The sequence below is a fragment of the Pseudophryne corroboree genome, chromosome 10 (assembly GCF_028390025.1).
Source record: "Pseudophryne corroboree isolate aPseCor3 chromosome 10, aPseCor3.hap2, whole genome shotgun sequence".
Lineage (NCBI taxonomy): Eukaryota > Metazoa > Chordata > Amphibia > Anura > Myobatrachidae > Pseudophryne > Pseudophryne corroboree.
In genome coordinates this window covers 312,803,904-312,875,992 of record NC_086453.1, presented here as the reverse complement: position 1 = coordinate 312,875,992, position 72,089 = coordinate 312,803,904, and the positions used below count along the sequence as shown (strand labels likewise).

Below are 72,089 nucleotides of genomic sequence, written 5' to 3'. Positions count from 1 at the left end.
GTCCTTCTACAAATCAGGCTACCTTTTTCTCCAGATGTTTGTGGCTGTGTTTGAAAAATGACAGGAGCTGATTGGTACTTTATCACCGTACAATTTTTTGCTCTCCAAGGCTTGATAAATTAGGGCCATGAGATGTTCATGATTAAGATGACCGATTTTGAATAATCACAAAATTGGCTGTGATGACCTAGCCCAGTACCACACAGGCCTCCCATTACACACAGGCAGGGGTAGCAGCCCACAGCTGCACAGATATGAAGCTGCCAGCTGTTGCCCCTTCATGTTACTTTCCATCACTCCATGTGTTAGAGTTATAGGAAACCACTACACCGTGATGCGTTTGGTACGGGATAACGGCAGTTGGGATCCCGGCCGCTTGAATGCCAGCAGGGGGGCGAGCTGTGCTGCCACGCTGCAGGCATGGTGGCTTGCTGCACTCGCCACAGGTTCTATTCACACTCTATGGGTGTTGTGGGTGCCACGAGTGGAAATAACCCTCGGCCCGCTGCTGGCATTCTGGTGGCTGTGATCCCGGAGTCGGTATGCTGACCGCCGGGATCGTGACTACATCCCACCCTGACAACCACAGGCTCACCTGGTGCTAATGATAAACCTGTAGATGTAATCACACAACCACCCGCAGGAGTCACACTAACACAGACAGCATCGTCTGCGGAAACTTTTATACCAGTGTACAGTTGCCATTATTTACTGGCCATACTATAGGACAGGAACCACAAAGTCTGTGGGATCTATGTCCTATGTACTAAGCCTTGGTGAGAGAGAAAGTACCAGATCCTAAAGGGTTGGGGCCATGTTACCGGCGACCGGGATCCTGACCTCAGAATACCTGCAGGGGGTGGGTGTATGAGCGGAAAAAAGCCCCTTGTGTGCGCGGTGGCGAACTGCGCTTGGCAAAGGTTCTTTCTCTTACGTCCTAGAGGATGCTGGGGCCCACATTAGTACCATGGGGTATAGACAGGTCCACTAGGAGCCATTGGCACTTTAAGAGTTTGAGAGTGTGTGCTGGCTCCTCCTCTATGCCCCTCCTACCAGACTCAGTTTAGAAAATGTGCCCGGAGGAGTCGTCACAGCTAGGGGAGCTCTACAGAGCTTCTTTAGTAAAAGTTTATTTTAGAGTTTATTATTTTGGACTAAGGGGGGGGAGTAGTGTCCGCCCTGTGGGGTCTTAGCCACTATCTGCACAGACAGGACACTGAGCTCCTGAGGGGGGATAGAACATTCCCCGCCACAGGGGATCGCTCACCCCGGCAGCATGCCGCCACCCCCTTACAGAGCAAGAATATCAGTGGCGAGTGAGTCACGGGCCCCTCTTACAAGCAGGGTTCCGGTGTGAAGATGGCGGCAACAGGGTATGGAGCGCAGTACTAAATGCGCTCCGGGGCTCAGCGGTACATAGTGCAGCACTGTGAGGGGCGCCCTGAGCCAGCGCCTACACCCTACACTGACCTCTAAAGCCTGTCAGGGTCCCGGGATCGCTGCCAGCATGAATCCTCAGGCCAGTATAATCTTCTGAAGAGCGGGAAGACAGCGCCATTATAGTGGCAGAACTTCTCCTCAGAGTGGACCCAGCAGCATTCAGCGCCATTTTCCTGCCTGCAGAAACGCTGTCAGTCCCTCCAGAGCAACTCCAGCTATCTCTTACAGTACCAGGGCGTTGTGGAAGGGGCGGGGTTGTGTAAAGACTGTGTAACCTTTTAAGGTGCACAGTCAGTGCTGGTTGGGGTCTCTCTATACCATTGAAAGCGCTGTGTGTGGATTGGCTCCAATTTCTGTGTCTCTCTTGCCATTCTTGGGCGTGAAACTCTGTCTAGCCTCCCCTGTGTGTGTGGAGTGTTTGCGGTCTCCATTTAGCTATGTCCAGGGACTCTGTGTCATATGCTGCAGAGGATATGTTCTCTCAGGATGATCTCATTCCATGTAATCAGGATTACACTGTTTTATCGCAGATACCAGCAAGGAAGCCTGAATGGTTATTCTCTATCAAATCTATGATAACTCAAATTTCTACTAGGGTTGCACAGAATGAATTCCAGAATTGCAGAATTTTATGGCGGTTTGGTCCGGTTCTGTTACCTCAGGGCCCCCCTCTGTTGGTTCTGTCAAAGTCAGAAAAATATCACGCTGCACGTTGCCATATATTCACCTCATGCGCGTGCCTGCTGCATGTGCACATTCTCTCCCGTGCGTGCGGATACTCGCAGCCGCGTGATGGCGCCTCGGCCATGCGCTCGAGCGCGTGGTATGTGCATTTACGGTAGAGTTTGTGTGCGTCTAGCGGGCGACTCAATCGTTAAATAGTAACACCATATAGTATGTTTTATAGATAATGTTCCCCTTAGTGATAACTGTAAGTTTGTTTAATGTGACTTTTTCACGGACTTGGGAATCCCTCTTTGTATGGTACGAAGGGTCAGACAGGGTTTGAACAGCTGTGTCTGGTACCTAACTAAAGAACATTTTAATAGCTACAATCCGGTGCTGGTTAGGTAAAGATTAATCGCTCCTGCGTATAGTTATGGCCATTAGTAGATTCTGGACATTTCATATATTTGCGATTCATTATCCATGCGGCGGGAATCCGGAGATTCCCACCCACCTGAGCTGTTTGAAATAGTCACAGCCCACCTGTTCAAACTAACCTATGACCTTTTGATATGATGCGAGGAGACATTCCTGTGTCCAATGAACAATGAGATTGTAGGTCCCTTTGTAGTATACTGTACTCAGTGTATATAAGATCAGCCAGCCTGGGCAGCTCACCCACTCTCCACAAACGGTTTTCATATTGACTAACTCGGAGCTGGTACCAGGCTGCACTGCGATCGTTCCCAGTGTGTGTAAGTAATTCTCTGTAATCATTTCGCTCTTTGTTTGTATTGGCCACATTCTCTTTCTCTCTCTGTTTAGTATAAGATTGTAACGTTATTGTATATTTCTGTCTAGATATTCTGTTAGAATTATATGTTAGCTTGTAGTGTATGACTTGTAAACTGTTTTACCCCTTTTCGATATAACTAAAAGCTTGTTAGTAAAGGTGTTGGATCCTTAGCACGGTATCGTGTGTTCATTACATTGCAGAGGGTAATAGGAGCGTCTCGATCGCTCAAACAGCTTTAGTATTAACAAGGTTAAGCAGCGTTATATCGCTGCAGTGTTTCAGTACAAGGTTTACAGTATAAGAGTATCCTTTCTGTGTGTTACATTCAAGGTTTACTGATTGTCATCTTGTGAGCGTCTGCGCCGCTCGTGATCTCCTCGTGGTCTCGAGCGTCCGCTACGCTGGTAGCGTAGCATTACGGTAGTCGCTCGCCTATAGCGTGCTCGACACCAAGCGTAAGCTGTGAGCGAGCGTGCCGCATGTGCGTCTCGATCACGGCCGAGCGTATGCTACGCTAAGCGCGTACCCTTACGGTACCCCATACGCCAATTGCGTACTGAGTCTCTTACCCATATAGTGAAGGTTATAAGATAATCATAATCAGCATTATCAATTGGCAGCTCGTCCATCCTCCAAATATCCACACTGACGAAAGCAGACGTGATCTGCCAGCAAGGGCGGGAAGGCAGTAGTGCTGGCTAGATAAGCGTCTGTTTCGCTACGTTGTAGGAGTGCTGGTGGAATCCGGAACCGGAGGTAAGAACAATACGCTATTGTTTTTTTTAAAAACTGTTTATTTCTGTTTTGCGTACACACGCACGCACGCACGCACACACCTGTATCTCTTTTCATTTGTGTATTTTCACATATCACCTTCCTGTTTGCCATTTCACAATTGATAACGTGCTGAGAAAGATTTGTTGCTATTGGTAGTTAAAAGTAATATTAATACGTTAAGGAGTAATTTGTAAAACACGCGCACGGCTTGCCTAAGATACAAGGAAGTTCGGTGTGGTGTTCGGTAGATGATTACAGTTAATAATCATCTACATTGATATAAACATGTTAATTGTATTTCTGTAGAAATACCTGGCTTGCGTATACTTGTCCCTAACAAAGGGTGGGACTAGCGTACGTGACGCAAGGGTCGACGCACGGAGCGTATATTATGCAACGGAGCGTACGGATACGCCCACCGAAACTCAAATCGCACAATAGCATTGTTTTAGTGGGGGCGGTATAGTATAGCCACGCGATAATAGCACAAATTGATTTCAGTTTCCAAAATTTAGTTTAAATACCTTACTTTACTGTAATGCCTCTGGGGAGAGCTATCAGATTACGGGAAATGATTTTTCTGATCAGAAAACTATAAAATGATAGTGTGTTGAAAACGGTATGAGTGTATTGAACTCCTCTTGGTGAAGTCTTGGTGAAATCTTGGTGAAGTCTTGGTGAAATCTTGGTGAAGTAAGTCTTGGTGAATCACGGTATAAAGTTCGTGGTATTACGCTCTGGCTGTTTTGGAGCACAGTAGGGAGACTCCAACGATCCTACCATTTATAGGCAACAAGTGTCTATAAGTGGTACGATTGGACCGCACGGTTGTATGTGTGACCAATAACGCAACGTGATATGAGGTAAATTGCCCTCATGCGTGTTGTAGGGAGCACATGCAAGCGTGATTTGTGAATTTTAGGGCCTGCAACGATTACGTGGGTCTGCTAAAAGGGGCGGATTCGTTGTACTCGGAGCGGAAGAAGCTGGTGGAAGAGCTTGGAAAACTTCCACCGTAGACTTCTGTGTTTGGTGCATTTTAGGAAGTTTTTCTGTGTAAAAAAAAAAAAGGTCCACATTGGAAGCCAAGTGCACAACACAGGGACATTTAGCAGTCAGGGTTCAGACTGAAGAGGCTTGCAGACCCCGAGGGTCTGCTCGGTTAGTAATGTGGGGGAAGTATGGTCCCCACACTGAGACCTTTTGTGACGAATGGACACGAATGACTGTGGGGGATAAAGCACCATTTCCTGGGATAGGTAGTTTTGACTCAGAGGTATTGCATAATTTAAGGCGAAGGATCTGTCTCATAAAATCCGGGAAGCAACGAATTAGACATTATGATTGTTTACAGATATGGCAACAGGAAGGTGAAATACAAGGAGGATTAGCTTGCACAGCTGACTCTCACTGTGGTAACAAAAATATGGCAGCGAGAGAGAGGGTGGTTACAGAGAATGGCACACTGGTGAATGATAAACATGCACTTAGCAACTGTATTATAGATGATAAGAATAATTGTAATAAATGTAACAATGATAATTGTAATACTGTTAAATGTACAACTATTAACCCATGCAAGTTGCACCCCATGTTAAACTTCCCTCAGGATTACAAACGAGAAAGTGAGCCCAGCACGATGTCGGCACCTTTCCCAGCAGCCATCATACAAGACATCCAGGTGGACGCGACCAAATCGGTAAAGGCAGTAATCAAACCCCCTAACGGAGGGTCAGGTGAGGTCGTGTCCACGGGTACGTATGGTGTTATATATCACGCACAAACAAATGTACCTCATATTGTAGAACCAACTCAGAATGATGTTATTGGACTTAATCCTGTTAGGGTAATAGCAGTGCCAAATGGGAAAACTGACACTTCAGGAGTCACTCCTGTCAGAAACATCGCCATGCACTGCCCCTTTTCCCGAATGGAATTAAGAACAATAGTGTCTGAATTCCCTGATCCTAGGAAAGATCTAGCTGCTAGCCAGAAATACATTAGAGATCTAGGAAATACTGTGGAGCCCAATAACAAAGACTGGCAGGTATTGCTGAGGGCATGTTTACCCCCCAATGTCGACTCAGTGAAATTTATCGCTGACTGTAAACTAGATGAAGAGGTACCCCTTACGGATGAGTACAACCAAGATAATGTAAAAAGAATCAATCTGCAGTTGGGAGTGTATTTTCCTGCTGTTGTCAAATGGAACAAAATTTTCTCCATCAAACAAAAAGAGGGAGAAACAGCTGCTGATTATTTCCATCGGGCATTGCAGGACATGGCTAGGTATACAGGGATAGAAGACATTAAAACAAATGTGAATCATAGAGAAGTAGCTGTGTCCGTATTAATGGACGGCTTAAAAGACACACTAAGAATCAGGGTACAAACCTCTCTACCTCACTGGAGAGGTATCTCGGTGGCTGCATTAAGAGAGTCCGCTATCGAGCATGACCGTAATATCCAAAGAACCAGGGAAGCACAGGGAGAGCGGTTGATGGTGATGAGCATCCAAGCACTAGAGAAGGCATCAAATCGACCAAAACCCCAGGCCACTGGCACATGGAGGAAGCCAAGGGTTTGTTATCTTTGTAAAAGAGAAGGGCATTATGCCAGCAACTGTAACAGCCCACATAAAGTCAGACCCCCTAGACAAGAACACGAGCAGAGTTACGACACTCGGAAGTATAATCAGGTATCACACATGTCAAATTTTGGTCCACACATATAATTTATGATTAGGAAAGTTGATCATTAATCTTGATAAAGCCTGAGGTAACAGTTAATAAATTGGGAGGTCATTCCTTGAAGACACAGGAATGACCGGGTAAAATTTGTAATGTATCTGTAAAATGTTTCTTTTTCCCCATCTCTGACGTTCACCACAACAGCTCCAACATCACCTGACTACCTGACCTTTTCAGAAGTCTACCAAACCCCAGTATGACCTACCAGCATCAATGTATCCTGGCCAGATACAAAGGGTGGAGTATGGAAATACTGGTGGGAGAGACTATGCAAAGATACCATTGGACATGTAGATGTGACAGCCTGGTGGTGAACGGAAGATCTGACAATGTTTTTTTTTTCCTGAAAATGTTTTTTTCCTGTTGTTGTTTATTGTTGGTTTATGTAACATAAAATGTGATGAATTGTTCTCTCTCTCGTTTGTTTTTCTCTCTTCTCTTCTTTCTCATGTTTTAAAGATGGTGTGTCACACATCAGTTGGACAAATGGTAATGCAAGATTTTTGCTCCTTACAGAGAGATCGCTGATTTGGAAGGAATATTGTATCACCGGAGCGTTCATTTGGAAGACTGAGAGACAGCACCTTTGAGATGACAGCAGAGCAAGAAGAACAACAAGACTAGAGGACAAAAGACATCGTAACATTTTTCTTTCCCCTCAAAGTATTTTTTGTACCCCCATTACAAATTTCTCTTTCTCCTCCTGTAAGATGGACTCGCCCCAAGAGACTGCAGTCCGTGTTTTCCTGTTGACCATGATGTTGACCAGAGCAGTCTGTTTCGGTGAGAGTACCAGTGAGGTCGAGAAAGGATCCAGAATGGGTTTCTGATGACTGAGACGGAGGCGTAAATTTCCAATAGCAACAATCACCGAGCAAAGGCGAGTACCGGAAAACGATCTAGCAGCCATGTTATTTATAGACATTGTGAAGGATTGTTAGCTAAAGAGAACTGCATCTGTAGACATTGTGACAATATAGTTGAGGATGGGTGCATAAAGAAATGTCAGTCCAGTTTTAATATCCATATGGACCGGCACCCATTGAGTGACTATCACTCCCTAGTGGGTAAAGTGTTAAACCAGACAGATTGTTGGGTATGCTCTCAAGTACCTCAAGGCCATAGCAAATCAGGACTAGTACCATTCCCTTTAACTGTAGGAGAGGTACTTGAGCTAAGCGGTGGGAGGCCGGTGGACAGGAGGTTTAATATCTCTAGTCCTCCTAGTTTGAAGCTCCACCAATATCATGTGGATAGGTCCTTAGTGTGCTTTAACATTTCCAATCCCCGAAAGCCGGGAAATTGGGAAGTGTCATGGAGTAATCAAACCATGACATTCTCACATAGAGCCGACAGATTGCCCATAGACACAGAACTTATACGCCAGATAGCCGACCATAGGAAATTCTTTCGGTATAGGTACACCTTAGGAGGTAGGATCATGCGAGTTGGAGAAGTATCACCAGGATACTGTGCACAGATCGTACAAACTGATACGTGTACTAAACAGATGGAAGAATTAGGGTTAGGAGAGTTCACATGGAAAATTTGTAATATGGTTATGTCACACTCCGTCCCATATGTTCTCCCCGATGATGCATATTTCATATGCGGGAGGAAGGCGTATAAGTGGCTTGCCCCAAACTCAGAAGGGTTATGTTATATTGGAAAAGTACTGCCTGAGGTAATGACTGTATCCCACACTAAAATGAAAGATATTCACCGTGGTGCCCAAGCTCCTTATACTCACACTCATTACGAGCACATCGTTAAACGGCACCTGATAGAAAGAACAGAGCATTCAGCCTCTGACCTGATCCATGAATCCACCGGGATTCAATTCCTACTCGCGTTAGATATCACTCGTACCGCCAGAGGAGTGATAAATTACAAATATATATCTGCGCTTGCAAATTTATTAGACAATATCACCGAAATGTATGACGACACATTCAGGTACACTGGGAAAGAGTTACAAGCCTACAAAACAGAACTGGTTCAGCATAGGATGATTCTCAATTACCTCACAGCTGTGACAGGCGGGTATTGTGTAACCCTGGCAACTCAATATGGAATCAAGTGCTGCACGTACATTACAAACAGCACGGAGGACCCAGCCGAGGTCATAGACCAAAAGATGGATGACATTTTACAATTAAAATGGGAGTTCCGAAGGAAACACAATCTCACCCTTACTGCTGTGGGTAATGAGCTGACCAGTTGGGTGTCATGGTTGAACCCACGAAATTGGTTCTCTGGTTTAGGAGAATGGGCCCAAGGTATTATTATGGATGTAGGGAAATTTCTTTTGTGTATTCTGGGTGTCATCATATTGGTCGGTCTGATATTTAGATGCGTTCGGGTTTTAACGAAGTGTAAACGTAGTGCCCGAGTGATGAGTTTAAGGAGTGAGGAAACTGTAATAACAACAAATTTGATTTATGACCCAACAATAGAGACAATGCTGTGATGAAAATGTGATTCCACGGTCCGTTTCTTTCACCCATTTCTCCTTTGTTTTCCTCCAAGGTACAAAGACCCGCTTGGAAGAAGAATTTGACAACCTTTTACACAGACCATTGATGGACAATGCCATAGACCCCCATTTTCCCTAGTGACTCTAAAATTTTACGATAGCCCAACACTTCAAAGATTGTAAGTCTATGGACATTGAAAAAGCTTTTTGCTCAAGCAATTATAGCAAAAGCATCGGGAGACTACAGTCAACATGTACATCGAGACAAGACATCAGACTAGACCTCAATCAACAAATGTATATTAAACTCACATAGTTTATGACTGCATTTACCATAATTGCTTCTTATCTTCATCTCTACAACCTTCAGGTAATGACACACATAGTCGATAGGGAATACAGGCACAGATATCAGCACTCACATACCCCCCCCCCATTCATGTATCATCAACTAAAATGTGCTCCCCCATTTTGTTGCAACCAAAAGCCGAAAAGAGCTCGGTAAAGTTTGACAGCCCATCCACAGACCCGTACTACGGGATAAGAAGGAATTCAAATGTATACTTCGCAATACCTCGAAGCTTGATTTAAAACACGTACGGCACGATGATACATGACCCCTCAAACATGGACTCATACACACATGCTTCTACTATCTCACTAGGTCATACCTTTTTCCCACCTTCTTCTCTTCTCCCTTACCCAATCATAGAAATGTATTTTTACATGACATATATTTTTCTCTTTTTGAACTGTTTTTAGGAAGTGGCAGTTATTGATGACTGCCAAAGGGTGGACTGTCAAAGTCAGAAAAATATCACGCTGCACGTTGCCATATATTCACCTCATACGCGTGCCTGCTGCAATTGCACATTCTCTCCTGTGCGTGCGGATACTCGCAGCCGCGTGATGGCGCCTCGGCCATGCGCTCGAGCGCGTGGTATGTGCATTTACGGTAGAGTTTGTGTGCGTCTAGCGGGCGACTCAATCGTTAAATAGTAACACCATATAGTATGTTTTATAGATAATGTTCCCCTTAGTGATAACTGTAAGTTTGTTTAATGTGACTTGTTCACGGACTTGGGAATCCCTCTTTGTATGGTACGAAGGGTCAGACAGGGTTTGAACAGCTGTGTCTGGTACCTAACTAAAGAACATTTTAATAGCTACAATCCGGTGCTGGTTAGGTAAAGATTAATCACTCCTGCGTATAGTTATGGCCATTAGTAGATTCTGGACATTTCATATATTTGCGATTCATTATCCATGCGGCGGGAATCCGGAGATTCCCACCCACCTGAGCTGTTTGAAATAGTCACAGCCCACCTGTTCAAACTAACCTATGACCTTTTGATATGATGCGAGGAGACATTCCTATGAACAATGAGATTGTAGGTCCCTTTGTAGTATACTGTACTCAGTGTATATAAGATCAGCCAGCCTGGGCAGCTCACCCACTCTCCACAAACGGTTTTCATATTGACTAACTCGGAGCTGGTACCAGGCTGCGCTGCGATCGTTCCCATTGTGTGTAAGTAATTCTCTGTAATCATTTCGCTCTTTGTTTGTATTGGCCACATTCTCTCTCTCTCTCTGTTTAGTATAAGATTGTAACGTTATTGTATATTTCTGTCTAGATATTCTGTTAGAATTATATGTTAGCTTGTAGCGTATGACTTGTAAACTGTTTTACCCCTTTTCGATATAACTAAATAATATAAATACCACATGATAATAGCGCTAGGGACCCCAAATATACAGAGAGGCCTTGATGCGGCTTTGGGGCTTAACCACACATTTGCGCAAATATGTGTAACGAAGATCTCTGAATTCTATTATCATGTGGGATTTATATCTGGTTACTGTTATCATTCAGGGTGCTGGGGAAACCAATTGCTTTTTTTCTTGCTCAGAAATACCCCTTCCTTTCGAGCACCTGAATGATATCACTAAGCTAATTGAGCATTTACCAATCTATATGTCTGTTGTGAGAGGCAGAGAGGTTCCTGCATTAGGAGGAGGTGCAGGCCCTGACATGCCACATGGAGCATTATGGGGTTGCTCCAAGGTAGGTAGCTCTTAACTTAGACATATTTTAGTAAGGAGCCATTATCATGTGGCTCCTTGCTGGTTAATATTAGACCCAGATTGGGGTAATGGAGGAGTGAGGTGTGGTGCCTCTGGACTGGCTGAGCTGGATGGCTTTAGTGTGGCATACCTTTACATTCTATTAACACTTTTCGCTTATTAATTTTCTAACACTATTTCTCTATTTTAATTGCATTTCATGTTTGTATCACCCTCTCTATAGCTTCGGCTTCCTAAATACTAATTTATTAACACTATAATTTTTTACACTGGTATGCCACGCTGGGCTTTCTGGCTCATTCTGGTGTTTTGGGGTGCCACACCCTACACCTAGATATAGCGCTAGGGACCCCAAATATACAGAGAGGCCTTGATGCGGCTTTGGGGCTTAACCACACATTTGCGCAAATATGTGTAACGAAGATCTCTGAATTCTATTATCATGTGGGATTTATATCTGGTTACTGTTATCATTCAGGGTGCTGGGGAAACCAATTGCTTTTTTTCTTGCTCAGAAATACCCCTTCCTTTCGAGCACCTGAATGATATCACTAAGCTAATTGAGCATTTACCAATCTATATGTCTGTTGTGAGAGGCAGAGAGGTTCCTGCATTAGGGGGAGGTGCAGGCCCTGACATGCCACATGGAGCATTATGGGGTTGCTCCAAGGTAGGTAGCTCTTAGCTTAGACATATTTTAGTAAGGAGCCATTATCATGTGGCTCCTTGCTGGTTAATATTAGACCCAGATTGGGGTAATGGAGGTGTGAGGTGTGGTGCCTCTGGACTGGCTGAGCTGGATGGCTTTAGTGTGGCATACCTTTACATTCTATTAACACTTTTCACTTATTAATTTTCTAACACTATTTCTCTATTTTAATTGCATTTCATGTTTGTATCACCCTCTCTATAGCTTCGGCTTCCTAAATACTAATTTATTAACACTATAATTTTTTACACTGGTATGCCACGCTGGGCTTTCTGGCTCATTCTGGTGTTTTGGGGTGCCACACCCTGCACCTAGATATAGCGCTAGGGACCCCAAATATACAGAGAGGCCTTGATGCGGCTTTGGGGCTTAACCACACATTTGCGCAAATATGTGTAACGAAGATGTCTGAATTCTATTATCATGTGGGATTTATATCTGGTTACTGTTATCATTCAGGGTGCTGGGGAAACCAATTGCTTTTTTTATTGTTGATACAACACCTGAGCAGGTTGAGGAAGCTTACTTCACTGACAATAAGAAAGCCTCGCTAACCTTCCCTATGTCCAAAGAATTAAATGCTATTTTTGAAAAAGCTTGGGAAAACCCGGATACAAAATTCCAGATCCCTAGAAGGGTTCTGGTTGCTTTCCCCTTCCCTGAGGAGGATGGGAAAAAATGGGTAAACCCACCCACAGTGGACACGTCTGTATCAAGACTCTCAAAAAAGGTGGTTTTGCCTGTCCCAGGATCTACCACCTTAAACGAGCCGGCTGATCGCAAAATTGATACTACGCTCAAATCCATATACACGGCTTCAGGGGCGATACTACGTCCTACTATTGCCTGTGCATGGATTTCGAAAGCTATAGTAAAGTGGTCAGGCACATTACTCTAGGATTTGGATACAATGGATAAAAGTGATGTTGAATTATTTTTACGTAACATTCAGGATTCTGCAGGATTTATGGTGGAATCCATGAAAGACCTGGGTTCAATGGCTGCAGGAATATCTTCCATGTCGGTCTCAGCTCGTCGAGGACTGTGGCTGCGCCAGTGGTCTGCGACGTGGAATCCAGGAGAGGTGTAGAGACCCTACCCTATACAGGTCAGGTTCTCTTTGGGGAAGCGTTGGATGCGTGGATCTCCACGACTACAGCGGGTAAGTTACCTTTTCTCCCCTCAGCTGCACCTGCTACAAAGAAACCTTTTTCTTCAGCTACATTACAGTCCTTTCGGGTTGCTAAAACAAGAAAGGCCAAACCGTCCAACACCTTCTTTAGAGGAGGACGACCAAAATCCAAGAAACCTGCTGCTGTGGGTTCCCAGGAACAGAAGCCTGCTTCAGGTATGCCAAAGTCCTCAGCATGACGGTGGACCGCGCGGCCCGGAGGTAGGGCCGGTGGGGGCGAGACTCAGACATTTCAGTCACGTCTGGGTGTCGTCCGGCCTGGATCCCTGGGTACAAGATATTGTGTCCCAGGGGTAATGGCTTGAATTTCAAGATTTCCCTCCTCAACGGTTCTTCAAATCAGGCTTGCCAGCTTTGCCGGCAGACAGAGCTACCCTACAGGGAGCCATCCAGATTCGTGGTACCGAAACCAGGTGGTTCGGTCAGGCCCATTCTGAACTTAAAATCACTAAACGCCTTTCTGAGGGAGTTCAAGTTCAAAATGGAGTCTCTAAGGGCGGTGATATCAGATCTGGAGTTGGGGGAATTCCTGGTATCCCTGGATATCAAGGATGCGTTCCTCCACATTCTGATTTGGCAGCCGCATCAAGCTCATCTCCCATTCGCACTGTTGGGCTGTCATTCCACTCCAGGCCCTGCCATTCAGCCTCTCCACAGCACCGAGGGTTTTCACCATGGTGATGGCGGAAATGATGGCTCTCCTCCGCAGACAGGGGTTGAACATAATTCCATATCTGGACGATTTGCTAATAAAGGCTTCGTCCCAGGAGAAGCTGTTACAGTCCATAGCTCTCACGACCCAGCTTCTCGAGGAAGATGGTTGGATCCTGAATCTTCAAAAATCACATTTGGAACCAACCAGGAGGTTGTCATTTCTGGGAATGATCCTCGACATGGAAGTTCAGAGGGCGTTTCTTACAGAGGAAAAAGCGTTGGTGATACAAACAATGGTCCGGGATGTCCTGAAGCCAGCCCGGGTGTCGGTTCATCAGTGCATTCGCCTTCTGGGGAAGATGGTGGCCTCTTACGAGGCTCTGCAGTATGGGAGGTTTCATGCTCGGTCCTTCCAACTGGATCTCCTGGACAAATGGTCGGGATCTCATCTACACATGCACCAGAGAATACGTCTGTCGCCAAAGGCCAGTATCTCACTCCTCTGGGGGCTGCAATTACCTCACCTTCTGGAGGGTTGCAGGTTTGGGAATCAGGACTGGATCCTTCTGACCACGGATGCAAGTCTCCGGGGCTGGGGCGCAGTCACTCAAGAAGAAACCTTCCAAGGAAGGTGGTCAAGTCTGGAAGCCAGCCTGCCGATAAACATTCTGGAATTAAGGGCCGTCTACAACGGGTTTCTCCAAGCGGCCCGTCTTCTGAGAAATCAGGCCATTCAAGTGCAGTCGGACAATGTAATGACAGTGGCTTACATAAACCGACAAGGCGGAATGAAGAGCAGAGCTGCAATGTCAGAGGTAACAAGAATCATCCTCTGGGCGGAAAAACACACGTTTGTCAGCAATCTTCATTCCGGGAGTAGACAACTGGGAAGCGGACTTCCTCAGCAGACACGATCTCCATCCAGGAGAGTGGGGCCTCCACCCGGAGGTGTTCACGGAGGTGACAAATCTTTGGGGTGAACCTCAAATAGACATGATGGTCTCTCATCCCAACAAGAAGCTTTGGTGGTATTGTTCCAGGTCAAGGGACCCGCAAGCCGTGGTGGTGGACGCCCTAGTGACTCCGTGGGTGTTCCAGTCGGTGTACGTGTTTCCTCCACTTCCACTCATTCCAAGGGTTCTAAAACTCATAAGGAGAAAAATAGTTCAGTCGATCTTCATTGCTCCGGACTGGCCTAGAAAGGCTTGGTACGCGGATCTTCTGGATCTACTGCTAGAAGAGCCGAGGCCTCTTCCTCTTCAGGAGGACCTGCTACAGCAGGGGCTGTTCGCTTATCAAGACTTTCCGCGGCTACGATTGACAGCATGGAGGTTGAACACCAGATATTAGCTCGGAAGGGCATTCCGAACAAGGTTATTCCTCCCCTGATACAGGCTAGGAAAGGAGTAATGTCTAAGCATTACCATTGCATTTGGAAAAAGTATGTGTCTTGGTGTGAATCCAAGTAGTTTCCTCCGGTGGAGTTTAAACTTGGACGATTTCTCCTCTTCCTCCAAGCAGGTGTGGATATGGGCCTGAGATTAGGTTCCGTAAAGGTCCAGATTTTGGCCCTATCCATTTTTTTCCAGAAACAGTTGGCTGCCCGCCCTGAGGTTCAAACCTTTTTGAAGGGAGTTCTGCACATCCAGCCTCCGTTTGTGCCGCCTACGGCGCCCTGGGATCTTAACGTGGTGTTGCAGTTTCTCCAGTCAGACTGGTATGAGCCTCTACACGAGGTGGAGGTCAAGTTTCTCACGTGGAAGGCTGTCACTTTGTTGGCCTTGGCTTCTGCTAGACTTTGTCATGTAAAAGCTCCTACTTGATATTCCATGAGGATAGAGCTGAGCTCCAGACACGTCCGCAGTTCCTTCCGAAGGTTGTGTCGGCATTTCATATCAACCAACCTATTGTGGTGCCAGTTGCTACTGACTCCTCAGTTTCATCAAAGTCCTTGGATGTTGTAAGGGCTCTGAAAATCTATGTGAAGAGGAATGCTCGTCACAGAAAATTGGACTCTCTGTTTCTCCTGTATGATCCCAAGAACTTGGGTGTCCTGCTTCTAAGCAGACAATTTCTCGCTGGATCAGGTTCACTATCCAGCATGCGTATTCTACGGCAGGATTGACGTGTCCTACGTCTGTTAAGGCCCACTCTACTCGTAAGGTGGGTTCTTCCTGGGTGTCTGCCCGGGGTGTCTCGGCTTTCCAGCTTTGCCGAGTGGCTACTTGATCTGGGTAAAACACATTTGCAAAGTTCTACAAGTTCGATACTTTGGCTTCTGAGGACCTCAAGTTTGGTCAATCGGTTCTGCAGGAGCCTCCGCGCTCTCCCTCCCGTTCTGCGAGCTTTGGTACATCCCCATGGTACTAATGTGGACCCCAGCATCCTCTAGGACATAAGAGTAAATAGGATTTTAATTACCTACCGGTAAATCCTTTTCTTTTAGTCCGTGGAGGATCCTGGGCGCCCGCCCAGCGCTTCGTGATCCTGCAGTGGTTACTTAGTTCAGTACTGCTTAGTTCTTGGTTAAGTACTGTTTTGTTACTTGGTAAGTAATATTGTTCAGCCGTTGCTGATGTTTCAAGCTAGTCAGCTTTGTTTGCCTTGTGTGTGAGCTGGTGTGAATCTCGCCACTATCTGTGTAAAATCCTTCTCTCAAAGTTGTCCGTCTCCTCGGGCACAGTTTCTGGACTGAGTCTGGTAGGAGGGGCATAGAGGGAGGAGCCAGCCCACAATCTCAAACTCTTAAAGTGCCAATGGCTCCTAGTGGACCCGTCTATACCCCATGGTACTAATGTGGACCCCTGCATCCTCCATGGACTACAAGAAAAGGACTTACCGGTAGGTAATTAAAATCCTATTACTCCCACTCTATGGGTGTCGTGGACACCCAGGAGTGGGAGTAGTCCATTCTAGTCGGCATGCCGACTGTCTTTTTTTTTTTTTTTTTGAGTGGTAGTGATGCAGGGGGAGTTATTGTAACCTTCGGTCTCATGACTTTGTTTCACATAACTACATCCTGTTCCTAACTGCCATTTACAGGCCGTGTTTGAAAAATGACAGCAGCTGATTGGCTGTTACTTGATCTCTCTCCACTTTATTACTCTCAAAGATTTAGTACATATGACCCTATGTCTATAAGTAGTATTGGACAAATATTTGGAGGATTCTAATATTCCTGTGAGACGGTGGATACGTGGATGAAGTTCATTTAGTACAGTCATGTACTCCTGGTACCAGTACATTTGAAATACAAATTTACTGTTTACATATAATAATAAAATTACACCAAATCTTCATCAAAATATCCAGCGTCACATGGACATATTGTGCATTGTACTCATGCAGTAATATGAATGTGTGTATTATATAATCCTGCTCCTTGCCCGGTCTGTTCTTACAGTCAGGCAGATCAGATGTTGTGTAACAGTGGGAAGAGGATGAGCTAAAATTTAAAACTAAACTTCATTTTTCTTGTCCCTGTAACGTAGTTACCAAGTACACATATTTGGTAAATTTCAGTGGCTACAGACTAAGGGGGGCATTTACTAAGCAGTGATAAGTGCGGTGAAGTAACATCTATAATTTGCATGCTATAAAATGATACAGAGCTGCTGATTGGTTGATGGGGCAATTTCTCCACTGGCTCACTTCTCCGCTCTTATCACTGCTTAGTAAATGCTAGAGATGTGCACTTGAAATTTTTCGGGTTTTGTGTTTTGGTTTTGGGTTCGGTTCCGCGGCCGTGTTTTGGGTTCGACCGCGTTTTGGCAAAACCTCACCGAATTTTTTTTGTCGGATTCGTGTGTGTTTTGGATTCGGGTGTTTTTTTTCAAAAAACACTAAAAAACAGCTTAAATCATAGAATTTGGGGGTCATTTTGATCCCAAAGTATTATTAACCTCAAAAACCATAATTTCCACTCATTTTCAGTCTATTCTGAACACCTCACACCTCACAATATTATTTTTAGTCCTAAAATTTGCACCGAGGTCGCTGGATGACTAAGCTAAGCGACCCTAGTGGCCGACACAAACACCTGGCCCATCTAGGAGTGGCACTGCAGTGTCACGCAGGATGGCCCTTCCAAAAAAAAACACTCCCCAAACAGCACATGACGCAAAGAAAAAAAGAGGCGCAATGAGGTAGCTGTGTGAGTAAGCTAAGCGACCCTAGTGGCCGACACAAACACCTGGCCCATCTAGGAGTGGCACTGCAGTGTCACGCAGGATGGCCCTTCCAAAAAACACTCCCCAAACAGCACATGACGCAAAGAAAAAAAAAGGCGCAATGAGGTAGCTGTGTGAGTAAGCTAAGCGACCCTAGTGGCCGACACAAACACCTGGCCCATCTAGGAGTGGCACTGCAGTGTCACGCAGGATGGCCCTTCCAAAAAACACTCCCCAAACAGCACATGACGCAAAGAAAAATGAAAGAAAAAAGAGGTGCAAGATGGAATTGTCCTTGGGCCCTCCCACCCACCCTTATGTTGTATAAACAGGACATGCACACTTTAACCAACCCATCATTTCAGTGACAGGGTCTGCCACACGACTGTGACTGAAATGACGGGTTGGTTTGGACCCCTACCAAAAAAGAAGCAATTAATCTCTCCTTGCACAAACTGGCTCTACAGAGGCAAGATGTCCACCTCATCATCATCCTCCGATATATCACCGTGTACATCCCCCTCCTCACAGATTATCAATTCGTCCCCACTGGAATCCACCATCTCTGCTCCCTGTGTACTTTGTGGAGGCAATTGCTGCTGGTCAATGTCTCCACGGAGGAATTGATTATAATTCATTTTAATGAACATCATCTTCTCCACATTTTCTGGAAGTAACCTCGTACGCCGATTGCTGACAAGGTGAGCGGCGGCACTAAACACTCTTTCGGAGTACACACTTGTGGGAGGGCAACTTAGGTAGAATAAAGCCAGTTTGTGCAAGGGCCTCCAAATTGCCTCTTTTTCCTGCCAGTATAAGTACGGACTGTCTGACGTGCCTACTTGGATGCGGTCACTCATATAATCCTCCACCATTCTTTCAATGGGGAGAGAATCATATGCAGTGCCAGTAGACGACATGTCCGTATCCGTAATCGTTGGCAGGTCCTTCAGTCCGGACCAGATGTCAGCATCAGCAGTCGCTCCAGACTGCCCTGCATCACCGCCAGCGGGTGGGCTCGGAATTCTGAGCCTTTTCCTCGCACCCCCAGTTGCGGGAGAATGTGAAGGAGGAGATGTTGACAGGTCGCGTTCCGCTTGACTTGACAATTTTCTCACCAGCAGGTCTTTGAACCCCAGCAGACTTGTGTCTGCCGGAAAGAGAGATCCAAGGTAGGTTTTAAATCTAGGATCGAGCACGGTGGCCAAAATGTAGTGCTCTGATTTCAACAGATTGACCACCCGTGAATCCTTGTTAAGCGAATTAAGGGCTCCATCCACAAGTCCCACATGCCTAGCGGAATCGCTCTGTGTTAGCTCCTCCTTCAATGTCTCCAGCTTCTTCTGCAAAAGCCTGATGAGGGGAATGACCTGACTCAGGCTGGCAGTGTCTGAACTGACTTCACGTGTGGCAAGTTCAAAGGGCAGCAGAACCTTGCACAACGTTGAAATCATTCTCCACTGCGCTTGAGACAGGTGCATTCCACCTCCTATATCGTGCTCAATTGTTTAGGCTTGAATGGCCTTTTGCTGCTCCTCCAACCTCTGAAGCATATATAGGGTTGAATTCCACCTCGTTACCACTTCTTGCTTCAAATGATGGCAGGGCAGGTTCAGGCGTTTTTGGTGGTGCTCCAGTCTTCTGTACGTGGTGCCTGTACGCCGAAAGTGTCCCACAATTCTTCTGGCCACCGACAGCATCTCTTGCACGCCCCTCTCGTTTTTTAAATAATTCTGCACCACCAAATTCAAGGTATGTGCAAAACATGGGACGTGCTGGAATTTGCCCATATTTAATGCACACACAATATTGCTGGCATTGTCCGATGCCACAAATCCACAGGAGAGTCCAATTGGGGTAAGCCATTCCGCGATGATCTTCCTCAGTTGCCGTAAGAGGTTTTCAGCTGTGTGCGTATTCTGGAAACCGGTGATACAAAGCGTAGCCTGCCTAGGAAAGAGTTGGCGTTTGCGAGATGCTGCTACTGGTGCCGCCGCTGCTGTTCTTGCGGCGGGAGTCCATACATCTACCCAGTGGGCTGTCACAGTCATATAGTCCTGACCCTGCCCTGCTCCACTTGTCCACATGTCCGTGGTTAAGTGGACATTGGGTACAACTGCATTTTTTAGGACACTGGTGAGTCTTTTTCTGACGTCCGTGTACATTCTCGGTATCGCCTGCCTAGAGAAGTGGAACCTAGATGGTATTTGGTAACGGGGGCACACTACCTCAAGAAATTGTCTAGTTCCCTGTGAACTAACGGCGGATACCGGACGCACGTCTAACACCAACATAGTTGTCAAGGCCTCAGTTATCCGCTTTGCAACAGGATGACTGCTGTGATATTTCATCTTCCTCGCAAAGGACTGTTGGACAGTCAATTGCTTACTGGAAGTAGTACAAGTGGTCTTCCGACTTCCCCTCTGGGATGACCATCGACTCCCAGCAGCAACAACAGCAGCGCCAGCAGCAGTAGGCGTTACACGCAAGGATGCATCGGAGGAATCCCAGGCAGGAGAGGACTCGTCAGAATTGCCAGTGACATGGCCTGCAGGACTATTGGCATTGCTGGGAAGGAGGAAATTGACACTGAGGGAGTTGGTGGGGTGGTTTGCGTGAGCTTGGTTACAAGAGGAAGGGATTTACTGGTCAGTGGACTGCTTCCGCTGTCGCCCAAAGTTTTTGAACTTGTCACTGACTTATTATGAATGCGCTGCAGGTGACGTATAAGGGAGGATGTTCCGAGGTGGTTAACGTCCTTACCCCTACTTATTACAGCTTGACAAAGGCAACACACGGCTTGACAAATGTTGTCCGCATTTCTGTTGAAATACTTCCACACCGAAGAGCTGATTTTTTTGGTATTTTCACCAGGCATGTCAATGGCCATATTCCTCCCACGGACAACAGGTGTCTCCCCCGGTGCCTGACTTAAACAAACCACCTCACCATCAGAATCCTCCTTGTCAATTTCCTCCCCAGCGCCAGCAACACCCATATCCTCCTCATCCTGGTGTACTTCAACACTGACATCTTCAATCTGACTATCAGGAACTGGACTGCGGGTGCTCCTTCCAGCACTTGCAGGGGGCGTGCAAATGGTGGAAGGCGCATGCTCTTCACGTCCAGTGTTGGGAAGGTCAGGCATCGCAACCGACACAATTGGACTCTCCTTGTGGATTTGGGATTTCGAAGAACGCACAGTTCTTTGCTGTGCTTTTGCCAGCTTGAGTCTTTTCATTTTTCTAGCGAGAGGCTGAGTGCTTCCATCCTCATGTGAAGCTGAACCACTAGCCATGAACATAGGCCAGGGCCTCAGCCGTTCCTTGCCACTCCGTGTGGTAAATGGCATATTGGCAAGTTTACGCTTCTCCGACGACAATTTTATTTTAGATTTTTTAGTCCTTTTTTTACTGATATTTGGTGTTTTGGATTTTACATGCTCTGTACTATGACATTGGGCATCGGCCTTGGCAGACGACGTTGCTGGCATTTCATCGTCTCGGCCATGACTAGTGGCAGCAGCTTCAGCACGAGGTGGAAGTCGATCTTGATCTTTCCCTATTTTTGGAACCTCAACATTTTTGTTCTCCATATTTTAATAGGCACAACTAAAAGGCACCTCAGGTAAACAATGGAGATGGATGGATACTAGTATACTTATGGATGACGAGCGACTGCCGACACAGAGGTAGCTACAGCCGTGGACTACCGTACTGTGTCTGCTGCTAATATAGACTGGATGATAATGAGATAAAATTAAAATATATATATATATATATCACACTAGTACTGCAGCCGGACAGGTATATATTATGTAATGACGGACCTGCTGGACACTGTCTGTCAGCACTGCAGACTCCTAAAGTAAGCTACTAGTATCAAGAAGATAGAAAAAAAAAAAAAACACGGGTAGGTGGTATACAATTATGGATGGACGAGCGACTGCCGACACAGAGGTAGCTACAGCCGTGGACTACGTACTGTGTCTGCTGCTAATATAGACTGGATGATAATGAGATAAAATTAAAATATATATATATAATCACACTAGTACTGCAGCCGGACAGGTATATATTATGTAATGACGGACCTGCTGGACACTGTCTGTCACCACTGCAGACTCCTAAAGTAAGCTACTAGTATCAAGAAGATAGAAAGAAAAAAAAACCACGGGTAGGTGGTATACAATTATGGATGGACGAGCGACTGCCGACACAGAGGTAGCTACAGCCGTGGACTACCGTACTGTGTCTGCTGCTAATATAGACTGGATGATAATGAGATAAAATTAAAATATATATATATATCACACTAGTACTGCAGCCGGACAGGTATATATTATGTAATGACGGACCTGCTGGACACTGTCTGCAGAATGCGTTTATAAAAACACCACACGACGAGTGTTTAACTTTTTCAGGCAGACAATCACAATTATACTGGTGGTCAGCAGACAATCACAATACTGGTGGTCAGTGGTCACTGGTCAGTCACACTGGCAGTGGCACTCTGGCAGCAAAAGTGTGCACTGTACTTAAAATATGTACTCCTGCTATAACTGCTCCCCAGTCTCCCCCACAATTAAGCTGTGTGAGCAGTGAGCACTCAGCACAGTCAGATAATGATATACAGTATTACATATGATGCAGCACACTGGGCTGAGCACAGATATGGTATGTGACTGTGTCACACTGTGTATCGTTTTTTATCAGGCAGAGAACGGATTAATTAAACTGGTGGTCACTGGTCACACTATCAGCAGCAAGTAGTACTCCTCCTAATAATATGCTCCCCAAAATTTGTGTCTCTCTCTAGTACTCTAGTCTAAACGGAGAGGACGCCAGCCACGTCCTCTCCCTATCAATCTCAATGCACGTGTGAAAATGGCGGCGACGCGCGGCTCCTTATATAGAATCCGAGTCTCGCGATAGAATCCGAGCCTCGCGAGAATCCGACAGCGGGATGATGACGTTCGGGCGCGCTCGGGTTAACCGAGCAAGGCGGGAAGATCCGAGTCGCTCGGCCCCGTGTAAAAAAAACTGAAGTTCGGATTCCGAGGAACCGAACCCGCTCATCTCTAAATGCCCCCCTTTGTATCGAGGCACAAATAAGAAAAATTATATAGTTTTGCATATACCTTTTAGGTGATGGCTACAGAATTGGAAGATATTTCTTTTCTCCCAAAAGAACCTGTGAATTAAATATCTTTAGATTAAGAAGTAAAAAGGTATTTCCACTCAAACGTACTCATCCCAAACAGTGAAATTCTCCGGTTAGCAAGTGACATTTTGCCATATGAGTAAAGGTGAATATGATTGAGTAATGTTTATTTGGTGAGATGTCTGTTTGCTTATCACATAGTCACCTTCGCTCCTTAAATTGCTTGCATACTTCCTTTATGTCCAGTTCCAGATGGCTGACATTGATCAATGAACTTTATAGCCCCCCCCAACCCCATTACAAGTGGACGGGTGTGCCCTTATTTGCGCTTGGAGTAACGCTATGTTTACAATATGTATTGTCACTGGATCCTTACGCAGTGATATCACTGTGATGGAAGGTCACAAGTCCGTGAGCTCCTAAGAAACCTCATTAAACTTCTTAGAGTTTTTATTTCCTTTTGATTATCGCATAATAACACAGGCTGTAATTACTGTAGATCTTGGGAAACTAATGTGAACTCAGCACATTTGACTGGGTGTAGTATGTGTTGCCGGCGGTCGGGCTCCCGGCTAACCAGCATACCGACAGCTAGGTGAGCGCAAATGAGCCCCTTGCGGGCTCGCTGCGCTCGCCACTCACGCATCGCTATTAGTGATGAGCGGGTTTGGTTCCTCGGAAACCGAACCCCCCCGAACTTCACCCATTTTACACGGGTCCGAGGCATACTCGGATTCTCCCGTATGGCTCGGTTAACCCGAGCGCGCCCTAACGTCATCATCCCGCTGTCGGATTCTCGCGAGATTCGGATTCTATATAAGGAGCCGCGCGTCGCCGCCATTTTCACTCGTGCATTGGAAATGTTAGGGAGAGGACGTGGCTGGCGTCCTCTCCGTTTTTTATTAATGTTGCTGCAAATATTTGTGCTTATTGCTTAATTGTGGGGACTGGGGAGCAGCTGTATTATATAGGAGGAGTACAGTGCAGAGTTTTGCTGACCAGTGACCACCAGTATTATACGTTGTCTGCCTGAAAAACGCTCCATATCTGTGCTCAGTGTGCTGCATATATCTGTGCTCACACTGCTTTATTGTGGGGACTGGGGACCAGCAGTATTATATAGGAGGAGTACAGTGCAGAGTTTTGCTGATCAGTGACCACCAGTTTTATCCGTTCTCTGCCTGAAAAACGCTCCATATCTGTGCTCAGTGTGCTTTATTGTGGGGACTGGGGACCAGCAGTATTATATAGGAGGAGTACAGTGCAGAGTTTTGCTGACCAGTGACCACCAGTATTATACGTTGTCTGCCTGAAAAACGCTCCATATCTGTGCTCAGTGTGCTGCATATATCTGTGCTCACACTGCTTTATTGTGGGGACTGGGGACCAGCAGTATTATATAGGAGGAGTACAGTGCAGAGTTTTGCTGACAGTGACCACCAGTATATATAGCAGTACGGTACGGAAGGCCACTGCTCTACCTACCTCTGTGTCGTCAAGTATACTATCCATCTAGATTCTATACCTGTGGTGCATTTTAGTTTTGCAGTTTGCTGACAGTGACCACCTGTATATATAGCAGTACGGTACGGAAGGCCACTGCTCTACCTACCTCTGTGTCGTCAAGTATACTATCCATCTAGATTCTATACCTGTGGTGCATTTTAGTTTTGCAGTTTGCTGACAGTGACCACCAGTATATATAGCAGTACGGTACGGAAGGCCACTGCTCTACCTACCTCTGTGTCGTCAAGTATACTATCCATCTTGATTCTATACCTGTGGTACATTTTAGTTTTGCAGTTTGCTGACAGTGACCACTAGTATATATAGCAGTACGGTACGGAAGGCCACTGCTCTACCTACCTCTGTGTCATCAAGTATACTATCCATTTAGATTCTATACCTGTGGTGCATTTTAGTTTTGCAGTTTGCTGACAGTGACCACCAGTATATATAGCAGTACGGTACGGAAGGCCACTGCTCTACCTACCTCTGTGTCGTCAAGTATACTATCCATCTAGATTCTATACCTGTGGTGCATTTTAGTTTTGCAGTTTGCTGACAGTGACCACCAGTATATATAGCAGTACGGTACGGAAGGCCACTGCTCTACCTACCTCTGTGTCGTCAAGTATACTATCCATCTAGATTCTATACCTGTGGTGCATTTTAGTTTTGCAGTTTGCTGACAGTGACCACCAGTATATATAGCAGTACGGTACGGAAGGCCACTGCTCTACCTACCTCTATGTCGTCAAGTATACTATCCATCTAGATTCTATACCTGTGGTGCATTTTAGTTTTGCAGTTTGCTGACAGTGACCACCAGTATATATAGCAGTACGGTACGGAAGGCCACTGCTCTACCTACCTCTGTGTCGTCAAGTATACTATCCATCCATACCTGTGGTGCATTTCAGTTGTGCGCAGTATATATAGTAGTAGGCCATTGCTATTGATACTGGCATATAATTCCACACATTAAAAAATGGAGAACAAAAATGTGGAGGTTAAAATAGGGAAAGATCAAGTTCCACTTCCACCTCGTGCTGAAGCTGCTGCCACTACTCATGGCCGAGACGATGAAATGCCATCAACGTCGTCTGTCAAGGCCGATGCCCAATGTCATAGTAGAGAGCATGTAAAATCAAAAAAACAAAAGTTCAGTAAAATGACCCAAAAATCAAAATTGAAAGCGTCTGATGAGAAGCGTAAACTTGCCAATATGCCATTTACGACACGGAGTGGCAAGGAACGGCTGAGGCCCTGGCCTATGTTCATGGCTAGTGGTTCAGATTCACATGAGGATGGAAGCACTCATCCTCTCGCTAGAAAAATGAAAAGACTTAAGCTGGCAAAAGCACAGCAAAGAACTGTGCGTTCTTCTAAATCACAAATCCCCAAGGAGAGTCCAATTGTGTCGGTTGCGATGCCTGACCTTCCCAACACTGGACGGGAAGAGCTTGCGCCTTCCACCATTTGCACGCCCCCTGCAAGTGCTGGAAGGAGCACCCGCAGTCCAGTTCCTGATAGTCAAATTGAAGATGTCACTGTTGAAGTACACCAGGATGAGGATATGGGTGTTGCTGGCGCTGCGGAGGAAATTGACAAGGAGGATTCTGATGGTGAGGTGGTTTGTTTAAGTCAGGCACCCGGGTAGACACCTGTTGTCCGTGGGAGGAATATGGCCATTGACATGCCTGGTCAAAATACAAAAAAAATCACCTCTTCGGTGTGGAATTATTTCAACACAAATGCGGACAACAGGTGTCAAGCCGTGTGTTGCCTTTGTCAAGCTGTAATAAGTAGGGGTAAGGACGTTAACCACCTAGGAACATCCTCCCTTATACATCACCTGGACCGCATTCATCAGAAGTCAGTGACAAGTTCAAAAACTTTGGATGACAGCGGAAGCAGTCCACTGACCACTAAATCCCTTCCTCTTGTAACCAAGCTCCTGCAAACCACACCACCAACTCCCTCAGTGTCAATTTCCACCTTACACAGGAAAGCCAATAGTCCTGCAGGCCATGTCATTGGCAAGTCTGACGAGTCCTCTCCTGCCTGGGATTCCTCCGATGCATCCTCCTTCACATTCTCCCGCAACTGGGGGTGCGAGGAAAAGGCTAAGAATTCCGAGCCCACCCGCTGGCGGTGATGCAGAGCAGTCTGGAGCGAGTGCTGACATCTGGTCCGGACTGAAGGACCTGCCAACGATTACTGACATGTCGTCTACTGTCACTGCATATGATTCTGTCATCATTGAAAGAATGGTGGAGGATTATATGAGTGACCGCATCCAAGTAGGCACGTCAGACAGTCCGTACGTATACTGGCAGGAAAAAGAGGCAATTTGGAGGCCCTTGCACAAACTGGCTTTTTTCTACCTAAGTTGCCCTCCCTCCAGTGTGTACTCCGAAAGAGTGTTTAGTGCAGCCGCTCACCTAGTCAGCAATCGGCGTACGAGGTTGCTTCCAGAAAATGTGGAGAAGATGATGTTCATCAAAATGAATTATAATCAATTCCTCCGTGGAGACATTCACCAGCAATTGCCTCCAGAAAGTACACAGGGATCTGAGATGGTGGATCCAGTGGGGACGAATTAATAATCTGTGAGGAGGGGGATATACACAGTGAAAGGGGTGAGGAATCGGAGGATGATGATGAGGTGGACATCTTGCCTCTGTAGAGCCAGTTTGTGTAAGGAGAGATTGATTGCTTCTTTTTTGGTGGGGGCCCAAACCAACCAGTCATTTCAGTCACAGTCATGTGGCAGACCCTGGCGCTGAAATGATGGGTTCGTTAAAGTGTGCATGTCCTGTTTATACAACATAAGGGTGGGTGGGAGGACCCAAGGACAATTCCATCTTGCACCTCTTTTTTCTTTCATTTTTCTTTGCATCATGTGCTGTTTGGGGACAATTTTTTTAAGTGCCATCCTGTCTAACACTGCAGTGCCACTCCTAGATGGGCCAGGTGTTTGTGTCGGCCACTTGTGTCGCTTAGCTTAGTCACACAGCGACCTTGGTGCGCCTCTTTTTTTCTTTGCATCATGTGCTGTTTGGGGACAATTTTTTTGAAGTGCCATCCTGTCTGACACTGCAGTGCCACTCCTAGATGGGCCAGGTGTTTGTGTCGGCCACTTGTGTCGCTTAGCTTAGTCACACAGCGACCTTGGTGCGCCTCTTTTTTTCTTTGCATCATGTGCTGTTTGGGGACAATTTTTTTGAAGTGCCATCCTGTCTGACACTGCAGTGCCACTCCTAGATGGGCCAGGTGTTTGTGTCGGCCACTTGTGTCGCTTAGCTTAGCCATCCAGCGACCTCGGTGCAAATTTTAGGACTAAAAATAATATTGTGAGGTGTTCAGAATAGACTGAAAATGAGTGTAAATTATGGTTATTGAGGTTAATAATACTATGGGATCAAAATGACCCCCAAATTCTATGATTTAAGCTGTTTTTGAGGGTTTTTTGTAAAAAAAACACCCGAATCCAAAACACACCCGAATCCGACAAAAAATTTTCAGGGAGGTTTTGGCAAAACGCGTCCGAATCCAAAACACGGCCGCGGAACCGAATCCAAAACTAAAACACAAAACCCGAAAAATTTCCGGTGCACATCTCTAAAATTCGCTATCTATTCTCCCTCCAGGGGGGTCGTGGACCCCCAAGAGGAAGAAAAGTTTTAGGTATGCCGGCGGTCAGGATTCCGGCGCCGGTATGGTGGTCGTCGGGAGCCTGGCCGCCGGCAACCTGCAGACCACCCCATTTGATGTGTGCTTAATTTTCCCTAATCCACCCATATGGTTCAAGTTAATACTTAATTTCTATCTTTGCACCCAGTTGTGGACTTCACGTGATTTATAATATTTGCCACTCAACAAATTTTTCTGTTTAAATCTTTTATATAAAATATATTGGTCTGTTTGTTTGTCCGGTTATGCATTTGGACACCCCTGCATGTTGGATCCTGGACAGGTTTAGGAGGGTTAGGGTCCCGGTCGGCTCTCCTGTTGGTGTATGCTGGTCAGAACTTTGACCCGGGGAGCCTGTTCTGAGCCTTATATTGGATCCAGGAAGACATAGTAGGGGGTTGAGGTCCCATTCGGACCTCCTGCTGGTGTACACTGGGCAGATCTTTAAGAAAAGGAAAGCTTTAAACCCATCTCGCAATGTAAACATGATTATAAAACTAAATGGACAGGAAAGCTGGAGATGGGGACTACTGGTGACTCCCTCCTCCCCCTCCCCCCCCCCCAAAAAAAAACACTGGTCAGCCACCTCATGGGTGTGTTGGAAGAGCTGCTAAGCTGCTAATTGTCTTTAAATGGTTGACCGTTACATCCAACTAATTGATAACTTAATATCCTGGGTTCTTCAACTAGAACCCTATGAAAAAAAGAAAAGTTTCTACCTGACTTTTTGGTTGCGGTGTATTTGAGTCAACAAGTTGCCTCACCAACGACACCCCAGGCTTCTGTATTTGTGTAGGGTCTATTATGAAAGACAGGAACTGGCCAACTCCTGATTAGGGTGTAGCCAATTCAGGGCACCCTGTCATATGATATATAGAGAATTTTCTCCCATTATTCTTAATTCTTTCATATGTAGGAAGTTACTTATTGTATTCTAATAACTTCAGTAATGCTTTCAAGTGATTGGAGGAGTAAGAACCATAGGCGTTTCTATAATGGGTGCTGTGTGTGCGGTGCACGCGGGCCCCTGGATCCAGTGGGCCCACACCGGACACACACTGCACCCATATATTATACTTCCCACTCTGAAGTCGCGTGGCGGCGGCCCTCCAGTGTGGGCATTAATCACTCGGAAAATGGCCGCAGCAGCCATTTCCTAATGATTTGCGCATGCACACTGGAGATGTCCCCGGGAACAAGGGCGCGCACCATGTTCCTTGAGACCTGCACATGCGCAGTAGACTCTGGCATTATGCCAGAGTATCCAGAGAGGAAGGGGCCTGCGATGGAGCCTGCACGCGGGTCCCCTCCTCTCTTAAAAAAGCCCCTGGTAAGAACATAAGGAAAGTTTCTATTGGCCCAGAGGGAACAATATGTTCTTTTATTTCTAATTTCTAAGTTACTGGCCTTCCCCATTCCCAGATACCCTAGGAGGAGAAACTTTTTTCCGAGAGATAAAGTGGAGCTGTTGCCCAAAGTAACTAATCAGCTTCTGTCATTTATCTAGAACAGTATTTGAAATGACAGAAGCTGTCCTGCTGGGTTGTGAATCAAAAATTAGGTGGTGAATTTACTAAAGTTTGGTTTTGGGTTTTTCGGTCATTTAGCCGCCTATTTTCAAATAGACCATTTACTAAAGTCAAAACCAATGGCAAAACAACCTAAAACAGGCTTAATCAGCTGCAGGGATAATGCTGTAGCAGGGAGACACAGCGTGGGGTCTCCCTGCCACAACGTTAACCAGCCACAAACTGGTGTGCCCAGCGCTGGAATTCCTTAGAATGTCCAAAAAAATGGGGTTCCCTCTCCTGAGGGACAACCAGCCCTGGGTGCGGAGCTACTAGTAAAAAAAAAATTAAAAAAATAGTTATTGTATGTTACAGGTGGACTACAAGTTCCAGCATGCCAGCCCCATCATTATTGCACTTGTGAATCAGATATAAAGGAACCCCTATTGACGCATGTGTTACATAAAATTATATATTTTCTGCCTTTTTATCCAACCTTAAAAGCAGCTGTCTTAAGCTAGCCATACAATCAAATTTCATCCAACCAACTACTGAACTTGTTTGCTTAGAATGAAAATCTGGTAATGTATTGGAGCAAATGACAATCATTAATATGCCTTTAAACCCCGAAAATTGACAAAAACTGTTGTTCAGACAAGTTTTATTGAAACAATTTGTCTAAATGACCATTTTTGTCCATTTTTCGCTGATGATCACAGACGCTTACTGACAGGGGCAGACTAGATGGGCCAAGTGGTTCTTATCTGCCGTCAAATTCTATGTTTATGTTTCTATGACTCTAATTCACAAAAAGCTGTCAATTATTCCTGATCCACAGCTTTCTGTGATTAAAGTCTGACAGTCAGAGCCTGTATGGGCCAGTGCCAAATTGTGATTAAAGTGCCGAATTGTGATTATAGTCTGGCAGTCAGAGCCTGTATGGGCCAGTGCCAAATTGTGATTAAAGTGCCGAATTGTGATTAAAGTCTGGCAGTCAGAGCCTGTATGGGCCAATGCCCAGTGGGGCTCCTCTTGCAAACTGAGCAGGAGCCGCTGTGTTCCTGCACCCATCAAGAATCATGCCCCCTGTTCAGGACTGTGTAGTTGTACCTCTGTCACCCACTGCCTCTCCAAGTGACCACCTCCCTCACCCACGGCCTCTCCCTGTTACCCTCTACCTCTTCATGTCACCCACTACCTTCATGTCACTTTCTGCTTATCCCATTCATCCTCAGCCTCTCCTATTCACACTCTGCCTCTCCCTGTCACCCACTTCATCTTCCTATCACCCACTGTCACTCTCTTCCTCTCGCTGTCACCCTCTGCCTCTCCCTTTCAACCACTGCCTCTCCTCGTTACCTTCTACCTCTCCATGTCACCCACTGCCTCCCTATCACCCTCTGCTTCTGCCTGTCACCTGCTGCCTTTCCTCATCACCCACTGCCTTTCTTATTCACCCTCTGCCTCTCACTGTCACCCACTTCCTATTACTGTCACCCTCTGCCACTTTCTTTCACCATCTGCTTCACCTTGTTACCTCTCCTTGTCTCTGTTGCCCACAGTCACCAACTGTCTTTCTCTGTCACCCACTGGAGTGTGGCATATAATGAACTTTGGGTGGAGCAAAGTATATTTTGGTATCTTGGCTCACCACTCAAAAGTTCTGCCGCTGGTGACCACCTAGGGCTCTGTGGAACCCTGGCGGCCCAACTACCATGCACTGCAAGCATATAGTTTAGATCCCCCCCATATTTCCATCAGCAATTGTGAAGCACACAATAAGGATTAATTCAGAGACAGCAGCAGGGGAGACCAAACACTGCTGAGTCTGCCCCATGAGTCTCAGCACAGAGGCCAGAGCATGGGTTGAGCCCTGATTAGAGAGGCTCTGTACATTACATTCGGACTAGGGGAGCCCTGATTAAACATGCTTCTCTGACCCCTGAATCAGTTTAGGTGGACTGTTGACTCTATTCTGTCAGCACATCCCCTGTCTAAATCCCCTGCTTGCCTTCCCTTTCTCCACAGCTTCAGCCCCAGCACCTGTCTACTGCAGAGGTTCCCAAACGCGGTCCTCAAGGCATCCCAATGGTCCTGGTTTTAAATGTATCCATGCTTGGCCACAGGTGATTTAATTAGCACCTTAGTCAATTTGATTTAACCATTTGTGCTGCGCCATGGATATACCTGAAACCTGGACTGTTGGGGTGCCTTGAGGACCGCGTTTGAGAACCTCTGGTCTACTGTCTCTCTCTCCCCTTTCTCTGTGCATTACCTGTCTGCATCTCCCAGTCTATCTGCACAGCTCCTACCTATCACTGCCTCCTCTCCCTACACCGCCTGCATGTATCTTTCCATACTGCACAGCCTTTATCGGTCTCCCCTGCCCAGTTCCTGACTTTTATTTAATTTATCTATCTATCTATCCATCCATCTAAGGTGCATGTAAGGGAGGGGCTACTCTAGACAAGAAAAAACACAAATTCCCCCAGCATGCTGCAATAGGCCAGCAAAAGAGACATACATCCTACATGATAATAGTAATGCAGAGATCTCCATAACATACATTTGCAAACATATGGTAAGATACCAGCCAAGGCAATGCATCTCTGCTCTGGTGGTCTTACATTACATGATGATGGCACCCTATCTATAATTGATGCAGGACACATGTCCAAGGGGGGCCACAATGTACACCCCGCACCCAGGTTCTTCGATATTTACCTCCCCGGAGCCCCGTGTAGGCAGCAGCACTGCACAAATCACAGGGAAACTGATGCAGTGGTCATTTTCCCTGCATTTTGCGCATAAGGCAACAGTACCATAGTCTGTCTTGTAACGTTGGCTAGAGAGGATAGGGGTTGGTCGGGGACTGTACCTGGACCCTCCCCTCTCTTAATATACCCCTGCCATAGCCCCTAATAACTGTGTAAGGTAGCCCTCAATCGTCATTCAAGTCTTTTCTACCCAAAGTACAGTCTGGAATTGGAGTAGACACTGTGCATTGAGTAATATGAATCTTTAGGACCCAACTTCTGTTGCCCCCAATCTAAAAAAAAATCAAAAAAATCAGACAGCCATTTCTGTGACAATCTTCTTTTATCAGGAATCTCCATTTGCCTCAATTGACAAATCAGGACAAGATTCTGGACCTATCTGCCAATATTTATTTAGGAGATAAATAATTAAAATGTGTTCTGTACATAGAGCCCTGTCAGACCACTGTATGGTGTGCCTGACCTTTGGCGTATGTTTTAAATATGGTAGACAGTCTTCTTTTTACATATATAATACAAATGCTGAAACTAATAAATGGTCCAGCTAAAAAAAACTACACTAAATGAAAAATGTAATTGAATACCAAGTCCCTTGCCTAAATAGTGGAGACCCAATTCTTGATTGCTGGACCCTGATCCAACAGAAGACTGTAGGCTTTACCCTGTTTTGTATGTTTTGGCTACACTTTCACATACACCCAGGCTTGGACTGGCCCACCGGGGTACAAGGGAAACCACCGGTGGGCCCCACTGCCTGGGGGCCCACCTCCTGCTCTAACGATCAGATTTCAGATTGCGCATTTGAATTATAAATTATACATATGTTTCCTTATACTGGACTATGGTTTATTTTCTACAGTGCATTGCTGTTATTAATCTGGTACATTATCATGCATGCAGAATCTGAATTTACTGTATATATTTATGAAGTTGCCCAGACATTGCAACTAATGGTTAGTCAAACCAATGAGGTGGCAGACCCCACCCCCTCTGTAGACTGGCCACACCCCTAATCATGGGCCCCTACCACTGCATTCCCCCGGTGGGCCCTACATGCCCCAGTCCGACACTGCATACACCCCACATTTAAGGGGGGGGGGGAGCCATGAATACTATGCAATTAAGCAACGTGATTAGGGATTAGATGCAGTGCAATGGTGATTTGTACCTAACTCCTTTGGTGTTTACTTGTGACCCCCACCCAGGCAATCTCGAGTTTAAAGGGGGTCCTCATGTGCAGCGTTTCCTAAAGCCGGGTCCAGCCCCACTGCATCACACTTCCACTTCAGCTCCCAATATCAAGGGTTACCAGGCTGACCACGTATATGTTGTTATGTCAGCGAACTGACGCAGTGACGTGATGGAGCTTTACCACTGCAGCAAGCTCTGCAAATTGGCTCCTTCCCTGTGGAAGTCTGTTTGGTCAGGTATAAGAGAAGAGGGTCACAACTAAGGCAACAGTACGTGTCTATTTCATAGACTGAGTTTTGTAAATATATTGCATGAGTTCCACCATAAAGAGTCACCAAATATGACCTGTTGGGGAATGGGTGGGGGGTCTTGAAGAGAGAACTGATAAGCTACAGTTGATTCACCAGAATTTTTTTTAATAAAAAAAAATTAAAGGCACAAATTTCAAGGTCAAATTAAATACTTTAATTCAGTATAATGTACTTTGTTTTTTATTTTCTTCTTCATTTTTTACTTATGGAGCGATTTGTTTACAGAAAAGGTTTCAAGACTTTGTACTAAGATCAGGATGATTACTTAGGTCCAATGATCCAGATGTAAGGAGTTAAAGTGACAAAGCAAATGGGAGGAGAGAGACGGTAGAATGCCAGGAGGCAGAGTATTAATAACTCACTCATCTTTATCTCTTCTCTTGTTTCCCTCCTGTGGAGCTTGGAGCAGAACTCTCTGAGACATATCATGGCGTGGTGGCTAGATTGGTGGGTGACATTCTCTGTGACACTATGTGTCTTGCACACATCAGGTTTTGCTGCGGACTTACCTCCACCATGTGATAGGTAAGTATTCAGCTCATTATACTATTCCATAGAGATTTGTTTATTAGATGTTCAGTAACTTAATACATATATGTATTTGAATATTGGTAAAATATTAGGATTACGGACTTGATGGCCAACATTAACAAATTACTGTTCAACACATTGGGGGGAATTCAATTAGTCGTTGTAAATTACTGCGGCTAATTGATCCCCGGGGCTTATTCCATTAGCTCCAATAGCCAGCAGTATTGCAGATTAATTTTCACCTGCCTGGACCCAGGAGAAGAAAGATCTGCAATAACGGACTTGTTTTCCCGTTTGCGATCGAGAAAACAAATAAATGCGGGAACTTATCAAGAGGTAATTGAAATACCCTAGTAAAAAATCATGGTAAAATGAGAATTTACTTTATTTTTTTACCACAAAAACGGATTGCAGGTAATTGTATTCCCTCCATTGGCTAATAACAATTCTATGGGGAGATTTATTAAATCTTGAAGAGAGCTAAAGTAGAGAGACATAGGGGGTCTATGTATTAAGTCTTGGAGAGAGATAAAGTGGATGGAGATAAAGTACCAGCCAATCAGCTCCCAACTGTCACATTACAGGCTGTGTTTGAAAAATGACAGTTAGGAGCTGATTGTTTCATACTTTATCTCCGTCTTTTTTTATCTCTCTCCAAGGCTTCGTACATAGACCTCATAAAGTACCAATCAATCAGCTCCAAATTGGCATGTTATAGGCTGCATTTGTAATGTGGCAGGAACCGATTGGTTGGTACTTTAACTCTCTCCGTTTTATCACTCTCTCTCTCTACAAGCTTCGATTAATCTTCCCCTATATGGGTTATCAAATGTGAGCAGTCTAATGACAGACCACTTAAACTTTTTTTCCGACTGAAAACTGCAGCTAAGATCTGTTTAATGTCGTATAGGTACAACTCAAAACAAGTTTCCAAACACTACTTCTACTAGAACAAATGCCATTTGTGGTCGGAAACAATGGTTATGAGACTGGAACAAGCCATGTTCCTCACATTCCAGCTTGGCTACGTTGCCAGACAAGAATAAATCCTTACAAGCAGCAAATCTAGCACTCGCTATAATGTACATAACAGTAAATCAGAAAATACACAATGACCAGATTAGGCACTTATCAAGCAACAGACTAATTCCATAGATTAAAATGACAGTGTATAAACAGATTAATGAATCTTTGGCACAGCTCAAATGTTTTTATGAAATAATCGAATACAGCAATAATATTCAATGAACGCTGGAATCCAGTTGTTCATGGAGCAAACTCACTATGGACAGGGCATGTGCGAGCTGCTGGAGACACTGGGAGGGATCCAATTGGAATCCTTTCAGTGCACAATGCCAAAAGAAGACCATAGGCTACTATTATAGATGGCATTGCCTATAGGGTCCAAGCTCCGGAGAGTTTAGCTTTCTAGAGCTTGGTGCCTATGGGGAATGCAGTCAGGCTTCCGAAAACTGAATTTATGGAGGCTTGTCTGCATTTTTGCCAATGATGCATCCTGCCCTATGTGTCTTTATTTCTAAATATTTTGTGTTACTATTAAGTCCACACTTCTGTGCCCTGACCAATTTTGTGTCATTCAAAGTGCTTTGGAAACTAGGTGTCCTGCCATATCAATCTGGAATCAGTGCGGACCTACGCGATGATTTCTAGATTTGTTTTTATTTTATTATTTTAAATTGAACCACTGAATGTAACTTATAAATACGTTTTTGAAAAGACCCCATGGCAAATGGTTAAACTCTACAATATACCTACCGATATTGTTATTTTTATTTTAATAAACACTTTTTTTATTATTATTATTATTATTATTATTATTATTAATAATTATTATTCGGTAGAAATCACCTTTGGATAAGTGGTTTGGACAGAATTATGTGTAAAAAGAATTGAGTTTGTTAATGTATGTAAACAATATATGCTAGTTGTACCATTGTACCAAATATGTTGACTTTAAAACCTAATCATATTAACAGGAGTCCTGCTTTAGGATTATATCTTATTACCATCATTTTATTATCTATATATTTACCCAAGATGCAGGACAGTCTAGACCAGTGATGAGGACCCTTTGCCACTCCAGCTGTTGTTGAACTACACATCCCAGCATGCTCTGCTACAGTTTTAGCATGACCAGATAGCAAAACTGTAGGAGGATATGCAGGGATGTGTAGTTCAACAACAGCTGGAGTGCCAAAGCTTCCCCATAACTGGTATTTCCCTAATTATTTGCTGGTATTTCATCTTATATTAACAAACCAGTGATGCTGTTCAGCATTTCACTGTGTGTCACTTCCTACTTTAATATGAAAGTTATTTATACCTGTACATAAAGCCCGTGAAACACAAGACTAGTTTTGCCCTTACTGTGTGCCTCTTCCAACTGTCATCACTGCCTTAATTTCCAAATCATTGGGAGGCAACTTTAAATCTCCTCTCTTGGCATGGGGAGAGTTTGACTAAGTATTATGTGCGGGATTCAAAATCTGGTTCATCCACCATGTGTACACACACACCCTAAATTAAGGCATGGGTGTGATTGCACGAGTCTACTATAACATTGCATACAATAGTAAGTTTCATGTGATGACAGTGGAACACCTTATATTAGATTTGTCTACTTATAAATACGTTTTTGAAAAGACCCCATGGCAAATGGTTAAACTCTACAATATACCTACCGATATTGTTATTTTTATTTTAATAAACACTTTTTTTATTATTATTATTATTATTATTATTATTATTATTATTATTATTATTAATAATAATTATTATTCGGTAGAAATCACCTTTGGATTAGTGGTTTGGACGGAATTATGTGTAAAAAGAATTGAGTTTGTTAATGTATGTAAACAATATATGCTAGTTGTACCATTGTACCAAATATGTTGACTTTAAAACCTAATCATATTAACAGGAGTCCTGCTTTAGGATTATATCTTATTACCATCATTTTATTATCTACATATTTATCCAAGATGCAGGACAGTCTAGACCAGTGATGAGGACCCTTTGGCACTCCAGCTGTTGTTGAACTACACATCCCAGCATGCTCTGCTACAGTTTTAGCATGACCAGATAGCAAAACTGTAGGAGGATATGCAGGGATGTGTAGTTCAACAACAGCTGGAGTGCCAAAGCTTCCCCATAACTGGTATTTCCCTAATTATTTGCTGGTATTTCATCTTATATTAACAAACCAGTGATGCTGTTCAGCATTTCACTGTGTGTCACTTCCTACTTTAATATGAAAGTTATTTATACCTGTACATAAAGCCCGTGAAACACAAGACTAGTTTTGCCCTTACTGTGTGCCTCTTCCAACTGTCATCACTGCCTTAATTTCCAAATCATTGGGAGGCAACTTTAAATCTCCTCTCTTGGCATGGGGAGAGTTTGACTAAGTATTATGAGCGGGATTCAAAATCTGGTTCATCCACCATGTGTACACACACACCCTAAATTAAGGCATGGGTGTGATTGCACGAGTCTACTATAACATTACATACAATAGTAAGTTTCATGTGATGACAGTGGAACACCTTATATTAGATTTGTCTGCATTATACCTCATTGGTTCTCTTGTTATGGGCACAGTTATATTTAAATAAAAACACCCATCTAACATGAAGTTTGTTAAGGCCGTAAAGTCACTTTATTCTGTCCTTTGGGTCCTAAAAGTAATAAAACACATATATAAATATATATCCACTGTAACGTCCAATCCAGCTACCCCACAGTATGACTTTTACATGTATAAGTATTCTTATACCACTTTCAGAAAGAACACCCGGCACTTACCCAGCATTTCAGGGCTAGGGCAGTACGGATGGTGTAATGGTTAGCATTACTGCCTCACAGCCCTGAGGTCATGGGTTCGACTCCCACCATGGCTCTGTGTGGAGTTTGTATATTCTCCCCGTACTTGCGTGGGTTTCCTCCGGGTACTCTGGTTTCCTCCCACAATCCAAAAATATACTGGTAGGTTAATTGGATCCCAACAAAATTAACCCTAGAGTGAATGTGTGTGCGTGTACATGTGGTAGGGAATAGATTGTAAGCTCCAATGGGGCAGGGACTGAAGTGAATGGCCAAGTATTCTCTGTAAAGTGCTGCGGAATATGTGTGCGCTATATAAATAACTGGTAATAAATATAAATAATAGATAAATAAATAATACATTTCAGTGCCGGATTTTGTTGCTAGGCTGTGTCTGACACCCCCTTTCACACAGACAAGCAAATTACCGGGTCGAGAATTTCGACCCGGTAATTTGCAGATCAACATGGGTATTTTGTCTGTGTGAAAGGGTCAATCCGGGTCGAAATTCCCGGGTCTCCAACCCTGGTAAATTCCAGGGTCGAAGTCCCGGGAATTTCAGCTCGGGTTGACCCTTAGGGTGTGTACACACGGTGAGATCCCTGCTATGTTCGATTTTGACTATGCGATTTCCCTTGAACTTCCCCAGAGCCCAGTTAGCACAGATAGGACAGATTTTGACTATCTGTGTTTGAGATTTTGTCTATGTACGATTTTGACTAAGTGCCAATTTTGACTATACTTTGTACTAGATAGTACACTAGATAGTCAAGATTGACTTGCCTGCACAGTCTATCTAGCCTTACGATACCGACCCCACGGGAGCGCGCATAGGGATCGAATCTGTATCGCAAGCTGCCTAGCACCATGAGATATGCACTAACTTTTCATAAGATTTTTACTATATAGTCAAAATCTTACAGATTTATCTCACCGTGTGTACACACCCTTACACACAGAAAAAGGACCCGCGTTTTTCATGAAAATACCGGGTAGAACTGCTTCACTCAGTAATTTCAGTTTCTGTGTGAAAGGGGTATAAGATAAAGATTTTTAGGGTAGGTATTAGCTTGCTGTAAAGCCATTTGACTTGATAACAAGCATCATAAAGTTCTTTATGGTATATTTACTAAGCACTGGATGGAGATAAAGTGACTGGAGTTAAAGTCCCAACCAACCACCTCCTAACTGTCATTTTTCAAACACAGCCTGTGACATGGCAGTTAGGAGCTGATTGGCTGGTACTCTGGGCGAGATTTACTAAGCAGTGATAAAAGTGGAGAAGTGAGCCAGTGGAGAAGTTGCCCATGGCAACCAATCAGCACTGACGTAACATTTATAATTTGCTTACTATAAAAGTATACAGAGCAGCTGATTGGTTGCCATGGGCACTTCTCCACTGGCTCACTTCTACACTTTTATCACTGCTTAGTACATGTCCCCCCTTTTTTTTATTTCTATCCACTTTATCACTATCCAAGGCTTAGTAAATAGACCCCTTTGACTACTAAGATGGTTCCGGGGGGAGAATGTATCAAGCATTCTAAAGAAGAGAAGTGAAGGAGATGCCCAAGGCAACCAATCAGAGTCTAGCTAACGTTTTATGGAATGAACTAGATAAATTACATTTAGATTCTAATTGGTTGCTACGAGCAGCATCTCCATCTGTCCTCTTAAGGTTTGATAAATTAGGTTTGATACGTCTTCAACCGAATGAGTTTTGATATAAATCACCTGACTTGCCTTTGATATAAATCACTACCTTTGCATTTGTGTCTGCTCATTGTACTTTCCCATATCTCTAATATATTGATTCCTTTTCCTTCCTTCCAACTACACCTGCTCACCCTCTCCAACGTTATGTATTCCATCACCCACAATCTCAGCAAGATCTATTGCTCAGGAAACATCCTTCATCATGTCCAGTTGGCCAAGATTTTTGATGACGATAAACATTTTGTTGACATGGCTCTCAAGGATACACCAGGTCGGTTCCACTTTTTTGGATTCTAGTTTATACTAATATTAATGTTGTAGAAATTGTTCACTGTACATGGAATTTGTATAGTATGTTAAAATAAATTTTTTGTGATTGGCACACAGGAATATAAGCTCAATTGTATCATAGAGCATATACCGATACACAATGGCTATTGTTATTAAGTCAATACACTTAGGGGGTGATTCAGACCTGATCGGTGGGCTGCTAATTTTGCTATCCTGCGATCAGATAGTCGCCGCCCAGGGAGGAGTGTAAATTCACCCGTGCAAGCTTGTGATCACATGTGGCCAGCCGCAAATCCGTTCGCAGCTTACTCAGTGCGTGCGGTCTGTGCGCAGCCCAGGACTTACTCCTACAGTGCGATGAGAACGGGCTGATCGAGGCCGAAGCTGACGTCACACACCCGCCCTGAAAACGCTTGGGTACGTCTGCGTTTTTCCGGACACTCCCAGTAAAGGTCAATTACCACCCACAAATGGCCTCTTCCTGTCAATCAACTTGCGAACGCTCGTGTGATCAGAATTTTCGCACCATCTTGTCGCTGAACGCGCTGTGCGAAAACGTACAGCAGTGATCAGGGCTGAATTACCCCCTTAATGCATACACTTTCATATTCACACGGTCATGACTCACTGGGCAGGTGTGAAAGGGTTAATTAACACAAAAGCACCTGGTCTGTATAGAAATGACTAAATCTAGTCAAACGTCACACTCACTTTTAAGCACAATGGGGGTAATTCAGTCCTGATCGCCAGGGTGTGGTTTTTTTTGCATCCCTGCGATCAGATAGTTGCCGCCTACAGGGGGAATTCACTGTGCAGGTGCGCGATCGCATGTGCTGCACAAACAAAAGTTTGCGGTGATCGGGGCCTGGATCGTCCTGCGTTTGTCCGGATACTCCTCTAAAACGGTCACTTGCCACCCACAAATGGCCTCTTCCTGTCAATCACCTTGCGTTCTCCAGTGCGAACGCTTTGTTTGCACCATCCAGTCGCTGCCCAGCGCTCCCCATTGCTGTGCACCGACGCGCCTGCACATTGCGGTGCATACGCATGTGCAGTTCAGACCCGATCGCCCCCTGGGCGAAAACGCACAGCAGCGATCAGGGCTGAATTAGGCCCAAAGTCCTGAGCCTACATTCTTAGAAAACCTTCATTTACTCCCTGATTTATCCCAAATGCAATCACAGCCTAGAGTAATCAGAAAACCAAGCATATTTGGAAAATGAGTTATTTAAGAAAATAAAGACAGATTATTATTTATTATTATTATTATTTATTATTATTATTATTATTATTATTATTAATAAAGAAAAACAGTTATTGCAAATTGGCATACAGAATATGAATGCAGAAATAAAATACTTCAGTCATGCACTCTTTCACATAATTTGCCACTTGTTGAAATACTCAGAGACATTTGTCCGTAGCAGACTGACCCCCAAAAACTTCTAATCTAGGTTTCAAACCTTATTCTTTCTTGCCCACTCTACTAAACTTTTTTTTTTCAATCTTATTAATACCCATTTCACACTTACTTCAAAATCAAGGATATATGCAGTGCACGTGAATGCGCTTCATCCCGGGATTTTGGTAAGTGTGAAAGTAAACTATGAAGTCCCAGGTCCCCGACCCTGCACACAACCAGGGTCGGACTGAGACCCGTAAATCTGCTGGTTTGCTAGATCCAGCAATTTCCCGGGTCCTAAGTGTGACAGGGGTATTAGGGTCATATTGTTGTAGTTTATTCTTAAAGGTATACCATATCTCCCTTCTGGAACATAGCAGAGATATGGCATTACTGTACAAAACATGGTATAACATTCACTCATGTACATCGGAAACATTACCTATAGATAGTAAATGATCTTTTGACCCAAATAATTTAGCCAATCTCTTAGGGTAATTGGAAATGTAAACTGGACTATAAAAAGGTTGATTGCTCACCTGTGAATCTTCTGGGCATCTCTCTGTAAGTAATCAAGATAAAATCACAGAATACAAGTCCCTGAAATGTGTGTGTGTGCGTCTACAGTAACACCTGCACATAGTAATCTGGAAAACGGTGGGGCTCTTCCCAGCCCCATGCTATACTCTGGGGGCCAATGCATCTAGCAACAATGGGGCATACTACGCCTTTCAAGGGGTTTAGTATGAAATTCCTACAATCAAAATCCCGACGGTCAAAATACAGACAACAATTTTCCAACAGTCAAAATCCCGACAATTTCAAAATACCGACATTTAAAATACAGACATGGTCAAAATACAGGCATTTAAAATGTCGACAGGTCAAAAAGTCAACACAAGTTTTTCGGGTTTTTCTCTAACGTCCTAAGTGGATGCTGGGGACTCCGTAAGGACCATGGGGAATAGCGGCTCCGCAGGAGACTGGGCACATCTAAAGAAAGCTTTAGGACTATCTGGTGTGCACTGGCTCCTCCCCCTATGACCCTCCTCCAAGCCTCAGTAAGATCTCTGTGCCCGAACGAGAAGGGTGCACACTAGGGGCTCTCCTGAGCTTCTTAGTGAAAGTTTTAGATTAGGTTTTTTATTTTCAGTGAGACCTGCTGGCAACAGGCTCACTGCATCGAGGGACTAAGGGGAGAAGAAGCGAACTCACCTGCGTGCAGAGTGGATTGGGCTTCTTAGGCTACTGGACATTAGCTCCAGAGGGACGATCACAGGCCCAGCTTGGATGGGTCCCAGAGCCGCGCCGCCGGCCCCCTTACAGAGCCAGAAGGCAGAAGAGGTCCGGAAAATCAGTGGCAGAAGACGTCCTGTCTTCAACAAGGTAGCGCACAGCACTGCAGCTGTGCGCCATTGCTCTCAGCACACTTCACACTTCGGTCACTGAGGGTGCAGGGCGCTGGGGGGGGGCGCCCTGAGACGCAATAAAAACACCTTGGATGGCAAAAAAATGCATCACATATAGCTCCTGGGCTATATGGATGCATTTAACCCCTGCCAGAATCCATAAAAAAGCAGGAGAAAAGTCCGCAAAAAAGGGGCGGGGCCTATCTCCTCAGCACACTGGCGCCATTTTCCCTCACAGCTCCGTTGGAGGGAAGCTCCCTGTCTCTCCCCTGCAGTCACTACACTACAGAAAGGGTTAAAAAAAGAGAGGGGGGCACTAATTAGGCGCAGTATTAACTATACAGCAGCTATAAGGGGAAAAACACTTATATAAGGTTATCCCTGTATATATATATAGCGCTCTGGTGTGTGCTGGCAAACTCTCCCTCTGTCTCCCCAAAGGGCTAGTGGGGTCCTGTCCTCTATCAGAGCATTCCCTGTGTGTGTGCTGTATGTCGGTACTTTTGTGTCGACATGTATGAGGAGAAAAATGATGTGGAGACGGAGCAGATTGCCTGTAACAGTGATGTCACCCCCTAGGGGGTCGACACCTGAGTGGATGAACTGTTGGAAGGAATTACGTGACAGTGTCAGCTCTGTATAAAAGACAGTGGTTGACATGAGACAGCCGGCTACTCAGCTTGTGCCTGTCCAGACGTCTCATAGGCCGTCAGGGGCTCTAAAGCACCCGTTACCTCAGATGGCAGATATAGACGCCGACACGGATACTGACTCCAGTGTCGACGGTGAAGAGACGAATGTGACTTCCAGTAGGGCCACACGTTACATGATTGAGGCAATGAAAAATGTTTTACACATTTCTGATAATACGAGTACCACCAAAAAAGGGGTATTATGTTTGGTGAGGAAAAACTACCTGTAGTTTTCCTGAATCTGAGAAATTAAATGAGGTGTGTGATGATGCATGGGTTTCCCCCGATAACAACGGATAATTTCTAAAATGTTATTGGCATTATATCCTTTCCCGCCAGAGGTTAGGGTGCGTTGGGAAACACCCCCTAGGGGGGATAAAGCGCTCACACGCTTGTAAGGGCTCTACCTTCGTCTGAGATGGCCGCCCTTAAGGATCCTGCTGATAGAAACCAGGAGGGTATCCTAAAAGGTATTTACACACATACTGGTGTTATACTGCGACCAGCAATCGCCTCAGCCTGGATGTGCAGTGCTGGGTTGGCGTGGTCGGATTCCCTGACTGAAAATATTGATACCCTAGATAGGGACAGTATATTTTTGCCTATAGAGCATTTAAAAGATGCATTTTTATATATGCGTGATGCACAGCGGAATATTTGCCGACTGGCATCAAGTCTAAGCGCGTTGTCCATTTCTACCAGTAGAGGGTTATGGACACGTCAGTGGTCAGGTGATGCGTATTCCAAACGGCATTTGGAAGTATTGCTTTATTAAGGGAGGAGTTATTTGGGGTCGGTCTTTCAGACCTGGTGGCCACGGCAACAGCTGGGAATTCCACGTTTGTACCCCAGGTCGCCTCTCAACATGAGAAGACGCCATATTATCAGGCGCAGTCTTTTCGTGGACAAGCGGGCAAAAGGTTCCTCATTTCTGCCCCGTGACAGAGGGAGAGGAAAAAGGCTGCAGAAATCAGCCAGTTCCCAGGAACAGAAACCCTCTCCCGCCTCTGCCAAGCCCTCAGTATACGCTGGGGCTTTACAAGCAGAATCAGGCACGGTGGGGGGCCCGTCTCAATGAATTTCAGCGCGCAGTGGGCTCACTCGCAAGTAGACCCCTGGATCCTTCAGGTGATATCTCAGGGGTACAAATTAGAATTCGAGACGTCTCCCCCTCGCCGTTTCCTAAAGTCGGCTTTACCGATGTCTCCTTCTGACAGGGAGACAGTTTTGGAAGCCATTCACAAGCTGTATTCCCAGCAGGTGATAATCAAGATACCCCTCCTGCAACAAGGAACGGGGTATTATTCCACACTGTTGTGGTACCGAAGCCGGACGGCTCGGTGAGACCGATTCTAAATCTAAAATCTTTGAACACTTACGTACAGAGGTTCAAATTCAAGATTGAGTCACTCAGAGCAGTGATTGCGAACCTGGAAGAAGGGGACTACATGATGTCTCGGGACATCAAGGATGCTTACCTTCATGTCAAAATTTACCCTTCTCACCAAGGGTACCTCAGGTTTATGGTACAGAACTGTCAATATCAGTTCAGACGCTGCCGTATGGATGGTACACGGCACCCCGGGTCTTTACCAAGGTAATGGCCGAAATGATGATATTCCTTCGAAGGAAGTGAATTTTAGTTATCCCTTCCTTGGACAATTCCCTGATAAGGGTAAGATCCAGGGAACAGTTGGAGGTCGGTGTAGCACTATCTCAGGTAGTGTTGCGGCAGCACGATTGGATTCTCAATATTCCAAAATCGCACCTGGTTCCGACGACGTGTCTTCTGTTCCTAGGGATGATCCTGGACACAGTCCAGAAAAAGGTGTTTCTCCCGGAGGAGAAAGCCAGGGAGTTATCCGAGCTAGTCAGGAACCTCCTAAAACCGAGCCAAGTCTCAGTGCATCAATGCACAAGGGTTCTGGGTAAAATGGTGGCTTCCTACGAAGCAATCCCATTCGGCAGATTCCACGCAAGAACTTTCCAGTGGGACCTGCTGGACAAATGGTCCGGATCGCATCTTCAGATGCATCAGCGGATACATGGCCGGATTAACAATGGGGCGGATGGAGCTGCAGCTCCAAGCCCCCCCATTGAAAATAGGCCAAGAGAGTTCCTTGCAGTGCAGGTAGAAGCCAGTGCTGACAAGAAAATTTTTTTTTCCTGTCGGCACATACAGCAGTGCACTGGCCTCCGGCTGCTCATTCACCCCCACCCCAAACTGGGTAACCTGTGTCCTGACCTCTTCGTGTTGCAAGGGGGCGGGGCTTCAGACGGACACGGGGGCGGAGCCTCGGAAATAGCTCCGAGACAGCAGCCTCCTGTCAAGACCCTTCCCCTCTTTTATGAGGCATGTTATTGTATAAGCTGCAGCAGGAATGGTATGCTGCAGCAAAAGCATTTATGGTTTGATGGACAAGGGGGCGGGGCTTCGGACGGGCACGAGGGCGGAGCCTTGGAGCTATCCGAGGCTCCGGCCCCATGCCCATCCAAAGCCCCGCCCCCTCGTCCATCAAACCATAAATGCTTTTGCAACAGCATACCATTCCTGCTGCAGCTTATACAATAACATGCCTCATGAAAGAGGGGAAGGGTCTTGACAGGAGGCTGGTGTCTTTCAGGAAAACTGGGTCCCTGGATGTCAACTGAGGGGGCATGCAAAACCATGTGAGTAGCAGCCCACACCAGGCCCTGAGGTCTCCTATGTAAGTGGTGTCTATGTCAGTAAGTTTTGAGGGGTGTGTGTGTGTCACTAAGTAAGTAGTGTCTGTCAGTAAGTAGTGTCAGTGTCAGTAGGTTTTGCGTTGTGTGTGTCAGTAAGTAGTGTCAGTAAGTTTTGTATTGTGTCTGTGTCAGTAAGTTTTGCATTGTGTGTGATTGTGTGTGTGTGTCAATAAGTAGTGTCTGTCAGTAAGTGGTGTTTGTGTACGTTTTGTGTTGTTCCGTGTGTGTCAGTATGTTTTGCGTTGTGTGTGTGTGTCAGCCAGTCCTGCAAGTGTGGCGGTACGCTCCGGTACGGCGTACCATTAAGAATGTGTCCGCCAGTACGGCATACCTCCGCCACACTGTAAAACACCACCACCAAGCTCCTAGACCTTGCTCGGAGGCGCCGCCAGCACCTTCTTCCTTTTCCAGGAAAAGGACTGCTGGGAGCATGAAGGTGATGTCATCACCCTCCCGCACCTGGCAGACTGGTAGAGAAAAAGTGACGGTGGGGTGCCTGGCTAGCGGTGTGTGGGTGTTATTCAGTATACCAGTTGTTGGGATCCCGGCGCACATTATACTGGCGCCAGAATCCCGACAACCGGCATACCAACACCTTTTCTCCCTCTTGGGGGTCCACGACTCCCCTGGAGGAAGGATAGCGTGGCGCTTACGTGCGCCACCGTGCCCACAGCGTGGTGAGCGCAGCGAGCCCTAAATGGGTTCATTTGCGCTCGCCCTGTTGTCGGGAAGACGGCGGTCGGGATCCCGGCGCCGGTATGCTGGCCGCCGGGGACCTGGCCGCCGGCAACTCATACTACACCCCGGCGAGTAACTCTAATGGTCAGGACCCCTCCCAACAAGTACAATGAGGCGGCAATCCCGAGTTTTGCTGGTGCAGTAAGATTTATTGATCCAAAATCTTACTTAATAAATCTTACTGCACCAGCAAGACTCGGGAGTGCAGCCTCATTGTACTCTATCCACAGCTTGAAAAACCGAAGGAGGGCACTGGAGCAAATATTCACATCATAACAGGATGAGTGCTGGGTACACATCTTATATATAATATTTTTTATTCTGTAACCAGTGACACATCCTGCTGTCCTTGTCTCTGGAGTCCGCAGGGACAGGGGGTGTCTGTGCCATGGATTCACATAATATATAACCACTCCACCTAGTGTCACATGGTTACATCCCTTAATGACATGTGACCATGCCCACGGCGCGCAGGCACAGTACCACTGAGAAAAAAATTCTGTGTGCACCACTGGTGTCAGTAAGAAGTGTCTGTCAGTAAGTAGTGTTTGTGTCAGTACATTTTGCATGGTGTCTGTGTCAGTAAGTTTTGTGTTGTGTTTGTGTGTCAGTAAGTAGTATTTTTGTCAGTATGTTTTGCATTGTGTGTGTGTCTATCAGTAAGTGGTGTCTATGTCAGTTAATTTTGTGATGTGTGTGTCTGTCAGTAGGTTTTGCTCTGTGTGTGTCAGTAAGTAGTGTCTGTCAGTAAGTGGTGGGTGTCTGTGTCAGTAATGCCCCTTTCACACCGCAAAAATAACCTGGTATAGACCGGGTATATTGCCGAGGCGACACGTTTCGATGTGCGTTTTGAAAGGGGTCATGGGCGAATTCCGGGTTGTCTGACCTGGTAATTCAACCCGGGAATAAAGCAACCCAGGACCCGTTCACTGCATAGGGAGTGGCGGCGCGGAGATGATCTCATCTCCCAGCACTGTCTCCGCACCCGCCCCTGATGCCGACTCCATCTCCGCCCACGGATGGCAACCTGAACCGGCAAATTGCCGGGTCGGGTTGGCGGTGTGTAGGGTCAAATGCCGGGTCCCACCCAGGAATGGACCCATTTCCAATTCCCAGGTGGGACCCAGCATTGTGATGTGAGAGCGGTATAAGTATTGTGTTGTGTGTGTGTGTGTCAGTAAGTAATGTCTGTGTCAGTAAGTTTATCTGTGTTGTGCATGTGTGTCAGTCAGTAATATCTATCAACAAGTGGTGTCTGTGTCGGTAAGTTTTGCGTGTGTGTGTGTGTTAGTAAGTAGTGTCTGTCAGTAACTGATGATTGTGTCAGTAAGCTTTGTGTTGTGTGTGTGTGTGTGTGTGTGTGTGTGTGTGTGTGTGTGTGTGTGTGTGTGTGTGTGTCAGTAAGTAGTGTCTGTCAGTAAGTGGTGACTGTGTCACTCACATGGCATAGGCCACACACCCTATTTAGACCACACCCACACCACACTGATCACATCACTAGTCACACCACCGCAGCGCTTCACACCTCCTGCCGAGGCACACAGTAGGCCCTTCCTAAATTTCAGCTCCAGGCCCATATGGACCTTCATCTGGCACTGAGCGGATAACCCTGTCACCAAGGACAAGGGTGTCCCTCCTGTGGTGGTTGCAGAGTGCTCATCTTCTAGAGGGCCGCAGATTAGGCATTCAGGACTGGGTCCTGGTGACCACGGATGCCAGCCTGCGAGGCTGGGGAGCAGTCACACAGGGAAGGAATATCCAGGGCTTATGGTCAAGCCTGGAGACATCACTTCACATAAATATCCTGAAGCTAAGGGACATTTACAATGCTCTAAGCTTAGCAAGACCTCTGCTTCAAGGTCAGCCGGTGTTGATCCAGTCGGACAACATCACGGCAGTCACCCACGTAAACAGACAGGGTGGCACAAGAAGCAGGAGGGCAATGGCAGAAGCTGCAAGGATTCTTCGCTGGGCGGAAAATCATGTGATAGCACTGTCAGCAGTATTCATTCCGGGAGTGGACAACTGGGAAGCAGACTTCCTCAGCACGACCTCCACCCGGGAGAGTGGGGACTTCACCCAGAAGTCTTCCACATGATTAAAAACTCGACAGGTATTGCGCCAGGTCCAGGGACCCTCAGGCAATAAGCTGTAGACGCTCTGGTAACACCGTGGGTGTACCAGTCAGGGTATGTGTTCCCTCCTCTGCCTCTCATACCCAAGGTACTGAGATTGATAAGATGGAGAGGAGTAAACACTATATTCGTGGTTCCGGATTGGCCAAGAAGGACTTGGTAACCGGAACTTCAAGAGATGCTCACGGAGGATCCGTGGCCTCTACCTCTAAGAAGGGACCTGCTCCAGCAAGGACCCTGTCTGTTCCAAGACTTACCGCGGCTGCATTTGACGGCATGGCGGTTGAACGCCGGATCCTGAAGGAAAAAAGGCATTCCGGATGAAGTCATCCCTATCCTGATCAAAGCCAGGAAGGATGTAACCGCAAAAACATTATCACCGAAATTGGCGAAAATATGTTGCGTGGTGCGAGGCCAGTAAGGCCCGACGGAGGAAATTCAACTGGGTCGATTCCTACATTTCCTGCAAACAGGAGTGTCTATGGGCCTGAAATTGGGGTCCATTAAGGTTCAAATTTCGGCCCTGTCAATTTTCTTCCAAAAAGAACTAGCTTCAGTCCCTGAAGTTCAGACGTTTGTAAAAGGGGTACTGCATATACAGCCTCCTTTTGTGCCTCCAGTGGCACTTTGGGATCTCAATGTAGTTTTGGGTTCCAAAAGTCACATTGGTTTGAACCACTTAAATCTGTGGAGTTAAAATATCTCACATGGAAAGTGGTCATGCTGTTGGCCCTGGCCTGAGCCAGGCGCGTGTCAGAATTGGCGGCTTTATCCTGAAAAAGCCCTTATCTGATTTTCCATTCGGACAGGGCGGAATTGAGGACTCGTCCTCAGTTTCTCCCCAAGGTGGTTTCAGCGTCTCACCTGAACCAACCTATTGGTGGTGCCTGCGGCTACTAGGGACTTGGAGGCCTCCAAGTTGCTAGACGTTGTCAGTGCCCTGAAAATATATGTTTCCAGGACGGCTGGAGTCAGGAAATCTGACTCGCTGTTTATCCTGTGTGCACCCAACAAGCTGGGTGCTCCTGCTTCTAAGCAGACTATTGCTCGTTGGATTTGTAGTACAATTCAGCTTGCACATTCTGTGGCAGGGCTGCCACAGCCAAAAATCTGTAAATGCCCACTCCACAAGGAAGGTGGGCTCATCTTGGGCGGCTGCCCGAGGGGTCTCGGCTTTACAACTTTGCCGAGCAGCTACTTGGTCAGGAGCAAATATGTTTGTAAAATTCTACAAAATTGATATCCTGGCTGAGGAGGACCTGGAGTTCTCTCATTTGGTGCTGCAGAGTCATCCGCACTCTCCCGCCCGTTTGGGAGCTTTGGTATAATCCCCATGGTCCTTACGGAGTCCCCAGCATCCACTTAGGACGTTAGAGAAAATAAGAATTTACTTACCGATAATTCTATTTCTCATAGTCCGTAGTGGATGCTGGGCGCCCATCCCAAGTGCGGATTGTCTGCAATACTTGTACATAGTTATTGTTACAAAAATCGGGTTATTATTGTTGTGAGCCATCCTTTCAGAGGCTCCGCTGTTATCATGCTGTTAACTGGGTTCAGATCACAGGTTATACGGTGTGATTGGTGTGGCTGGTATGAGTCTTACCCGGGATTCAAAATCCTTCCTTATTGTGTACGCTCGTCCGGGCACAGTATCCTAACTGAGGCTTGGAGGAGGGTCATAGGGGGAGGAGCCAGTGCACACCAGATAGTCCTAAAGCTTTCTTTAGATGTGCCCAGTCTCCTGCGGAGCCGCTATTCCCCATGGTCCTTACGGAGTCCCCAGCATCCACTACGGACTATGAGAAATAGAATTATCGGTAAGTAAATTCTTATTTTTTGTATCTATGTCAACATAGGTCGACATGGACACCGTATAAGTGTACTGCGTCCCCTCGCATGACACGCTGCGCTCGCCATGCTTTGGCACGTTGCCTCGCTGTGCTCGGCACACTATTATTTCCCCCCTCCAGGTCCACTGGGATGGTAAAGTATCAACAAGTCGGATTCAATTAAAAAATCAAGATAAACTCGTGTCGACTTTTTGACCTGTCTACATTTTCAAGGTCAGTAATTTGACCTTGTCTGTATTTTAAATGTCGGTATTTTGACCATGTCGGGATTTTGACCGTTGGTCAAAGGTTGACGGTATTTTGATTGTAGGTAAATTGACCGCATCCCTCTCAAGTGCTCCCAGTCTGATACGAAAGGGAACACATTGGTCGTTTTACTTTGTAGTGTGCAAGGAGGTGAGTGGGTTTTTTATGGAAAATTTTCTTTCGTTTGTTCTTGTATTATCACTGCAAGTTGTCTGTTTAGGTTAGTTATTTGACAGTTTCATGTAGATTTTTGCAGGGAAAAAGATTACAATTTTAAAGTGGCAATCAATAGACGTGGGGGTATTTGTATTTACATTACATTTTATGTGGAATCTATTACTTTCGCATTATTAATAAAACTGTCAAGACACTATTCTCTTGTGTATTATTATATTGTAGAAGAATGAAGAAAAGTGTTGCCTAATGCGCTAACTGAATTAAAAGAGTTAGATTTGGGTGGGTTGTATTGTTTCTGTGCTGAGTAAATACTGGCTGCTCTATTTTTACGCTGCAATTTAGATTTCAGTTTGAACACACCCCACCCAAATCTAACTCTCTGCACATGTTACATTTGCTCCACCTGCACTGCACATGGTTTTGCCCATTGGGGGAAAATCTTGTTTGTAATCAACCTTATTTATTTATTTATTAACAGTTTCTTTGATAGCGCAGCAAATTCCGTTGCGCTTTACAATTGGACACAATGATAAAACAAAGCTGGGTAATAAACAGTCATAGCGGTAGGAAGGCCCTGCTCGCAAGCTTACAATCTATAGACCGTAATAATACTTCACAGGAATACTTGAATGAAATATAAACCTTAGTTATATAACAATTGCAGCGGCAAATTTAAAGGGTCAGGCCGGCCCTGGATGTGCAGGAAACTCGAAAGTCTGCAGTCCCTTCAGACGAGATGTTAACTGAGACTTGAGAAGTCTAGGGTGAACTGAACTAGACTGGAGAAGGCAGTAAGATGATAGATACTAGCAGTAGGCTGGATTGGTACTGCCTAAACTGGAAACCGGACTGGAACTGATTAAGCTAGATACCAGACTGAGACCAGCTAAAGTGTGTACCGGACTGGGACTGGTTATACTGGTTGCCAGGCTGGGACGGGCTAAGCTGGGCACTAGGCTGAATACAGGCACTGGAGACCTGGAGCCAAAGGATGCTGGTAATTTACAGTGTTGCACTAGCAGCTTGCTAGTGCATCTGGACAGCCTTTTATATCACTTGCTGCACTTGGATTGGTGACCAGATTCACATGACTGAATCCTTTTTCGCCATTGGTGGTTGAGTGGTTAGCTAACATGACCCAAGATGGCGGCACCCAATGCACAGAGCTAGAGGGCAAAGTGCTGGGGACTGAGCAGGCCTGAACTCTGGGACAATGGGGGTCATTCCGACCCGTTCGCACGTTGTTGTTTTTTTCCGCAGCCGCGCAAACGGGTCCGGAATGCGCATGCGCAGCGGGCGCAGGTGCGTCACTTCCTGGTGACGGGGAACGCCGGGCAGCGATTGAATTAAAGAAAACGATCGCCGTGATCACAAAGTGATTGACAGGAGGAAGGCGTTCCGGGGTGGAATATTCAAAAAAAAGTTTGCTGCGCTCTCCTAAAGTAGCTCCATATAGATCTGGTTAAGTTTAAAAGTAAAAGTACGGAGCGCTTGTAATAAGGTGATGTACTTATTAGGTCAAATGCTGAAAAAAAGAGATGATTGTTAGTAAAAATGTTTAAGCTCTTTTGGTGAATAGGTTAAAAGTCCCGATAGCAGGAAGTTCGAACGGCACTGCGGAACGTCACTTCCGGGTGACACGATGCGGGGTTTCTGGTGTCCAACGCGTTTCATGCACTGCGGCACTTCATCTTGGGTATTTGGTGCTTGTACTGGTGTCCTTATTTATAAGGGATTCTAAATTAACTTTATTGAAAACTTTGTTAAAAACGGAAGTTGCATCACAGGAACTTCCTTATAAAAAAGCGGCAAGCACATGTTCATTCAGCATTTGACCTTATATTAAATGTATTTGATTTTAATTACACTAAAAAGGTAAAAGAGTTATTGTCTATAAAAAATATATCATAATGAGTGTATTTGTGTTTTTATGTTAAAAAAACATTTCATTCAATGTCTATATTCAATCCATGAGGTCTCAAAGTTTGTAATTCATAGATCCACGTGGTTTCAATTTTTTTCACGTTTGTAGTTATATCCCCTCCTATCCAATACTTTTCAACTTTCTGGATCGGAATATATTTAAGTCCACTTGGATCTTTTCCATGGTGTGTTGAAAAGTGATGTGACACACTGTGGCTTTCCAAGCCCCTCTTAATATTATAGATGTGTTCTGACAATCTGGTCTTTAATTTACGTTTGGTTTGGCCCACGTATTGTTTGCCACAAGGGCATTCCAGTAGGTATACTACTCCTTCTGTCTCACATGTTATTGCTTTCCTTATGGTGTATGTTTTATCCGTTTGGTTTGATTTAAATGAGGACAGGGGTTTTACTGTTTTTATTTTCATTGTTTTACTAAATAAACTTGAAAGCCTGGGGGTGGATTATAAATTAGTGAAATGGATAAGAACCTGGTTGCAGGATAGGAAACAGACAGTTGTAGTTAATGGAGTGCAATCTATGGAGGGAAATGTTACCAGTGGAGTACCCCAGGGATCTGTACTTGGTCCAGTTCTCTTTAATATCTTTGTTGGTGACATTGCAGATGGTATTGAAGGGAAGATATGCCTTTTTGCAGATGATACAAAGATATGCAACAGGGTAGACACACCGGGAGGGGTCAAACAAATGATTGATGACCTAGGTAGGCTTGAGAAATGGTCAAGAACGTGGCAATTACAGTTTAATGCTAAAAAATGCAAAATCATGCACTTGGGTCTCAAAAACCCAAAGGCTAAGTATAGTATCAAGGGTACTATAATGGAAACTACTGAGGAGGAAAGAGATTTAGGAGTCACTATTTCAAGTGACTTGAAGGCAGGAAAGCAATGCAACAAAGCAATGAGAAAGGCAAGTCAGATGCTTGGTTGCATAGGGAGAGGAATCAGTAGCAGGAAAAAAGAAGTGATAATGCCACTGTATAGGTCATTGGTAAGGCCCCATCTGGAATACTGTGTCCAGTTCTGGAGACCCTATCTCCAGAAGGATATAAATACATTAGAGAGTGTACAAAGAAGGGCAACTAAAATGGTGCATGGCCTACATCACAAAACTTACCCGGAAAGGCTAAAAGATCTTAACATGTATAGTTTGGAGGAGAGAAGGGAAAGGGGAGACATGATAGAAACTTTCAAATATATAAAGGGTCTTAACAAAGTTCAGGAGGGAAACATTCTTTAAAGGAAAAGAAGTATTAGAACTCGAGGGCATACATTGAGACTGGAGGGGGGGAGGTTCAGGGGAAATTTAAGGAAAAACTACTTCACAGAAAGGGTAGTGGATAAGTGGAATAGCCTCCCATCAGAGGTGGTAGAGGCTAAGACTGTAGGGCAATTTAAACATGCTTGGGACAGGCATATGAATATCCTTACAAAGAATCAAGATTAAAAAAGGGTTGAGATTGCCTAAAGGATAAAATAAAAAAGGGGCAGACTAGATGGGCCAAGTGGTTCTTATCTGCCGTCAAATTCTATGTTTCTATGTAACCCATGCATTTTAAACATGCAAAGAAGCCGTTGGTATTTCTCCTTTTGTTCTCTTGTTCTAAGGGGATGTAACTTTGAGTGAATTCCTGTTTAAGATTTTTAGCACGTTTGTATATGATTTTTGGTTTTGCTGGGGTGGCAACTGACCGTTTTCGGGGAGTGGAGATCCGAACGCAGGTGTGTCCAGGCGTTTGCAGGGCGGGTGTCTGACGTCAATTCTGGGACCTGAGACGCTGAAGTCATCGCAGTGGGTAAGTAATTCCAGACCTACTCCTCATCTGCACAAAATGTTTTTGCATAGCTCGGCTGCACAAACGATCGCAGCCTTGCTATGCAAAAATACACTCCCCCATAGGCGGCGTCTAGTTGATTCGCACGGTCTGCAAAAAGTTGCAGCGTGCGATCAACTCAGAATGAGGGCCAATGTGTAGCTGCCAGAGAGTTGCAGGAACATCGGGACCCCTGCCGGAGGAGAGTCAACCATCTTACAGGTAAGTGGTGGGCAGCCAACTGCTGAGTCCTGACACCCTTCATAAACAATCTTGTATATTTCAAGTTCATTCGGATCGTGGAATCCATTATCTGGACACATGTTGTACACTATATATGTATTTTAATGTATTATTTGCGTTGATGTAGAAACACGTATTTAGTAAGTATCGTACATGTTCTCTCTGCAGCCAAGATAAATAAGAAGTTTCAAAGTTTGCTTTTAAGTCGTCCTGTGGGGGAAGTGGATCGGGACAAACTGATAACATTTGTCAACACATCTTTTCATCATCCCGGAATAGAATTATCACCATGGAACCCCCCAGACTGGCATGAAAGGTATATAGTGAAAACAATGTTCGTTAATTAGCCTTTACCCTAAATCTGCAAAATTCTGCCTTTTTCAGTGCTATGTTGATCATTTCTGCACTGCAGAATTCATTATATTGTTAACTAAAGCAAGCAAGCCCAATTAAGAATTTCTGTTGCATAGGTTCACTGCAATTACTTGATGTGTGTGACAAATATTCTTTATTCCGAATAATATAAAAACCTAGGGGGTTATTCAGAGAGGAACGCAGATTGCTGCATACACCGAGCGAACTCAGACTCCATTACGTACCGACTGTGATCTGTTTGTTCTGCATTTAATGTGGTTTTAAATATTTCAAAAGTAAACTGATTACCTGCTGCCAAAAATGAATTTTTATTACTTAGAAGTTTGCCCTGATAGAGCTGCCATTCTTTTACGTGTCTATCTTCCTTCTTGCAGCCCTGAGTTTTTATCTCGCATTGCTGACTCAGACCTTCGTTCGTGGGCTACGGACCTTAATGACCTATGGAAGTCTTTGGGGAGGAAGGTAATGGTAGAACATTTTGGGACAGTGGGCCTAGTTCTGTGCCATGTGCACTGCCAATGTAGGACGTAGAGGAGAGATTTTCCTCTTCTGTGCTTCTATGTCTCACTGCGCATGTGCCCAGATAGCGTGCATTCAGAGTCAGGGTTGCAACTGAGTCGCATGGGAGTCACACAGCGTCAGGAATTAGATGAAAATGTAGTGGACGTCCCTAGTCGGTGACAGGTAGGTGCTACAGAGACACGTCTTATGGCCAAGTTATGAGAATGTTGGTGAAAGCCATTGCATACACAGACGCTCATCCGTTCACATAGAAGGGGAAACCGTATCTGCCGCAGGGATGGTGCACGTTGTGATGGTGCGACCAATGGTGCATTAAAGGTGCACCAATCGGTGTTACAGCATCTACGAATGTTGACCGTAGGCGTCACAGTCCTCGCACATTCTGACGCATGGGTGTACAGCAGGGAAAGACTTTGTAGCGCCAATTGCAGAAAGTCTCCGACGGGCAACTGCGATAAGACGTCGACATTGATGCAGTTGCATCCTACTCAGAATCAGCCCTGGTGTGTTAATTGGTGCCAAATAGGAATGAGATTATGTATTATATACGTGACTGTATCACATTTGTCTTACAGATCAGCGAAGACGTAAAGGTGCAGCCAGATCGTTACTCACAGATCTATGTACCAAATCCTGTTATAGTACCAGGTGGTCGCTTCCGGGAGTTTTATTACTGGTGGGTTCAAATTAAGTAGAAGATGACATCTGTAGATGCTGAAATACTGATTTCAAAGCAGCATGATTCCATTTTAATTATTGTCAAATCTGCAGTCAAAATCACCGGAATCATGCTGCTTTGAAAACTGAAACCCTCTTACATAGCCCCCTATATATGTATATACCATACTGTACATATGCCATTGTTCTGATTCAGCCTCTCCTCTCCTTCAACCTTTTTCCTACAGTATCCAGTTTAAGCACCTCCACCCTCACTCTGAAAGCACTCGGTTGCTCTTTTCTCTCATGCCTCACTCCCTTTTGCCCTCCGCACTCTTCCCCTGATTGTCGCTTTGCCTCCTCGCTGATTGCCTCCTCCCACTCCTACATCCAAGACTTCTCCCGTGCTTCTCTCCTGCTCTGGACATCACTCCCCCCTTCCAATTAGACTCTCTACCAGCTAGCATGGCTTCAGATGTGCCTCAAATAATGTCAGAAATGATTGCCTTTCTGCAGTCATGGGAAATTTAGCAAGCATAGCCATTCCATAGGTCACCAACTGTCACGTTTTTATCAAACTGTTCACACATGACCTTGACCTGCAGTCACATGTAATTACTGACTTTTACCTCTGTCTACTTTATCTCTCTCCAAGGCTTAGTACATAGACACCTTAGGGGTCTATGTACTAAGCCTTGGAGAGAGAGAGAGAGAGAGAGAGAGAGAGAGAGAGAGGTCTATTCATGAAGCAGTGAAAAGAGTAGAGAAATAAGCCAGTGGAGAAGTTGCCTATGGCAACCAATCAGCTGCTCTGTACAATTTTATGGTATGCAAATTTTAAATGTTACTTCAATGCTGATTGGTTGCCATGGGCAACTTCTCCACTGACTCACTTCTCCACACTTCTCACTGCTTTATGAATAGACCCCAAAGTACCAACCAACCAGCTCCTAACTGATACAGCCTATAACATGGAAGTTAGGAGCTGATTGGCTGGTATTTTGGGTTCTATTTTCTAAGCATTGGATGGAAATAAACTGCTTAGAGATAAAGTACCAGCCAATCATCTCCTGTCTTTTTTTAAACACAGCCTGTAACATGGCAGTTAGATGATTGGCTAGTACTTTATCTCCATCCAAGGCTTAGTAGATAGACCCCTAAGTCTCTCTCCACTTTAAATAAACCCCTAAGTAAGTTGCCTCAGATGTATTCACCTATGTGTTCTGAAACTTGGATATAAGATCTAATGATATGTATTTTTGTCTTTGCTGTTAGGGATTCGTACTGGGTTATTAATGGACTTCTTCTCTCAGAAATGAGTGACACGGCCAGAGGAATGATAGAAAACTTCCTGTATATGGTAGATAGGTGAGAGACAAAAACAAACATAAGAACTCCCTACACTTTGATTTCAAATCTCTTCTCTGTCTTCTGTGCTCCCGTTCTATGGACACCCTGCTTCCGCTATAGACACTGTCCTGTCCACCCATCGTAGCAGTGGAGCCAGAAGGGGAAGGGTAGCGAGTGCCCCAGCTCCCACTGTGCGTAGGACAGACCTGACAGAATTATAGATACAAATACTCACAGCTTACTGTACACAGCTAGAGTCCCATAAAGAAATACAGCACAAATATACACAGTGAATTCTGTTGCAAGTTTAGAAACCATGGTGGTTAACCATAGCAATGTATACATTGTATCCCAAACACCATCATAGGTAAAAAGAACTGAAAGGGTTTTGTTTCAAAAAGAGGGATAGTTTTTATTCATGTGTTAGGAGATATGGGATGTAGTCGAAAAGGTAGTGTTAACAGTTATGATTTCAATATTGTTAAAATGTCTACATACAACATGTGGACATTCTGAGACAATCTCAAAATGACAATATTGTCGGAATATCGACATAGGGTTAGGCACAGGGATTAGGGTTAAGGATAGAGGTCAAATACTTACCGGAACACCAAAGAATATTAGGCCTGACCAGGAAGCCACAGTCACATGACCACCGGGACCCAGAAGATGCCACGGCAGCCGCCAGGAGAAGGAAAGTCACCGTTGGGCCATCAGGACAAAATTTCATTCTAACATGTCAACATTTCATTACTGTCTACATGATGAATGTCAACATTTCTTACCCAGACCAGTAGATAGACAGATTATAGTGACTGTACAGGTCAGGGCATTTGTGCTGAGGGGATGGGAAAAAAGGGATGGCAGGATAGGGAATTGCTCTTCACAGAGGATAAAGTGAAGAGAGATTTTATTTATTCATTTTTATCATGCAGATATGGAATGGTCCCCAATGGGGGGAGAGTATATTACCTGCGCCGGAGCCAGCCCCCATTCCTTACCTTAATGATGGAGAGCTACATGACCAAAGAGAACAATGTCACTTTTCTCAGGTAATGCTGCTTGCTGCTAGTATAAGACAGAGTCATATTATTCTTCAGAAATAGTTACACTTATGTTTTCCCTTACATAGAGAAAACATCCCCCTCCTGGCAAAGGAGTATGATTTCTGGATGCAGAACCGGAGTGTATCAGTGACACTGGGCGGGAAGAACTATACAATGAATCGTCATTATGTACCAGTAGGGGGACCAAGGTGAGCTCATTCTTTTTGTGGTAGCACCCATGCAACATCTGCTTTACCTCCTGGCTTAAGCACTGTAGTAAGGCTGGCTTAATGAGTATGCTACAGTATGGTATTTCTCCCAGAGAGGAGACTGAAAGAGTAGGCAAGTATGCCCAAATCGAAGGGGCCTCTGCTGCCCGCTAGTCCTCTTTAGCCTTCAGGCTGAAGACCAGTGAGTAATGCCTCAAGACCAAGAAGAATTACCCTTTTATCAAGCAATGACTTCCCTGTTCCAGGCCCCATCCTCCATGTCTAGCCCCAATTGCTTTATATAAGGTTGTTATCGATACACTGCTTTATTGAAGTTCGTTCTAATTTGAACTTCTCTGAAAAGTTTTCTTTTATGCAAAGGTTTATTTATAACCATTCAGCTATACCTACACTGTATGTCAGGGTTCTTCCCCATTATCTGATATTGCTAGTACAGAAGAACAGATCAAAACCTAAAGTGTAACACCATACGCCTGGGTGGGATCCGGTTCAGGATCCCAATGGTGTATTTCTGTTGAAAGTGGAGTGTGCTACTGTGCAGACTCCATATTGCTGCTCCTCCTTCAGGGAAGCTTGGGTCACTGTACAAAGACGGCTACCAAGTCTAAAATGAGCATGTGCAGAGCCATCTTGAGACTATGTCAAAGTGCCACAGCGATAGACAGTAGTCTTCCACTTAGTTCCAGTGAGACCTGCAATTACCTGCTGATACAACCTCTGTTCCAGCATCCTGCACCACTACCCAGTAACTACATACACTCACCGCCTGTTGAGCTGTATGGACACCCCACTCTGCCCCATCTACCATTGTGTATAACAGTGAGTACGGCTGTACTTGCTTTATCTTTATCTCTAAGTAACTGGGCTGTTCGTAGTTGTAAGGCATATGCTGGTGTGTACAGACACTCTGCTGCATCCTCCAGCCTTTACACACATTTCCAACAATTTCCACACTTATTTTGGAGCCACAAACCTATTTGTCCAGTTTGCGTTCTATATCCTGAGATATAGCGCTTATCAAATTATGGACGTGCGTGTGATGTAGGGACACTTATTATAACAATAAATGATGTGATAGTAGGGTTCCACTAATCTAGGCCATTGTATTTACATCATAGCTCATCCTACTTTATATACCCCTACATTTCCAAAAAACAAACGGACCTCAAGCAGGAAAGTTGTACAAATATAAGGTAATTAGCTGTAATCAACAATTTACATTGTTTGGTGTCAATTACAGGCCGGAGTCTTATTCTGTGGATTATGAGCTTGCTGAAAACCTCACAGCCGGTATGCCCCCTTATGTTTGTCTTTGCACATTATTAAGTCTCTCTTTCCTTTAATCCCAATGTACTGTAACACAGCCTTTCTATTTAGAAGCCAAGGAGTCTTTGTATGCAGAGCTAAAAGCAGCTGCCGAGTCTGGTTGGGATTTCTCTTCGCGCTGGTTCTATGGGGCTACGGGCACGCTGTTGGACACGAACACCAGCCTGGTGGTTCCGGTGGACCTCAACTCCATTTTGTGTCGTGTGGAGAGAACACTGGCCAGGTTCTATACTCAACTAGGTGAGAGACTGTCTAGACCAGAGGTTCTCAAACTCGGTCCTCAGGACCCCACACAGTGCATGTTTTGCAGGTAACCCAGCAGGTGCACAGGTGTATTAATTACTCACTGACACATTGTAAAAGGTCGACAGGTGGAGCTAATTATTTCACTTGTGATTCTGTGAGGAGACCTGCAAAACATGCACTGTGTGGGGTCCTGAGGACTGAGTTTGAGAACCTATGGTCTAGACTAACACTTTATGATTAACCAATCGCTGTAAAGTACTGTATCCTATGTTGGCAGGATATAAATGATGATGATGATGATGATAATAATGTGTTTGTTCTCTGCAAGTTATTTAATCAAACAGAACTGCCGATCGCTAATTGGTCATTTACTGATTGTAGGTCAGCAGCATAAATCCCCAGTTGCTATTTTTGCATTGAATGACGTCATAATTTTCTTGAGATTTACAGTTTTTGTGTGCAGGAAACATTGGGTTGCCTGCATTATAGGCCCGAATCTCAACACTCCTATAATAATCCATCACATTGGGACTGATTCTGAGTCACAGCAATGGTTAATGTTTTTCACCTGTGCGTACGTCTAAGTCGCTAAAAAGTAGCACAGCCCACCCCTCCCACAGTGTGTGCGCACAGAGGCACAGCCCACCCCTCCCACAGTGTGTGCGCACAGAGGCGCAGCCCACCCCTCCCACAGTATGTGCGCACAGAGGCACAGCCCACCCCTCCCACAGTGTGTGCGCACAGAGGCACAGCCCACCCCTCCCACAGTGTGTGCGCACAGAGGCGCAGCCCACCCCTCCCACAGTGTGTGCGCACAGAGGCGCAGTTACAATGGAGATGCACGGTCTCAGAAATGTATGGAAAAGGTATTGGGTGTTCCTGAGTGGTGACAGGGAGGGGGCTATTCAGATGTGTGGGAATGTACCGGCGTCGTGTTATGGTAGTGTCGCTGGTATGCCGCAGAACTGGTTGCGAGCTCAGACGCTCTGGGCCTTATTCAGAGATGGATGCAGATCACTGCATATGCAGCAAGATCTGCGTCCATCTCCTCACATGCGGGGGGTCGCCCAGCACAGGGCAAGGCTGTCCAGCATGCAGTAGCGCTGAGAGAGGGGGGGGGAGGGTACAAATTACCTAGGCCCAGGTCTGATGGAGGCATTGGCGTTTCTATAATGGGTGCAATGAGCGCGGTGCACATGGGCCCCTGGGTCCAGGGGGGCCCACACCGCACCCATTGCAGCCATTTTATCACTTACCTTTCCGGAGTCCAGCGCCGGGACCTGCAATCGCGGTGGAAATCGCCGCCAAAATGCCCGCTGCGCATGCGCGGTAGCCAAATTGGTCTCCGGATCATGGCGGTCGCCATGTTTCCGGAGACCTGCGCATGTGCACAATGCCGGAGTCTACAGCGCCGTACAGAGAAGGGGGCCCACCCGGAGGTGCACACGGGCCCCCTCCTCTGTAGAAACGCCCCTGGATGTGGGGGCCCAGGTCCCTCCCCCCCCAACCTTACCTGGAAGCAGCAGCTGCAGCTTTTCTTCTCAGCCCAGCATACGCTGCTGAGTACTGGGCTGCAGTGTGGCCAGGGAAGTGCTTAAAATAAAAATAAAAATCTGTATTTTTTTTTAAGGGTGCATGGCCATGTTTCCATTGATTAGGCCACACCCCCTGAAAAGTACCTGGGCCCAGCCAGGCTCTCTACTGCCCTGGCTGGGAGGCATGCCATGCTCCTGTGTGTGGGTGTATCATGTGCTAGACACGCCCCCAAAGAGGTGTGGCCATGCCCCCAGCATGCTGAGGTCACACCCCCTTCATGCTGGGGGCCCAGAAAGTTGTTGTACCGGGACCCAGGATTCCTCTTGGCTGTCCTGCCAGCATGTGTGGTGCTGCCTCATGGGGTGGTCTTCTGTATGCCGGCGGTCGGGCTCCCGGCGCTCAGTATACCGGCGCCGGGAGCCCGACAGCCGGCATACCGACACTTATTTTCCCTCGTGGGGGTCCACGACCCCCATAGAGGGAGAATAAAATAGTGCCCGTAGCGTGGCGAGCGCAGCGAGCCCGCAAGGGGCTCATTTGCGCTCGCCACGCTGTCGGTAAGCCGGCGGTCAGGCTCCCGGCGCCGGGATGCTGGTCGCCGGGAGCCCGACCGCCGGCCAGCCGTAGTGAACCCGCCTCATGATGCGACGGGTGGTCTTCAGTTTGCCAGCTGTCGGGATCCTGGCGCACAGTATACCGGTGCCGGAATCCCGACAGCCGGCATACCGACACTTTTTCTCCCTCTTGGGGGTCCACGACCCCTCTGGAGGGAGAATCAATAGCGTGGCGCGTGTGGCGAGCGCAGCGAGCCCGCAAGGGGCTCATTTGCGCTCGCCACGCTGTCGGTATGCCGGTGGTCGGGATTCCGGCGCCGGTATGCTGGTCGCCGGGAGCCCGGCCGCCGGCATATAATACTACACCCGATGCAACTGCAATTACTTTGCGGATGCATCAAACTAAGGTTGACCTGCTGTCAGGCGGTCTGCCGCCATTTTTTTAAATCTGAGTGGCTGCGTGTGACATCACACAGCCTCCCCAGAAACACTCTCGCCACGCCACCGTTCGGCTCATCACCCCCCCCCACCCCCCACCAACACTGCTTTTCCGCCCCGTGAACGCTTTCCGCTGTTGATCCTTCCGGGATGCAGCTGTTGTGCATGAGCAGTTTGCCGATATAGGCAAACTGCGCTGCGGGATGCTACAGCGTCCATCTCTGAATACGGACCCTAATCGCTGACGGAGAATCTGCACCTAGCATAGGGCCGGTGGATGTTTCGCTGGTGAATCCGATGGTCGCATCTACAAATGGTAGGGGTTGTTATACACACATGGGCCCGGTACATATGTGCTGTAATGGAAGTCTGTGTGAATCCATTGAGGAGTTACTGGACAAAACTTTGCATTTACTGTAGTGCTGTGATACATCATCTTTACTGTCCGCTGTGAGAGGGAAGGTAGAATGGAAAGCCAATCACCCTAATAGGAATGTAGCGCACGTTCCCCCGCGGCCATGCCCAACAAGGGCAGAGCACATGCGTATAAAGCCACACTCCGTTCTTATGCTGGGTACACACCTGAACGATGTAACATCCAGGTGTGGTTTTATTCTAATTAGACTCTTGATTATTTTTGAACTTTACAAGTATTTGTGGTATTAGTAATTCCTATATCGTGTCATTTCTTCCTCCAATCTCTGCTTTCCTGTCATGTTCTACAGGTATGCCGGAGGAGGCGGCTAAATATTCCAGCGCTCTCCAACATCGCCTGGATGCTGTGCAGGCCGTTCTCTGGGACAAGGAACTAGGGGTCTGGCTGGACTTTAATATAGAGGATAACCGCCACAATCCCAACTTCTACCCCAGCAACTTGGCTCCACTTTGGGCATCGTGTTACTCTGACACAGAGGTTGTGGACAAAGTAGTCTCCTATTTAGAGGTCATTAATATTACTGTTTTATTTATTGCTAATTGTATTACATACTCTTATGGGTAAATGCCACTGGTGTGGTATCATAGATCAACAATGGGATGGTCATCAGTCAATAGGTTGACCCCACGTAGTAAACATGCATTAGGTCGACAGATGAAAGGTCAACATTGTTAAGGTCGACTGGTACAAAAGGTCAACATGAACATGTTCAATACAAAAATGCTCTTGTGCCTGTGTTGGTATAGGAATAAATCAGGGAAAAGTGCTTGGGGTCTCCCGGATTTCCCCTCTACCAGTAATAATCTTAACCAGCCAGGGCTAGTGGAACCATAGACAGGAGACCCGCAGTGTAGGGGTCCCCATCACTATCATTCCACCAGCTCAAGGCCAGTTGGCACCAAGGCTGTTTCCTCCAGATAAGTGGTGTCTGCAAAACAACATGCACCTAACCTCCTCCTGGGTCCATGTAAACATTTTTGTGTTGACATATTACCCCAGTCGGCCTAAATGCATGTCTGTGTAGACACTGCCAACCTAATGACCCCGTTGATCTAATGACCATATTGACATACTTACTGTTGACCTTCTGATTGTAGACCTTCCTAACGTAGACCATTCATCCAGATACCCTGACAAGTTAGGAGCTGATTGGTTGGTGCTTTGGTCTAAATAAAGTGTTCCTAATATCCCCCCCAAATTAAATACCCTTTGTGACTTCTGCAGGAAAGCACCGCATTGTCCTACCTCAATGGAATCCCAACATCTCTCAATAACACTGGGCAGCAGTGGGATTTCCCCAATGGATGGGCTCCTCTCCAACATATGGTGATTGAAGGTGAGGGCAACTAGAGAAATAAGTCCGAAAGTAAATAGTTTGTATAAACGTGAGATCAATACCATGGATAATGTTCTCAATACTGCAGCATGCTATGTTCCCATATTTCTGTTATTATCCATTGCTTGTTATAATTCTCTACTCACTAAAGGCCATGTCTTTTGTACAGTGTAGCAGTAGCTGACGCCTGCCTCTCCCCCCCATGACAGTCAGCCAGCTAGTGGCTGCAGCTCAGCCCGGTCACCTGGCTCATTTTTTTCATTACTTTATGACTTTTGCTGGAGCTCAAGGAATATAGTAGCAGTGGTGCAATGTGTCATTGAAAAATGTATAAAAGTTATAAATAGATAAGGCTCTGTAGAATGCTTAGGAATATGTCTAAAGCTGGGAACACACTATAAGATCTGTCATCCAAAATATCGTCCCGAAGTTGACTGGAAAGACCATCTTATGGTGTGTACACCTGCTGGCATCGCAATCCGAGCGCGGCATCCGAAGACGCTGCATCCGATCACCATAGCGACCATTGGTTGTGATGGTTGCAGTCATCGCCCATATGCGTTGGAAGATAACAAAACAGTCCTTGTTGCTGACCCGGTCCCATCCCCCAAACAGCCACAGCATGGTAATAATGCTGCTTCTTGGGTGCACTGCGAGCAGTCTTGCAGAAGGAGAACTCCCAGTATCGGTGTTGTACGCAAACCATCGGGTTCACTTACAACACTGACTCAGGTCCATAGTGTACAGGAGCAAAGATTAATTGGCTACAATCCTCTGATATGATCTATTGTGCCATCGTTCAAAAGATTGCATAATATGTAAGCTCTATGGGGGGAATTCAATTAGTCACAGTAATTTACCACTGCTAAACTCCCCCAGGGCTATTCAGTTGTACCCAAAGTGCGGCTGGATACACAGTGAGCGATAGGTCGGATCAATCTGCCGAATCAGACGACAGATCTCTCAATTCGGCGCATATCAGTCAATGTGTATGCCCAATTGCGGGTGCCCACAGTCACTAGTGACAATGTCAGGTTTAATGTGCTGCACATCAAACCTGACAATATCACTACCATCCTGTAGTATGCTAATGAAGGACGGAGCGTGATGTCCGGCATCAGAACGAATACCTGTCGCTCCAGTGTACTCAGCTTAAGGGAGATATGTCCTACCTGATATTACTGTAAGTCATCTCAGAGGCTCTGTAAGGTCATGGAATTCCTTGCTAAATCCTAATGCTGTAGTTTACAGTAAGGGCCATAAGACATACCTAATACCTGTTTTGTCACTTTCAGGCTTGGAGCAGACACAATCTTCGAAAGCAAAGGAAATTGCCTTTAAATTGGCCCAAAAGTGGGTGAAAGTCAATTATAAAGTCTACAAGACGTATGATGCCATGTTTGAAAAGGTAAGTGTGGGATTCAGGGGCGGAGGGCTTTCTGGAGCCTTGTACACCCAGGGGTGTAAGTGCAGAGGTGATTGAGCTTATTGAGTAAAAAGATTTAATATTTAACCTTCCTTGTTCTTTAATAGTTGGGTTTTTAAAAAAAATACTTGTTGAATTATTCTTTATAATATTTATAATTCGCAATTCATTAAAACAAATAAATGAATGAGAATGAACATTCATGTGGAATCAGATTTTGGTATGAATGTTGCGGGGACTCTTTACGATAACCTTGCTCGCCGGGTCTGCCAGTAAATCATACTGAATCCACATCAAGCGATTACTGCTAGCTATAGCAGTACTATCACTGGTGGTAACCCTGTATTGTAGAGCATGACGAAGCCTATTTAGCAAGCATTGGGGTAATACTGTATATGTTCTGTAATACAAATAGAGGAATGAAAACATGCCATATCTTTCAAATAATCAATGGTCGATATTTATTTATTTTTACAAGCAGACACACAGGGGTGTATTTACTAAAGTGCGGGTTTTCAGATGTGGAGATGTTGCCCATAGCAACAAATCAGATTCCACTTATCATTAATCCAGCACCTTCTAGAACAGGCCTGGCCAACCTGTGGCTCTCCAGCTGTTGTTAAACAACATGTTCCAGCATGTCCTGCCACAGATTTGCTATTAGGAGATGCTAAAACTGTGAAAAGGCATGCTGGGATGTGTAGTTTCACAACAGGTGGAGAGCCACAGGTTGGCCAGGCCTGTTCTAGAAGATAATAGCCAGAATCTGATTGGTTGCTGTAGGCAACGTCTCCACTTTTGTAAACCAGCACTTTAGTATATATACCCCATACACACTATAGTTCAATTTCTCAGATTCTAAGTAACCCACCAGTATGTTTTTGGAGTGTGGGAGGAAACCAAAGCACCGGGAGAAACCAACATAAGCACAGGGAGATTATGCAAACCCCACACTGATAGGATCCTGGTCATCAATTGAACTCATGACCTTAGTACTATGATGATGCAGCAATTTTAACCACTATGCCACTGTGCTGCCCACTATGACATTAGCCTGGCTTCAGATACCAGTTCCACAGCTGGTGACCTCACTCACACAGGTCACTTTTTATTGTCCACGCTGTGTCTTGGATACCGGAATACTCCAAACATCGCATTATGGGTGGTAGTTCTATCACTGGTACCATTGGCCACTCACTGTCTTGATGGATTTAAGTCATACATGAGGGTAAATCAGTTTTAGAAAAAATTTTAATTTGCTTTTGTGACTCCCAGTTGCTGAGATGTTCCCATACACTGGGAATTAGGCGGGTATTCAATTAGTGACCAGAAAATGGGCAAAAACTGCAAATTTGCGCAATCCGCGTGGTTTAAGCCAGTGCCGAATTTTTCGACCAGTTGAAAAATCGGCACGGGCATTGAATGGGTCAAATGTAATTCGACCTAAAAAAGAGGGGACGGTGCAGTTTTTTTGACTGGTCAAAAAAATGGCACTAATTGAATACCCCCCTTAGTCAGCTAAGCAAGTGAAAGAAAAACTTATTTGTGCTTCGCACCCTGTGCTCTGTGGCTATGCTAACTGTTACTATACTTATTTCCCTACAGTACGATGTGGAAGGTGATGGCAAACCAGGTGGTGGGGGAGAATATGACGTACAGGTAAGACCCTTAGATGGCACTGCTCTATATTTAATAGATGGTCTTTTTCATGGACACTGATCCTTCAAAGTCCGCAAAGTCTGCATGAGTCTTATACCCTGGGAGGTTGTTACAGCTCCTACAGAGTACAGACCCATGTCCTGCCCGTAGTTACTATTGCAGGGCAGTTTTCATGGACACACAGTTCAGACTTGTCAACTGGGATGTAACAAACCCAGCCTTGTAGAATAAGAGTCGTTGTGTCAGTATCATGTAAACCTGAAGACAGCCTAACTCCTTCCTAATGGCTGCAGCAGAGCCCTATCATCACTGAACAAAGAACAGGCACCAGTGACTCATAGGGCCAATCCCCAGACCTAGGGACATAGGGAGATATTTAATAAAACATAATTATCTCATAAAAGCTGGAAAATGTGATATTTATGTTCTCTGGAGTTGAAGATAAATATCTCCTCACCAGTGGCAGTTGCAGTGCAGTCCACAATTCAAACAGGGGAGCCACACCAACTGCCAGTGAGTCCCGAACAGCGATGTCTGGCAGTGTTTGGGGTGGCAGTTGGTGTGGTTTCCCTATTTGAATTGTGGACTGCGCTGCAACTGCCACTGGTGAGGAGATATTTATCTCCAGAGAACATAAAGATCACATTTTCCAGCTTTTATGAGCTAATTATGTTTTATGAAATATCCCCCATATTTACTAAGGCACGGGTTTATAGAAGCGAGGATGATGCCCATATTAACCAATCAGATTCTAGTTATTATCTTCTAGAAGGTGCTAGAGAAGTGATAAGCAGAATCTGATTGGTTGCTATGGGCAACATCTCCACTTCTACAAACCCGCACCTTAGTAAATATACACCCTAGTATGAGTTTTCAGGCCCCATGTAGAAGCAGTGTGATGCTTTATTATCCCTTCCTTTCAGAGTCAGATTTGTGCTACTTTGGTCCTGTTGAACAGAACAGTTGGCTACACACACAGATCTAGCCACCTGCTGTGACTGTTGCCCTGACTCCTCAATGATCCACTATTCAGAGGTCAGGTCAAACAAACCCCGGTACGTGGGTACTAGAAGCCAATGTAGAACAAAGAAGGGATACATATAGAGCGCCCACAGTTATGACAGAAAACAATCCAGCTCCCATTTACTGCTGTAACATTGAGTTACTTTGCTCATGTAAGACTTTGGTATAAACTCTCTCCCCATCCGGTTTTCTCCTCAGCTGGGCTTTGGATGGAGCAATGGCGTCATATTGCAGTTGTTGGACCGCTACGGATCCCATATGACCAACTCTGCCATCTGCACCTCGTTCTCCTGGACGGTTTTCACCCTGCCCTTATTATTCATGACTGTATGGGTATAACCCCTCTATTACCTCTTCCCTCAGCCCACACTGACAACCCTGTATCTCTCCTATAACCACCTAGTGTTACACTTTATATATTTCTATTCTTTTAATTTCCAATGAATGTGTGCGTTACTGCCTCTGTGTATAGTATTCCTCCTATTCTGCTTACTCCTGATCATTTAATGTACCAAACTGGCCACTCTTGCTGGGTATCCAGGCTCTAGGTCGACCATCATACTTCAGTCATGTGCTATGACTGCAAAAACGACACCAACATTTTTTTCAAAATGTTATGTCAAACTTTTTTGTGTCAATGTTTTGTCACTTCGACCCTTTCAGGCATTGACCTTTTGATCCTGTCGACCTTTCCTACTGTCGACCTCTTGCCAGGTCGACCTTTTGACACTCTCGACCTAATGGTTGACCTAATGACTGTAGACCTTTTCCCTGTAGAGCTGCTGATCCATACCCCTCTTGCTGTGTGCTCTGTATTCACATGCAGGATGCAATGTTAAGGCAAGAACACGGGTCATTCAGGGGGACATGTACTAAGCAGTGATAAAAGTGGAGAAGTGAGCCAGTGGAGAAGTTGCCCATGGCAACCAATCAGCTGCTCTGTATATGTTTATAGTATGCAAATTATAAATGTTACATCAATGCTGATTGGTTGTCATGGGCAACTTCTCCACTGGCTCACTTCTCCACTTTTATCACCGCTTAGAGCATGTCCCCCTCAGGCTCTTCCTCTCTCTGATCTGGTGAGAGAGCGGATATATCTGGAACTATAGTGCTGCCATATATCCCAGATTTACGATGACAGGCCAGGTTTTAGCCACTGGAAATGTTTACTTTACAAATGCATATTTTCTGGTTACTAATGGAGTAATATGCACAAATATGCACTTACTAAAATAATGTATGGAGTAGCTTTTATCAACCTGGCAGAGTATACATATTTGGGATATACTGGTTTGCAAATAGGATCTCATCCACTGTACTGTTTCCTCAATCTCCTACAATTATTGGCATGTAACATTACGTGTTTGCTTTCTCAATGCAGAAACTTTTTTTTTTTACCTTTTTGGAAAATAAAACTGAATCAAAATCTTGGTTATACATACTGTCTGTTTTATTTAAAAATAAATGTGCAAAGATCGTCCATTGGAGTGACGGACTACAAAATAAGAATTAAAATGAATGATGATAAAATATGATGCAACACATAGTTCTCCTTATTACTTCTTAGACCATCATTATAAATAATTTCACGTTTCTTAATGAATAATTGATCCCTAAGGACGGACGGAGGAAAGGAAGAGAAATATATCGGATGTTATATAATCATTTTGTTTGTTACTCTCTATGATGGTATATCCCCAGTGACGGCAGTAATGTCTATATTCATCCATCTAGAGCTGTAACGTCCTTTTCACTAATAGGGAAGTTAATGCCCGAAAAACTAAATTGATGTGAGATATGTACTTAAAGAATCTGAGAGTCAAGATGCAATTGGAGAGGCCCAGATGGAGGAGAGAGAGGCTACGCTGTGCAATTTAGATTCTATTCTGGGGTGCTTCTAAAACAAGCGAACGAATTGTACCAGGTTCTACTCTAGAACCAAAGCAAGCTAAACCAGAAAAGAAAGGTAGAACAGGTGACGCTGCTACTGTGGTCACAGTAATGAAGACTGGCAGAAACATAACTTAGAACAAAACAAATTAAAGGGTAAAGCGTCCCTTGTAAGTCGTCCTGATAGGCAGAAGGTTCATGTTACATTTGGCTGCAGATAGTATAAGTGTTTGTTGTGATCCAAAATTCTTCCTGATAGTAAATAAAAGGCAGAAGAGCCGGAAGGCGAGTTCCTGCAATTCCTTTGAGCGAATTATGTACAGAGTATAAATGTGTTCCACCATTATTATTGTAGGACCCTTCCACTATATATGGGACAGAGGGATTCTTGACTACATAACCAAGGCTTG

The 72,089-nt window shown here is 45.3% G+C and overlaps 1 protein-coding gene across 1 annotated transcript; it reads left to right on the top strand.

The window, feature by feature from the left end:
• Window positions 1-34,260: 34,260 nt before the first annotated feature.
• TREH (trehalase) lies at window positions 34,261-70,664 on the top strand. The gene is made up of 15 exons (XM_063943484.1): window positions 34,261-34,391; window positions 40,127-40,227; window positions 55,795-55,942; window positions 56,376-56,463; window positions 57,099-57,199; window positions 58,456-58,548; window positions 59,466-59,582; window positions 59,663-59,785; window positions 61,047-61,096; window positions 61,184-61,372; window positions 64,632-64,849; window positions 65,567-65,678; window positions 66,974-67,086; window positions 68,710-68,763; window positions 69,985-70,664. The coding sequence occupies exons 1-15, from the start codon at window positions 34,294-34,296 to the stop codon at window positions 70,123-70,125; spliced, it is 1,746 nt and encodes a 581-aa protein (XP_063799554.1). The 5' UTR covers window positions 34,261-34,293; the 3' UTR covers window positions 70,126-70,664.
• The last annotated feature ends 1,425 nt before the right edge of the window (window positions 70,665-72,089 follow it).

Bases quoted from the DNA above. Each gene is read 5' to 3' on its own strand.
- TREH (XM_063943484.1), top strand. From the start codon at position 34,294: ATGGCGTGGTGGCTAGATTGGTGGGTGACATTCTCTGTGACACTATGT. The intron at 40,228-55,794 runs GTCGGTTCCACT...TTCTCTCTGCAG, and splicing joins GGCTCTCAAGGATACACCAG to CCAAGATAAATAAGAAGTTT. The intron at 59,583-59,662 runs GTAATGCTGCTT...TCCCTTACATAG, and splicing joins AACAATGTCACTTTTCTCAG to AGAAAACATCCCCCTCCTGG.